The following is a 72,089-nucleotide window of genomic DNA, read 5'->3' as shown; positions in this document are numbered from 1 at the left end:
CATGCACAAGGAATATCTGCATCAGCAAAGGCTGCAACTCCTTCAGATGTTATGATTCACAGCTGTGGAGGCTTAATTGCCCTGCCCCTCCACCTAGGTATGGTCCTTAACAATTCCGCGTTTTTTTGGATCTGCCCCCGCCTTCCTTCCCCCCGCTCCCCCTCCCCCAACATGGTCAGTAAGTTTGTGCATTTGCTGTTATCTGAGTCCGCACATTGAGGAATGCAAGCAGCACTTTCACCTCTGGATGTTTGTAGGGTGAAATTCTAAAGCAGATGTTGATCTTGTGAGATGTCATAGAGGAGAACTTTCAAATGGAGAAGAGGACTATAGCCAGAACAGGCATTTATGTCTCTCATCAGTCCCCTAGCTCCACCCTTTGATGTGCTAGCCCATTGAATTACCCCAACTAAAAAAGTCTTACTGGGTCTCTTCTCCCTTTCCTTCCCCGCTGGTTACTGCAGGAACTCTGAGAGGATCCTACTCACAAACAGCTTTTGAACACTCTGCTTCTTCTTGTAATTCTTGTGCTTCCTTGTCCCTGTCTAAATGAAGGGGCAGGTCAGTTCTCCGAGGGCCTCCACAGCTGTGGATAACATCTGAAGGAGTCGCAAAGCAGCCTTTACTCACACAGGTGTTGTTTGTGGAGTGGGGATGAAATAAATTGAAGGCAGAGGGAAGAAGAGAGAGGTCAGAAAACAGCCACTGCCTTTCAGTCTCCTCCTCCTCCTCCTCCTCTTCCTCCTCCTCCTCTTCCTCCTCCTCCTCCTCCTCCTTCTCCTCCTCCTCCTCCTCCTCCTCCTCCTCCTCCTCCTCCTCCTCTCACATGAAGACATCCATTCTACAGGTCTAACTCAGACTAGTAGCCAGTGGCAGGTGGCTCCCATATCCCAACCAGTTTCTAATTACATACTAGAGTTTGTCTATCTGCTTGCTTGACATCTTTTCTTTATATAATCTCATTTGATAGGGGAGAAGAATCCCTATTTGAATAGGCAAAGAAGAGGAAAAATTTGTTCCAGGGACAACCACTGTCTCTGAGTGCATTTCCTGTCAATAATCAATTGATGTCACTGAGACAGAAACTAAGACAGATAGAGACAAAGAAATAGCCATAGGGAGAGGGAGTGAGAAAGACAGAAAGAAATAGAAAGAGAAAGAAAAACAGGCAGGAAGAGAGACAGAAACAAAAAGAAAGGGAAAGAAAAAAGAAAGATCCAGAGACTCAGACAGACTGGAAAAGAAATAAATTACAAACATTGGAAGAACGAGAGAGACTGAGAAAAAAATAAATTAGAAATGTTGGAAGAACTAGAGGCAAACTATTTCATAGTTGTAATTGTAAATTGGTGGAATTTTAAATTGGCCCACTCATTTTGGAAAGTATTATGTAACTATGCCCCAAAAGTTACCAAAAATTTATATGCCCTTTGACCTAGATTACCACTACTAAATTCTACCAGCAAAAAAATCAAAGAAGGAAAAAAAGGATGTGTATATACAAAAATATTTATAGCAGCTCTTTCCATGGTAGCCAAAAGTTGAAAACTAACAAGATGTTCTATTTGGGAATAGCTTAACAAATTATGATTCATAAAAATAATAGAATATTATTTTACCTTAAGAAATGATGAAATGGTCTCAGACAGAAATGGAGCAACATCTATGAATTTATGCAGAGAACACTGACTAGAAATAGGAAAATAAATTTTATAATGATAACAGTATTATAGGAAAAAAAAAACTGAAGGATTGATCAATGACATGATAAACCTCAATCCAAAAGAATGAAGAGGAAACATTCTTCTAGCTTCTTAACAAAGAAATGATAAACTTAAAATGCAAAGACATAATTTTGGACATGGCCAGTGTGAGAATTTGTTTTTCCAGATTATGGAACTAGGTATTGAAGGCTCTAGTATGAAAGTAAGTATACAAAGCTTTTTCTTTCTTTTTTTTTAATTCTTCTTTCTCACTAGGGATGGGGTATTAAGAGGGACAGATCGGTATTTTTTTTAAATTAAACAATTGAATGCAGATCAAAATAATTTTTTAATTTTATTTTTCTTGGGGTTTTTATTTCTGTTTTCTTTCATAATATGACTAATAAGGAGATTATTTTTGTTTAAAATCATGTTTTTATGTGGAGTATAACATATCAAATTATTTGCCTTTTCATTGAAGAGGGAGGATGAGAATCTGGAATCCAACTTTTTTTTAAAAGAATGTAAAATAGTTTTTGCATATAATTGGGGAAATGGAGAATATTTGAAAATAGAAAAAAAATCAAATAGGAAGGAACAAGTAAGAGAAAGTGGAGATACGGTATATGAAAACAAGAAATATTTGTTAGGGCAAAGTCTCATAGGAAATGAGAGGATAGATCCAAAGGCATAGGTCAAGGATTTATCCTAATCATATAGAAGTTTCTTCTTCTGAGATAGAAGGGAAGGACAGACTGGATGATAATGTTAAGATTTAAGGAGGAAAGAAATGAAAGTGAGGAAGCTGCCTTTATGCCTTAATGTTCTTGAGAAAGTAGGAACTGCTGTGTGGTCTTGTCTAAACTATCTTGTACATCTGCAATTTATTTTTTAAAAACCCAAATACAGAACTTCATGTTTCTATCTATTTGATTGATTTTTATTAGAATTAGTTTCATGTTCTGTTGTGTTGAGAGATATTTGGATCTTGATTCTGCCACCTAATGTATTCACTCTTTTCTAGTTCTATAACATCCATATGTCTGAAAAGGATGGAGACAGAGAGACACAAGAGACAAACTGAGAAGAGAAAGAATATTCCTCCACTACCTATAAACTTCACAAAGATTAGGAATGTGCCTCTGCCTTACATTTCTTTCTATCTCCCCACAATGTCTTTTACAAATTTTCCATATAAAAAAGGCCTTCACAAACATAGTTGCCCAACATTTCATAAGGGGAACAATATATGTTTACCTTGGATTTGAAGTAACTTTTCCCAATCTGGCAGTTATGCATGTACCTATGCGCAGTGGCCTGGGTTTCTAAAATATTTACCCCACCCTTAAAAACTAGAAAGGAAAAGATCCAGGCATCCATCAATGGAAAAATCCTCTCCTCTCCATCCATAGCTATATAAGTATTTGAAAGGAAGACAGGGACTCAACATGTATTCTCTAATAACTTTTCTCAACCCAAAAGACCAAAACATTGTTTAAAAGTTAAGCTATTTTGTTAGTATTACAATGGTAAATGGAAGCAAGAGAAAATACCCAAGCATCCAAGAAAAATCCTGATATATAATAGTTTGATTTTTCTGACTCCAACAGAGCAATTATAAAAATGAAATAGCTATCATTTTCAAATGTAAGAAACAATACCTAGAAAAACATGGTATCACCACCAACTAAAGAGATGCCATCATTCCCTTTCCAATTTCTCATCTCTTTCTGATGTCTGCTGTGCATATACACATGCTACCTTATAATAAATACATGTCATATATATGTATGTATATATATTATATGCATATATATGTATATATATATATATCCTAACACAATTAGATTTTAAGATCCTTCAATTCAGTGATTATGTGGTTTCATTAGCACAAAACACAAATCACATAGCCCACTTGAATAGCAACTATTCAATAACTATATTTTAGAGGACTAACAATGTTCTTCCTATCAAATATGTCATAATATGAGGAATATACATTCTTTGTCTATGTTTTCCAATGTAGATGGCCTCACCAATTAATTTTAATATATGGAACTGGCAAGTGTTTGAAACTGCCCAGAATCTTCCTCCAACATATTTATTTGTACAAGTCAATCTCCACGACATTCCCTTCATCATCGATTCTATAAAAGCAGAGATAATCCCTTTGTTCCCTAGTCTAGCTACCTGCTTTTCAGTTGTTACCATATCTTCTCTCTAAATGAACCACTATATAATAAATATTGGAAGATCAGAGCTTGACACAGATCTCAAAAAGAACAGGCACATATCTCTGGAAAGTCTGTCCCATGTGAGGGACCACATTTCTACGTTTATTATACCTATGCATACAGGAAATACTGAGCTTCACCTTTCTACTAAAGCTATATTATTATCCTGGCAGTAGATAGAGTTTGGGACTTAGAATCAGAAAGATTTCTATTCAAATTCTACCTTGGACACTTACTAGCTATGTGACCTGGGCAACTTCTTTTAATCTCAGTTTCATCATCTGTAAAACAGGGATTATAACAGATCTAATTCATGGGGTTATTATGAGGATCAAATAATATATGTAAAAATAATTTATAAACTTTAAATTGCTACATAAATGCTAACCTATATTATCCATTTCCTACTGCATTTGGACTTCTGAAAGGTTGCATGTTGTAATAGAAAGAACATTACTCTTAGAATCAGTAGAGTTTGGGTATTAAATCTTACCTCTGGAACCTAATAGTTTTATATCTACATACATGGTAGAAAAAAAGATAATAAAACAACAAAAATAAAATATTTTTCCTTAAGGTTACACTTGTTCTGCTTAACTCCAAAGGGAAAAATTAGGAGATATGAATAAAAGAGGTAGGGGTACAAATTTAGACTAAAGATAAAGAAAATACTTTTAAACTATCTAAAGGTATACTGGATGAGCCTTGGGAATTGGCAAACTCTTCATTTGAGGTCTTCAAGTAAAAGCAAAAACAAACATTTGATGAGAATGCTGTATAAAAAATTCTCAGTCAGTGTAGAAACTATTACTTGGTCTCTGGGGACCCAACTCTATGACAGTGTATGTCATTGTCAGCTTTAGAGATGGTTCTGGATTCTATGAGCACTTCAGTATGCAAGAAGAGTCAATTGTTATGATGAAAGTAGGGTCCAGGTATACTTTGCCTTGAGATCTGGGAGTTGATAAGGGAAATTTTTGAAGTGAGTGCAGTTAAAGAGGATATGATAGAAAAAGTCATCATAATTACATGTGGAGAATGAAGAGATTCCTCTAAGAAAGAGAAGAGAATGAGAATAGAGATTGATCATGGGATAAAATCACTGCCCTATTGAAGTGCCCCCATTTCCCTACAATTCAATGTATTCCAGTATGGAATAAATCCAGACAACATTTCTCTCTCTGTCTCTGTCTCTGTCTCTGAGACAAGGAAATTAAAGAGGACTTAGTCAGGAGTGACAATACTGGGGAAGGCTGAGACTCATCTCCCAGTGCAGAAGTGCAATCTCTTTTTATGAGTAATGATTTTTTTAAAAGCTTTAAGACAATGAATCTAAATTCTGAGCAACTGACTTCCCTCCTGATTCATATTTCATAAAAAAGAAAATCATGTTTGTTTGCCTATCTTGGGAGAGGGTGACAAGGAAGTGATGGAAAAGATAGAGACAGTAGGAGAGTAGGAAGGAAGTGAGCGAAAGCACTGGAGCACATCACATGAAAGCCAAATTCTGTGGTTGCTCTGTCATCACTATGAGAACACAGTGATCTCAAATCTGCTCCATTTCACATTTCTCCTCTCTATTCATGTTCAAATGCCCTTGGAATGATCTCCTTTAGCAGCTAGCTCTAAGCAGGCTAATATGTCCATCAATTACTTTTCACTTTTTTTAAGGTGCTAGTATTAATTCTGTCATTTCTTTCAGTATTGTTCTATAAATGAAACTTTTGCTTAAGTCAATGTGATTATCTTGGACTGCCACATAGTTCTTAATTATGTGACTAGATGAAATGTTGTTACTGAAAGGCAAACAAATACAACATATTCAGACCAAGATAACCTGCTACAATAAATCATGCTATGAGAAATTATTCGATAAGCTTACATAAATACTTAAACCTATATAATTCTTACCTTTAAAACTTAGATAATTGCTTAACTTGGCTTTGCATGGAAATCGTACATCTGACCTCTAAACCTTTTTCGAAGTAGAGTCACATCAAGGTCAGTGCTTTAAAAAAAAATAAAAACAAAAATGTAAGGACTTTATCTTTTTAAAGTAAACTAATAAATATTTATAGTAAAGACATCAAGTATTTAACAAATGAGTTGATACGGGGGATATATTAGAGTACTAGATTTGGAGTCAGAAAGACCTGAGTTCAAATCCAGCCTCAAACTGGCTATTTACCTTATTTTTCTTAATCTGTAAAATGGGGGTAATAATAGCACCTACTTTTCAGAACTGTGAGGATCAAAATGAGTTAACATGTACAAAGTGCTTGACCAACCTTAAAGTGCTATATAAATGCTAGCTATTATTATTTTTTTATTATAATTATTGTTATTATTAACAATAATATAGATAAAAATAGAATTACCTACCTTTATTTAAACGTATTCTATATCTCCAAAATAATATCTGCAAGTGATTTATTTCCTTGGTGAAAAACACTATCCTGAACTGTTCTTTACTTGTAGACCTCTGAAATCTTTCCAGAAATTAAACAGAAAAGTTTTTGTGGCCTATGTAAACTGCATTTATTTGCTTCAATGTATATAAATTAAATTCTTTAGAATTACAGAAAAACTAGCAGATATATGACTATATTTTACATGTTCATTTAAAAAGTTATCAAGTTCCCCTTTCCTTCCCCTTGCCCCAGAGGAATTAATTCTCTTTCCCATTTTGGCAATTAGCTTCACAGCTTCATGCGTACATCTTTTTTTCTCCTCCTCCAAATCAAAATTTGTGCACTGGAATGAATTTGCATAGGAAGGTATAAATGACTAAGAAGTTAAATATGTTATCATGCTTCAGAAGATTTGCATTTTAATAGAGGACAAAGCATACTGTATCTATCCATCAGACTGTCAAAAAAAGTTGAGTTGTTCATTATTTACCCATAATTATTACATATCTAACAAAAGGGTAGTTTTATTTGATTCTAGGTGAATTCAAGTAACATGTATTACTGAACAGAGAGAGCATAATAGATTAAAAGCTCAGCCTAGAACCAGGAAGGCCTGATTCAAATTCAGTCTCAAATTCTTATTAGTTTTGTGACCCTGAGCAAGTTATTTAACTTCTGTCTTGTTTATTCAACTATAATATAGAAATAGCACCTTCTCCCTATGATTGCTGTGAGAAAATATTTATTAAAAAACTCAGCATGATGCCCATAGTAGTATTAAGTATACTAGTAGATGCTTAATAAATGCTTATTTCCTTACTTCCAGAAAAACTGGATGCCATAGAGAACTAGGGAGTCAAAGAGGTTGAATCCTGGTCTCATTATTTAAGTATGAGACTTTGATCAGGTAACAACTTTTCTGAGCTTCAATTTCCTTACCTAGCTCTAAATTTTACTCCAAAGGTTCTAATAAGAACCTTTCTTCTCAAATTTTCTATATTATTCATATTAATATCCCATATTATTGTGCTATAAGAAACAATCAGCAGTATGATTTCAGAAAGTCCTAGAGTCTTACATGAACTGATGCTAAGTGAAGTGAGTAGAACCAAGAGAATATTGTTCACAGCAACAACAAATTTATATGATCAACTGTGATGGACTTGGCTCTTTTCAACAATGAGGTGATTCAGGCCAATTCCAAAAGATTTGTGATGGAGAGAGCCATTTGCATCCAGAGAGAGAACTATGGGACTGAATGTGGATCACAGTGTAATATTTTCACCTTTGTAGTTGTTCTTTGCTTGTTTGCTTTTTTACTTTCTTTTTTTTCCTTTTTGCTCTGATTTTTCTTGTGCAGCATGATAAATGTGGAAATATGTTTAAAAGAATTGCACATGTTTAACCTACATTGGATTACTTGCTATCTAAGGGAGGGGAAGTGGAGAGACAAAGAGAAAAATATGGAGCACAAAGTTTTGCAAGGGTGAATGTTGAAAACTATCTTTGAATGTATTTTGAAAAATAAAAAGCTATCATTTTTTTTTAATGTACAGACCTTAGAATTAATTGGCCACTATAAGCAGTCACCCTTATAAGCAGTAAAGGAAAGGTATTTAAACACCTAGGCTGGTGAAATAAAAAATAATAGACACATCTTAAATATGTACATTTAAAAATTTGGATTAATCAGCATTTTTTTTTTAACTTTCTCTCCTCCCTTTCTTCCTAATTGAAACAAACAAAAAAGAAAAACTCTTTAACAAATGTACCTATTTTGAAGTGAATTCCTACATGAGTCAAAACATGGACATTTTAAATATATGTAGCTTTCAAGAGATTGACTCATGAGTTCCTAAATTGTTTTATTCCTCCTTTTGTGAAACTCAAATCTATATTCTCTTTCACTGCCAATATACCATGATATACATAAGAATGAGAGCTCTTGTGTAATGGGACAACACCAATTCTTCATGAGGAGTGACAGTTCTCCCATTTTGTATGTCAGTCAGTCAATAAGGATTTGTTAAGTTTCTACCCTATGTCAGACATTGTGTGTGTTATGTGTACAGGGGATACAAAGGAGGACAAAAGGCAAAAAGATCATAATCTCATAAAAGAGAAACATGCAGATGATGTAGCATTTTCTAAATAAGTCATCCATAGCATTATATTCCAAAATATTTTTAAGTTAATTCAATTTGGGGGAAGGGTACAAGGTATTTTGGAAGAGGGGAAAATCCAGACCTATGATTTCATCAGTGTAAAAAGTTCTCATTATACAACTCCTTACACTAATGCAGATCAGAAACTTCTCTATTATTTTTAGGCTTAAAAGGTTTTCTGTGGCATTAAGAGGTTAAGTGACAAGTGTTCATAGTAAACAATCAATATATATCAGAGGCAGAACTTGAACCTGGTTCATCCTGAAATCAAGGAAGCCCATATATCATTGTACCCAGGGGTCTTAATTTAATTTAATGATAATGCCAAATAAAATTCCCTAGGTATTTTAAGCTATTGAGCTCAGCTAATGCCATGGATCTGAAATTAAAAGACAATATTAATCACAAATAGTCATAGCAGAACAGGCCTCAATTCATGCTTTTATTGTTTAAATAAATATAATCAGGGTCCTATCAGCAAAATAGAATGATGGATAAATTCCTTTCTTCTTTAGATCACAGTAGTTGCCATTTCAGAAAACACAACTGGCTAGCAGATATTAAAACTTTTGTAACCAAATTAATGGCAGTTATGTGCTCTATGTTAGGACAATTTCTCCATTTTCAAAGTGCTAAAAATCTTTGTATAATTGTTGGTAATGGAATAATAAGTACCCTGTGGACTATCATGTGAGAGCAGAAACTGATAGCAGTCAACATCAGCACTCAAAAAGTTTTGACTGGGCAAAATTATGCTATTTCTCATCATCCCAAACTCCATACTTTGAGATCAAAGCAATGTCAGGATTATTGCAAACTAATCAATTAATCCCTAAAACAATCATTGGGAAACAAAATTATGTAAAAGACAAGAAGTTTGTAGTATTTCCCCACAAATAACCATAGAGACTATATCTCATGGATAGCAAGGCAAAAGGTCTTCTACTGATGGTCACCTCCACTAATATAATGATGTCTGATGCTACAAAAGCATCTTTTCTGAAACCTGGAAAAACTTATATGAACTGATGCTGAAATGAGCAGAACTGAACCAGGAAAACATTGTGCACAGTTAACAGCAACATTGTGCAGATGATCAATTTTGATACTTAGCAATATAATCAATCATCTAAGAAACTTCTAAAAGGCTCAGGATGGAAAATACTATCCATATTCAGAGAAAAACTATGGAGTCTGAATGCAGATGAAAGCATACTATTTTTAATTTTTTGTTTTTGTTTTTTTCTTTCTCATGGTCTGTCCCTTTTGTTTTTTCTTTCACAACATGACAAATGTGGAAATATGCTTAACATGACTATACATGTATAACCTATATCAAATTGATTGCTGTCTTGGGAAGGGATCAGAGGAAGGAAAAAAATAAAAATAAAAATGTTATAAAAGTAAATGTCAAAAACTAATAAAAATTATTTTTATAGTATCTTTTCTAGCAGGACTGAGTTTCTTTTTTTTTTTTTTTTAATAACTTTTTATTGATAGAACCCATGCCAGGGTAATTTTTTACAGCATTATGCCTTGCATTCACTTCTGTTCCAATTTTTCCCCTCCCTCCCTCCACTCCTTCCCCCAGATGGCAAGCAGTCCTTTACATGTTGAATAGGTTATAGTATATCCTAGATACAATCTATGTGTGCAGAACCGAACAGTTTTCTTGTTGCACAGGGAGAATTGAATTCAGAGGGTATAAATAACCCGGGAAGAAAAACAAAAATGCAAGCAGTTTATATTCATTTCCCAGTGTTCTTTCTTTGGGTGTAGCTGCTTCTGTCCATCTTTGATCAATTGAAACTGAATTAGCTCTCTTTATCGAAGAGAACTACTTCCATCAGAATACGTCCTCAGACAGTATCATTGTTGAGATATATAATGATCTCCTGGTTCTGCTCATTTCACTTAGCATCAGTTCATGTAAGTCTCGCCAAAGACTGAGTTTCAATCTAGCAATTCCAGAAGCAAACTAAATCACAGAATCACAGAATCATTGATGAGTCAGAAAAGCCTTTTAGAAACATGAAGTCTAACACGTCATTTTGCAAATGAGAAAACAAAGAGCCAAAGAGGTGAAAGGAATTGTCCAAAATCACAAAAGTACTATGTAGCAAATATAGTATCCAAACCCCAAGTCCCTTAGCTCCAAACTGAGACTTCTTTTCATTGTTACATATGGCAGGCACTTAAACAAATCCTTATTAACTGACTGACATACAAAGTGGGAGAACCATCACTGAAGACATTGAATTTCTCTAGACTGCTAAATCAAATACTATTAAATGAAGTAACTGTTGACAACTGCTTCCCCACCAGTCATTTCCCTCCTACTAGGTGGCACCCAGCCTCAGTAAAGAAAAATTTTCCACTAAAGTTTGACTTAGGTCATTTTGGCTCAGGATTGGACAAGTCACTTAAACATGTTTTACATGCTTTTCTCAAAAGTAAAAAGAGAATAATAATGGTATATACCTCACTGGGTTCTTGTGAGAATTAAATGGGATAATATTTATAAAAAACACTTAGCAAAATCTGTCACAAAGTAGAAGCTATATAAATGTTTATTATCTTTCCCTCTATTCTTTGAGGTACTGTAATGTAGATTTCTGGGCCTAGATTTCTGATAGTTGTTAATGCAAAGCAGCTACTGACTTTCTCTGGTCTAGAGGCTTAGATCAGCTTCAAATCCTGCTTCAACTTCCTTCCAGATGAGGGACATGATTACCTTCCTTGACAAACTTTAATTCAAAATGGTCAGATATCAATCAACGTCCTGTGTATTGAGAGAAAAATTTCTACTGGCATAGCAGAGCATCTTAAGATGGTATAACAAATGACTTCAAAGAAAAACTTGGGCTAAATTAAAACTAACTCAACAAGAAGGAGGTCTAAAGAGGGAAGGATCAAAGGCCAGGGATAATTAGATTCAGCAACCTGAAGGCACTACGCCTTACTCAATTCATTTTTACTGTTCAAACGGATGAAAAAGAAGGGAGACTGAATGGGACTGATTAGAGGTAATTTTCTCAGTTTGAGACTAAGCCACACGATCCCTATTCCAGAACTGCAAGATCAGGTCTTGGAGCTTGGGTTGCAGGGAGTCACATGGTTTCTAAAGGTCAGACCCTCAGAGAGTTACAGGAAGTGACGTGTTCTGTGGGAAGCAGACAACATTGGTGATCATTGGCCAACGATGGTCACGTTTTTTTTTTTTAGTCTATCCAATGAAAAGGCTTGGGTCTTTTGCTATTTAAACCCAACAAGCTGGAAGCTGGTTTGGTTCCAGGAGCACATGGCAGGAGCTGGGATGGCTCCCAGTGTGTGTCTGGTTCTCTCCCTGCAGGGACTAAATAAATGATTCATTTTTGTACCTGAAAAAAAAAAAAAATCCAACTCACTCTTACCTAGGCTTCCTCATCTTGGGAGACTTGTTGTGTGCTTCTTTGTATCTAAAATCTTTACGTTCTTTTTAAGTTGAAGAACTTAAAATGGTACTAGACAAACGTTCAGATGCAGCTAGGTCAGGGAGTCCCAATCAATAAGGGGGTTCAAGATACATGTCAGGGAGGTATAGGGAACATTTAGTAAATAATTCTCTCTTCCTATTGAAATATTACCCAAATAGTAATACTAGCAACAACAACAACAAAAGCTGAATAGAAAAGAGAATAGTGAAATGTCAAAGGAGGGCTTGAAAGAATGGGAACGTTATAGTATACTTGAAAATTGTGAAAACTAAACTAACAAAATTTAGATATGAAATCTGTTCTTTTTCTTTTTTTTTACCTTGAGCTAGAGAAAACCATTCACAATGATCCAGTGAATAATGAACTGATTGCTTCAATAATCAGAAACTCTAAATTAATCTCTAATTAAATTACAAAATTATTAAAGACATTATTATTACTAAATATACTTATATCTTTAATTTTCAGTAACAATTATTTCTGTGAATTAGACTTTTCTGTCTCTTAAATCACATACAAAGCAAGAAACAAATTAAAAGTTGAACCTAATAAGAGGGCATTTCTTTCAAAGACAATATTGAAAATAAATCTGTTGGTTGAAAGAAAATGAATCAAAGATCTCACTAATTTAAATGTCTGTCTTCCAATAAATATGTAATGACTTTAAGCTACATTGTACCAAATGAAGTTTTCTTTATAAAAATTAATCTTCTTATTTTATTTCTTATGTACAATCATGATAAATTCTAGAATTTATATCCTTTCCTATTGAATGGTATACAGAGGTATATATATATAACAGGTATATAAAATATATATTATATATGTTATATATAATATTATGTTTAAATACATCATATATAATGGTATACAGGATTTACTGAAAGTTAAGATTTGGAACTCTTAGAGAAAGCTGACATTTATTTAGGCATTAAGTAATTTATCTGGAGAGTAATCCTGCAATCTTTGCTTACATTTCCTCCCTTCCCCTTCAAGCATAGATACACAAAGAAAGCATACAGAAGGGCATATGTATCATGTCCACAGTTGGGGACAGAATTATTCAATTCCACAAATATTTATTAAGCATCCGCTAGGTTCTCTGTATTAGGGATACAGACAAGAAGCTCATAATGCAGTAGGGGAATAAGACTAGAAGTTTATATTTCCTATTATATCCTGGACTTCAAACAGGTTTGATTGAATTTCATAGAACTTAGCCTCCCTGAGACTGTGCTTTGGAGCAGAATGATTATGTCATGAGGTATGGATTCTAATTGTTATACTTAGATTTCTGGAAACATGAAAATATTTTTTAAAAATCTTTTCTGTTGGAAATTCAGAAAGTAAGAGACATGGAACATCTTGCATTGTAGTGGCAGTGTCCTAGAAACCAAAAAATTCTAGCTTCTAACAGAAAAAAAAGTGTCTAATTGCAGCAGAATTGAGCAGAATTATATTTAAGAAATGACCCTAAAAACTTCAGTATCCCTTCATTCCAGTTAACTACGTATGTTGTAATTCATGGCTCTTGAAAGTTTCATTTTATTGGAAGATAATAAAACCCAAGCTTTTACCAATTCTATTTAAGACTTCAAGAAGATCTAACAAAATGTAATAATTCATGATACCCTTAATGAGAGTTTAAGGGAATTTTTAAACTATTCAGTGACTTTCAGAGTTAAACCCATTTGGAAGTTTGCATTTGAAAGACTGTTGACATCAGTAAGCTTGCCAGGATGTATGACTACTTGGCAATGTAATAAGTTGTTTCAGAAAAATTGCTGGAGGCCATACATGGCCTAGTTGGCAAGTCTCTCTTTATGATATGGAAAGCATCCAATTTATGCTGAAAACAAGAGAAAAGGCCCAATAGCAGACCACTGATGCTGGCTATATGGAATAACAAGCATAAAAGTAATCTCCAATTGGCTCTAATATAAGGATTATAAGCAGTGTATTAGCTTTGAGTCATCTACTTACTGTTAATACTTTTTTGCTAAAATCTCAACTCTTTAATTAGGGACAGAAATCATGTCTTCTCTTTTTTAAATCTATACCTTTAAATTTTTAAAAGGTATGTAGCCCTAGTATAATTCACTAAACAAGTAAATCAAAAGTTTTCTTTTAATAGTTATAATGATTAGAGATTTATTGGCATGGGTCACAGCTCTACTTCACTTAAATCCAGGTCACTTGCAAGTCAAGTTCTTGGTCCTCTTTTAGAAGGAAGGACAAACAATAACAAAAAACTGTTCCAAGGAGGGGCAGCAAGGTAGCACAGTACAAAGAGCACCAGCTCTGAAGTGAGGAGAACCTGAGGTTAAATCCAACCTCAGACAATTACTGGGCAAGTAATTTAACCCTGATTGCCTCCCCCCAAAAAATATGTTCTAAGGAAAAGAGGTAGACTTTGAAAGAAGTACTAAAGATTATAAAATTTAATAAATTCTTTCAGTAAAAATTAGGCATTCATAAGATCTGTAAGAATATTTAATTGCAAGAATATGATATGAAAGAATACTTATCTTATATGGAAAAGATCATTCACAGGGACTTGAAACATGAAAATATGCTTTTGATGTTTATCGGCTCTTGTATACTGGCCATATTAAAAAGCAAGCACAGTTTGCCATAACAATCTGTATAGAACAGACAGTCCTTTTTTTTTTTTTTTAATTCACAGTCATTATTTAGGTAAGTAGAACTAAACAATGGCTATTATAGTATGAGAAAAGTCTTTGTTGTGAAAAGATTCCAAATTTATATTAGTAATAGCAGAAAATGATAATACAATATGCAATTATATCAATAATAAATCAATGGGATATGTAAAGAAGTTTTGATCCACTAAGCTATTACATGTCATTGATTTTCTTTAAAATATATTACGAACCACTAGAATTAAACTATACAATGTTAGGTAATTAGTGATATGAAAAAGTACCTAGCTATTTGTACTTATTCAATTTTTACTCTAAATTCTATCTCTTCATATTTCTTTTATAAATACTGGTAACAAGTATTAAATGTGTATATTGACATTTAATAAAGAAATTTTGTGCATAATTGACAATTATTATATATATATTCTAAACTTTACCATAGTTGAAAATATTTGTATTTGTAAATATTTAAATCTGAAAAATATTTCTGGAATGTAGCATTTAGTATTCCTTCTTGGTTAGGAAGGTCTAAAATTCTTTTAGGGCAAAAAGCCACCAACATCTAAGCAGATATTCAGCAAAAACCAGCATAGTACCTCCAAACTAAATTTTTTTGATTTTTTTTTTTTTTTTTTTGCTGGTGTTGAGTTATACCTAAACCCAGCAACTATCTGACTTGGTATTAAGACAATTCTTTAAATTTCTATTAAATTCCATTTTTTACATACTGCTTTCTCCCATCTTCTTCCTGTTTAATTCTGCCCTCCATCCCTTTATTTCCCCGCTAAATTTGTTTTTCTACATCAAATTTTTTGTAAGTATCCATTTCTCTTTGGTAAGTTTCAGATGAAAGCAAGGTTCATCTAATGCCCCTACTCCCTCGCCCCTTCTCATTTACTTTTCTTCACATACCTCAATTATGAGAAATAGGAAATGCCCCCTTTCTTCCTCCCTACACTATTGCATTCCTTTTACCCCTTCCTCCAATTCCTTTCTTAAAATCCTCAGAACACTCAATCTACTCTTATATCTTCAGTTTTTCTTTTTTTTGTCACCTCTGAAAAAAACACTTTTCTCTTCTCTCCCCTCCCCTCACTCCTTATAATATTAGCACTGCATTCAAAAATGCTCAAATAAGTTTAACTATGCTTCTCTTGACTCATGTTGAAGTTCAAAGTTCCTACTCTGCTATAGTCTTTCCATCAGAGATGCTTGAAAATCCTTGATTCCAATAGGATTTCCTATAAGCTTATACTCAATTTTGCAGGATGAGAGGGTTGTGGGGTTTTTTGTTGGTTGGTTGGTTTTTTACTGTAAGTCCCTATTTTTTGCCTTTTGGAATATTATCTCTTTTCATTAACATAAGTTGAAAGATATTGTGTGATCCTGACTGTGGTTCCTTAAAATTTGAACTCCCTTTTTCTGTTTGCAATATTTTTTCCTTATTGTGGAAGCTGTGGATTTAAGCTATACCATTACTTTTTCCTTTGGGGAATTTTTTTAGGAAGACATCTGTTGATTCTTGTAATATTTAGTTTGTCCTCTGATTCTGATAGATCTGAGCAGTTTTCATTTATGCTTTCTTTCTATTGTCTAGGCTTTTTTTTTTTTTTTAATCATGGTCTTAAAAAGCCTGTGATTATTAAATGATTTCTTCTTGACCTTTTTTCAATTTTTTAAAGCCATTATTTTGCATTTTCTATTTGTTTCAATCTTTTGATTTTGTTCTATTATAATCTAAAGAAGTCACTGATTTTTTTGTACTGTTCTAAGTTGTAGCAAGTCCATTCCTTTCTGTTCTAACCTTTCTATTCTTCTTCTAATTTTTCCTCCCAAAATTTGTATTTCATATTTTCATCTTTTGCTTTGTTTCTTCAGGAAATCCATGTAGTCCCTGAAGTTAATTCATTTTTCCTTTAAGTCTATGCTTGCAATTATCATGGAGTACTTTCACCTTCTGGACTGGATTTGGGGGTCATCCCTGACTATGATAATTCTTATCATGAATGATTCTTCTTCAATTTACTTATTTCTCCACCATTAGTTCCTATGCAGAGATCTTATACCAGAGCCAAGATTCACTTAGCCCAACATGATCTTAGTAATATTATATAATAATCAACTGTTAATACCTTAGCTCTTCTCGGCAATACAATGGTTCAAAACAATGCCAGAAGACTCTTGATGGTAAAATGTTATCCACATCCAGAAAAAAGAACTGATAGGAGTCTAAATGCAAATTGAAGCATACTATTTTCACTTTGTAGTTTTGTTTATTTATTTTCCTCCTTGTGGTCTATTTTCTTCTTTCTCAACATGATCAATATGGAAATGTTTTACAAGACTGCTGTATCCGATTGCTTATCATTTTAAGGAGAAGAAGTAGGAAAAAAATTCCAAAATCAAAATATTATTAAAATGAATGTACAAAATTGTCATATGTAATTGGGGAAAAATGTTACTTTCTAAAGTGAGATTGCAAGAAACTGAGTGAGTATAAGGTGAAAATTATATGCATGAAGATGTAAACAACTTGTTACTGGAATTCAGCAGTTATGGAAGAGCAATGACAGCATAAATGGATGAGATCATTGAGAGAGAAGAATGTGAGCTTTAGGGAAGAAGCCAGTAGATAAGGAGAAGGTAAAGATAGGCACAAGATGATTGAAAGGAAAATTTTCAAGAAGGCACAAGAGATGGGATAAAGGACACAAAGAGATTGTCATTGGCAAGGAGACCTTCTTGTCAGATACTAGAGGAAGAATGAATGTAGCTGTGCGACCCTGGGCAAGTCACTTGACCCCAACTGCCTCAGTCAAAACAAATAGATAATTTTTAAAAGGTATGCTAAGTTTTGTTTGTTTGTTTGTTTTTTGTTTTTTAAAGAATGGAGATAAAAATGAGGCTTTTGAGGTACAGAACTAGGGAGAAAAGGGAGTTCATGATGGATGACCTCTATTTTGTGAGTAAAATGTTTGAGGCAAAGTCCTATTAAAGTGAAGGAGTGTGAGTGGCTTGAGGAATAGATGTGGAAAATGTGATAGTTAACAAGGGAAAAGTAAAAGCAGTAAAAGCCAAATTAAAATAAATGTCAATTCTCAACTTTCATGGTGATTTTATTAGTAACTTCATTTCCACTTTCCCATTGGCAACCACACATGTACAACTATGCACAGTAGAGGAAAAAAATGAGAAGTACCACGCACAAGCTTATATCCACAAAAGAGCAAAGTACTTGTAAAAATGTTCATAAATCCCTTCAGAAAGTATTAAAGTAACTCCCAAGTGAGCAGTGAGGGAATTGAAAAAAAGGAAAAGTAGCTAAATCTGTGGGTAAATGAGATGGTGGTCGTTCTAACCCATTCACTGATGCTTGCAGAGCTAAGCTGGCATACCATCTCTTCTACTGATATACCACTGGAGTCCTGAGCATCTTTGAGGAGCAGAAAAGCAGCATGCAGCAGGGTGGCCATCTGACCCAATCCAGGATCTGAGTTCTCAGATACTCCAGGACTCATTCCAGATGAATTTCTCAAGAGGAAATAATTCAACCACTGAGCTGAGAGGGGCATTAAAGAAGTGGGCTTTGTCTCTCCCTGTTTTGCTTCAGCCCCTATCCATCCCAGGACCTGGTTGCCTTTCCTCTCCCCTGAATTTTATAAGTTTTTCCTGGTTACTGTTAGGAAAAGTGCATATTATCAGAATTAATATTTTGTTAAAAAGAATTGTATTCAGAAGATAGTATTTTCAGCAATCTCTAAAGTTTTTCAACATCATTGGAATCTAATCCCTATTTCCCATAGATTCAGTATATCAACATTTGTGTATTTTATTTTCACTCAGTTTTCTAGGGGTATGCCCCACAAAATTGGCGTAAATTTTCATTGAAGCCAGAGAGTGTAATTGTGCAATATCCATTAACACTCAGCATCAAGATGGTCCAAATAGACAACACAGTGCTGAAATTTTCAAAGAGATGATGGGTTTTGACAAGAAGTCAGGGGATTGAAGGATTAGTTAGATTAGAGCAAGACTAATGAACTGGGAACACAGCAAGTAAAGTCAGGATGAAGACAAAAGAATAGATTTAAGAAGGCAGAGGTGAACTGGTAAGATTCATGATCTGAAAAAGAACTGAATTATGTAAATTAAACAATTATGATGATAAGATAAAGTATGTAATGATAGTAGTTAAAATGACTAGCATTTAAGATATTCCAATTATTAATATATCAAGATATTCTAAGTTCTTTACATACCATTTGATACAATCATAAGAAATTAGAGCTGTTGCTCATTTAAGTATTTGAGGCAGGATTCAAACTCAAATTTTCTTTTACTTCAAGTCAAGCACTCTATTCACAGTAACACTTAAGTAGTATGACCAACTTTGGGAGATAAAATTGATGACTTAGCAATTTAAATAGCTGGCCACTTCACCACCAGGCATTACAGAAATATTTAGTGAATCCCAAATAAGATGAGAAATAAGAGTAATAGGGAGTGGCAGTGAAGAGCAAAAAGCAAACCATTTACTCCTTTTGACCCAGGAATATATCACAGAATAAGAAGGAAGGTATATCTTATGCTGAGAAGAGAAGCAAGGAATGCACTATCTTTTTAAATTATCATTTTTTCTTCCTTCTACCTCCCCATAGTGGGGAGTAGACATAATAACTGTTTAGTTAAGTAAAAAAAATTCTCATATTGTCCATATTCAAAAAATTTGTCTCATTCCACATAAATCCAACAATTCAGTCAGGAAATGTTTCAGCCATCACTGATTATATTAGATTGATTGGTAGATCACTGTATCAAAATTCTTAAATCAAAGTTGTTCATTTTTACAATGTTATAACAAAAATTGTTCTCCTGAATATATTCACTTTAGTCTGCATCAGTTCATATAAGTTTTCCCACATTTTTCTAAAACTGTTCCCTTCATGTGGGAAAACAAGGACACTAATACATTGTTGGTGGAATTGTGAATACATCCAACAATTCTGGAGAGCAATTTGGAACTATGCTCAAAAAGTTATCAAACTATGCATACCCTTTGATCCAGCAGTGTTACTCCTGGGCTTATATCCCAAAGAGATCATAAAGAAGAGAAAGAGACCTGTATGTACACGAATGTTAGTGGCAGCCCTGTTTGTAGTGGCCAGAAACTGGAAACTGAGTAGATGCCTATCAATTGGAGAATGGCTGAATACATTGTGGCATATGAATATTATGGAATATTATTGTTCAGTAAGAAATGACCCACAGGATGATTTCAGAAAGGCCTGGAGAGACTTACACGAACTGATGCTGAGTGAAACGAACAGGGCCAGAAGATCATTATATACTTCACCAACAATACTATAAGATGATCAGTTCTGATGGAGTTGGTCATCTTCAGCAATAAGATGAACCAAATCTGTTCCAATGGAGCAGTAATGAACTGAACCAGCTACACCCAGTGAAAGAACTCTGGGAGATGACCAGAACCATTAGATTGAATTCCCAATCCCTATACTTTTGCCTGCCTGCATTTTGGATTTCCTTCACAGGCTAATTGTACAATGTTTCAGAGTCCGATTCTTTTTGTACAGCAAAATAATGATTTGATCATGTATACTTATTGTGTATTTAACTAATACTTTAATATATTTAACATCTACTGGTCATCCTGCCATCTAGGGGAGGGGGTGGGAGGAAGAAGGGGAAAAATTGGAACAAAAGATTTGGCAGTTGTCAATGCTGTAAAATTACCCATGCATATAACTTGTAAATAAAAAGCTATTAAAAAAAAAAAACTGTTCCCTTCAATATTTCTTAGGACATGAGAATTCCACTATATTCATATATCGATCTTTTCAGCAAATCAGTTGAAAAGCACTCCCTCAGTTTCCAGGGTTTTGCCTCCACAAAGAGCTGCTAAAAATATTTTTGTACAGTAAGTCTTTTTCCTCTCTTTGATTGCTTTGGGGCAGATGCATGCATATCTTTTGGAGTCAGGTTTACCAGATTGCAACACGGAAGTTAGAGTTAAGAGGCTAAACACAAAGGGAAGGGTTTTATTTGTTTTAAACAGAGATAGGAATTGGGGAGTGGGGAATAAACAGAGATAGGAGTTCCTAGGAGTACAAAGGAAAAAGAGAGTAGAGGCAAGAAATACACAGGAAGGGTAGGGAAGAAAGATAGTTACAAATTTGAGGAAAGAAGGTGGTATTGTAGGAAAGAAGCCAACATCAGCATACCTTATAAACTACAAAATGTTTTATGAATATGAATTATGAATAAGTCCAACTTTTTCATTTTATTGATGACAAAAGCAGAGTCCAAGAAAGTTGTGATTCAATCAAAACCACAGGGCTATTTAGTGTGCAGATATAAGGCATACAATAGATTTTGGTAAGAATAAGAAATGAATATTACACCGAGGGCCACGGTGTATACAGAAAAAATACTAATTTGGAGACTAGAAAAGTTCAACAGTGGAGGAGCGGCCAAGAAAGGTCTCACAGGAAACTGGGGATTTGGAGAAATGGGAACTCCTTTTAGGAGTGAATTTCAGGTGTGGAGGGCTATGTGCAAAGTTAGGGAAAATGTCTTTTTAGGTCCTTCATAATCAGCATTGAGCACTCCTTAGGAAAGCCTTCAAAAAGTTATCAAAAGGTTTATCATGTTTCCCTTAGAGAACCGTTCTTCTCAGAAAAGTTCTCCTCCCTCATCCCATTCAGTTTTTCGAGAATGGAGCGGGAAAAAAAGCGTCCCAGGACAGGAGAGACAGGAAAGCTCCCCAACCTAAGACGGGTGGTCCCTTTCTCAGCCCTTCCCCTAGCTTCTAAGTCACCATGGAGATAGGAGAGGGGAAGGAAGCAGGCAGGGAGCTCCGCCTTCCCCGTAAGCTAGCAGCCTAGGCTGGCTTCTGGTTCACAAAAGCTCGGACCCGGCACACGTAAATAGCCTTTTTCCGAATCCGGGTTAGGCCTGGAGCCGGAGCCAGAGCCGGAACCAAAGCCGGAACGGGACACGTCAGCCGTGTCGAGCCGGCAGTGTCTCTCAGGATCCAGCGAGCCCCATTGCCCTCTTCTCTTCCACCCCAGCGCCTCTCCCACAATGCTCTGCGACTGCCTGCCCAAACCACGCCTCTCATTCTCCTCGACCCGCCCCTCCCCACCCCGCCTGGCCACCAGCCCAGAGGAGCTCACTGGGCTGCTAGCCGGGGTGCAGTCTCTTCCTCCTCCTCTTCCTCCCTTTCTTCCTCCGCTTCCTTCTCTGGCTTTCTCGGGCTGCCCCCTCGGCTGCACCGGGCGGCTGTCGGACTAGTACGTACTCTCCCTTCTCCCGAACCGCCGCGGACACCCTTCCCACGAGCTCTCTTGTCCTCCAGGCCTCTGAACGGGTGGGCAAGAGGTCGGGTGGTTTCTGGAGGGGGTTATCTGGGCGGGGACAAAGGCCCTAGGCGTCCGGCCCCCTGAGGGGAAGCCTGGCCCGTAAGAAATTGCTCCGGGGAGGAGCGGCGTGACTTGGCGGGATAAGGCCCCTTGTCTCTGGAAAGGTGATGCGAAAGTTGTAGCCTCCTCCCCTCCCTTGGCTATCCGTCTTATCTTCCTCTCAGGCCTCTCCTTCCAAGTGCGGTACCCATGCCGCCGGCTTCCTTCCCAGGCACTCCCTCAAAGGTACTTCTGTCGCCGCTGGTGTGTCTCCCGAGCGTGCTTCCCACGGCTCTTGGCTCGCCCTGGGCTCCCGACGCTCTGCCCATCCCGTATTGTCACCACTTTCCTTTGCCCGCAGCTCTCGATTTGCACTCCACCCTCTTCCTCCAGTCTTCCCCAGCCTGACTTTGCTTTTTCTTGGCTGAGAGATAGGGGTCCCTCCCAATCCCGACCCCGGGCCTGGAGAAGGGAGCAGGAGGAGAGGAAACTGGCCCTATCTTTCCTAGTTTATCAATCTGCAACCTGCTGCAATCAGATACACCATGTCCAGGGACTGAGATTAGTACAAGAATGTTAATAGAGGTCACAATGTACCTGAGTCAAGGTTTTGTTAGTTTTAGTAATTGGCATTCTGTTTTGCTTTTTCTTGATATTTTTGCAGCCTCGGTATTTATTCCTAGCTTGTGTGGCTGTACATAGCGGGGAGAGGGAGGAAATGGATTAGAACTGAGGATCAGTAAAACACAGGTAAGAAATACAACACAAAGATATATGCTTTTTTAATATATATATGTATATGTTAAAACTTAGAACGATAATAGTAACATTTATATTGCGTTTTAAAGTTTGCACAAGGCTTTACAGATTTTAACCTCACTTTTTTTCTTACAATCCTGCGAGGTTGATACTACACTAAGAAGAAACTGAGGCAGACATTTTCTGTGACTTTTCCAAGGTCACACAACTAGTAAGTGAACTTGCATCTGCTTGATTCCCTATTAGTCCTCTATCTACTGTGCAGACTTAATTGATGAAAAAGACTAGAAGAGGGACTGAGATCGGCTGTGTTCTGTTTAAGTTTTATGATAGTACTTGATTTCACAACAAATACTGTGAGATAAGATGCTATTATCTCCATTGAAAATGAAGATAAGAATGGTAAAATGCTTTGTCCATTATCACACAACTAATAAGTGTCTGAAGCGTGTAACTTAGCAATATATATGGCACATTGTAGGGGCTTAGTAAATGTCAGTTAATTGGTAAATTATTTTACTCTTTTGTTGATTAACAAGCATTTCCTTTATTGTTCTCTTCTGTCCAATTAAAAAAAAAAAAAAAAGCAAAGAAGCCCTTTATAGCAAATGTGCATAATCAAGAACTCTGTTAGTTTTTAAAAGACTTTGTGAATAAAGTTTGTTACTCTGAATTTATTGTTATCTAAGTGAAGTTGATTTTGCTGTATTAGATTGTAAATGTCTTCGATTGCAGTGTGGATTCCATTTTATAAGCAAATTTATATACAACATACTGCAACCCCTAAATTGTAGTTACTATTGAGTTTCCTTGAGAAGTTAGGAGAAAGTAGTCTAATATATAAATTACTCATCAAAATAAATTGAGAATTTTTACATATATATATTCAAATCTATTTCTTGGGCAGGGCAGCTGGATAGAGCATTGTGCTTGGAATCACAAAGACTCATCTTTATGAGTTCAAATCAGGACCTGGACACTTCCTAACTATAAGACCAGATAGTGATTTGCCCAGGCAAGTCACTTAATTCTACTTGCCTCAGTTTCTCATTTGTAAAATGAGCTATAAAAGAAAATGGCAATCCACTACAGTATCTTATCAGGAAAACTCCAAATAGTGTCATAAAGTCGGACCCAACTGAAATGATTGAAGAACAACAAAATTTCTTGGGCAGTTGAAGGGACTCTATTGAGCCTTACCTATCCGCCCCACTACCAGCTTCCTGTGAAACAACTTGATAAAAGTGAAACTTAGTTAAAAGGATTGTCAATTGAAGAGGAAAAGAAATTGGAGATTATTGGGACATTCAGATCTTGAATTCATGTGTAGGAGTTTTCTTGATCATTCTTCCTTTTGAATGGCAGCTTCATCTTTTGTCTCCCTGAGTTATTGCACAAAATTCCATTTGATTTCTGAAGCAGACCTGTTCCCCTTAGTGAGCCTAAGGGATTGACTTTATTTGCTTAGACAGATATAGCCACATAGCACAAATAAAAAGTTTAATATAATCATTTCATTTACATTTGTAGTTGAAATAGATTTTAAATTCCTGATTCACTCTTTACAGGTTACAATTTTCACAGAAGACCAGACTTCATTTATGGACTAATATGGACTTCATCTCTCAAAGTTCAGTACTAGATTTCAAGTTCAACCTGAACTGACTGTAATAACCTAATATTTACTTGAATTAGAACTTATGTAAGAAAAAAAAAGGATGGAAGGGTGGTTAAAGAAAGAAGACTGTGTTAGAGACAAGAAAAGGACTCTTCTCTGTTTCTTAATTTTAGTATACCTAACTACTTTAGTCTACACTGATAAGGATTTTTACAGTTTACTTGGAGTATCTAAAGACGCAAATAGTAGAGAAATAAGACAAGCTTTCAAGAAGCTTGCATTGAAGTTACATCCTGATAAAAACCCGGTAGGTACAAATTATTTTTACACATCTTTGATAAAGTTACTAAAATGATAGGATGTTTAATAAAATTGTTTTACCTCATTTTGAATATTTTTTAATCCTGTCATAAATTTAGAATTTTAAGTGATGCATATTGATGCATTATTTTTATATATCTTTGATAAAGTTACTGAAATGATAGGATGTTTAATAAAACTGTTTTACCTCATTTTGAATATTTTTTAATCCTGTCATAAATTTAGAATTTTAAGTGATGCATATTGATGCATTATTTTTACACATCTTTGATAAAGTTACTGAAATGATAGGATGTTTAATAAAACTGTTTTACCTCATTTTGAATATTTTTTAATCCTGTCATAAATTTAGAATTTTAAGTGATGCATATTGATGCATTAGAACTACAATATATATTTTTTCACTTGCTACGTTAGAAAAGAGAAACTGTATTTTATCATTGTAACAGCTGAAGGACTGTTAATGAAGTCATTAAATGGTTTTTTGCCAAAATATCCCTCATTTGTGTGTGTGTGTGTGTGTGTGTGTGTGTGTGTGTGTGTGTATGGTAATTAGGACTATTAATATAAATGCAGCAATAGTGCAACAATTGAAGGGAAATTGATTATTTTAAACATTTTAGAAAATAAATTTGTTTCTCCTCCTGGAGAACACATTGTGTATATGTGAAAGAGAGAGATACTTGTAATATTAATACTTAGATAAGCTCTTAAAAGTGATAAAAATAAAGAGTATTTGTTTTTTTTTTGTTTTTTTTTTTTTTTTTTTGCTAATACAGTTGGGAGAAAACCACTTGAAAGAGCTTATAAATTTACGTAAAGTTAACAAACTTACAAAGAAAATATCAAGTATTTTAAGGGTACTATCAACCAAAACTGTAACTTCAGATATTTTTGAGAAATAAATAACAATTCAGAGTGGATTTACAATTTATCTACTACTTCTTATTCTTAAACTAAGTGAGTTTCTTAACCTTTCATTAGGATAAAGGAGGAAGAAATCATAAGTAGGTTATACTTGATACAACTTTGTAATTGGGAATAGTTTTAAAGATGAACATATTATTTACATAATAGAGTAAAACAATTCAGGGCACTTAGAATTACATGTATGCACAAGGTCTACATTCTACTTTATTTGATGTTTTTGTTGTCAGTTCTCTTTTAATAGAATTTATTTTTATTTTTAACTTCTCAAATGAAAGGTTTCTTTCCTTTTCTATGCTATTAATCTAGGCCTGCCATGTAAAAAGTATCATTAAAATATAATAACTTGCATCTAGAACATTTATAATTTATAACTTATGTATTCATAACTAATGAATAGTATTTCGAAGACTTATATTGAATTATTCTTAATTCTTAGGTACACTGATTTTATATCTTTCCACAGTTGCAAAATAGTTTTTTATCATATATTGAAATGAACTATATAATTGATGTTGCTACCATGATTTATGTTTTGGTTAGGTTTTAGTAAAGTGACCACATTATGTTTTTTTAGAAGATTTAGTCATCTTTTTTTCCTCAAATGCATTCCTTGAATGTTCCATGTATCCATATTATCTGGCCACATTTGAAGGCAGTAGTAAAAGTGAAGTAGAGTCAGGGATTACTAGTAAATATGTAACATTTGGCCTTACAGAAAGAAAATAATGGACATAAAATATACTTTTAAGATTAATCTACATTATTAACTTTTTATCACTTCCTCAAATTTAAACAATAATTAAACAGTAAATCAACCTGTTAATTGTAGTTTCTTAACTGATTTCCTAAAAAGCTCACATTAAAAGTTTTTTTGTTTTTTTTTTTTTTAATTTTATTTTATTTAATAATAACTTTGTATTGACAGAATCCATGCCAGGATAAATTTTTACACGACATTATCCCTTGCAATCACTTAGCTCACATTAAAAGTTAAAGCAGTTTGAACTAGTCCTAGCAAATACTTAGAGGAGACATTGCTTATTTTTAAATATCCTTCTCATACTTTGTAATGGTTATAAGAATATAGAAAATAGGTTTCAACCTTTAGCATTTTTGTGTCATTTATTCTTTCCATTTTGTCTATAACACTAATACTTTCCCAAGATTTCTTGAATAAATTCTGTAGCTGGGCTGTAAGTGATAAACCTAAGTTTGTGACTTTGTAACTAGTGTCTACATTTTTCTTTACTAGAATAATCCAAATGCTCATGAAGACTTTTTGAAAATAAATAGAGCATATGAAGTATTGAAAGATGAAGATCTTCGGAAAAAATATGATAAATATGGAGAAAAAGGACTTGAGGATAATCAAGAAAGGGGCCAGTATGAAAGCTGGAACTATTATCGATATGATTTTGGTAAGACACTTTTATGATAGCTTAACAAAATTTATGGTTCTTAATTAAGATTATATGGAAGACTTTAGTTTTTATTTTGTAAACCTTAAAGCACCATATAATAACTCTGATCTGTGTTTACTTGTTTCTCCCATTATTACTGTGTCATATTATTCAAATAAAATTAAATACTTTATTACATATATTATTGACATAATTTTGAGGGTAGTAAATCATCTTCTTATTATTGTTTTAATTAAAACAATTGGTGGTTGTTGTTGTTTTTTTTTTTTTTTAAATTCACAGTAATATCCTAAGTACATCTTTTGAGATATCTTTTGGATATTTGCAAGAAGTAATTCTTTTAATAAAAGTTGGGGTTCCCCTTGAATTTAATTGTAGGACAAACCTCTATATCAAACATGCTGTCCTTCATGTGTACTCTAATAAAACCCTCTGTGGGTTGAGAAAGTAGCAAAAACACAAAAATTGAAGTTAAAATAAAGAAACATAAGTAGGAATGAAGTCCAAAAGATAGCAACAGATCAGGGAGGAGAGTAGAAGAGAATGGGTAGATTCAGACCCTATTTGTATCCTTCAGTACTCACTAGTTCTCGAATGCAATCTTAGTATGCTTTTGGCATCAAATTAAATATAATTTAGCAGTTTTAGAACATAAAATATATAAAGGGAAATTTTATGTCTAGATATTCTTTAGTGCAATAATCTTCAATTCTCATTAGCTTCACTGTATAATATCATGCATGTTTACAATTAATTTGGCTTCATAATTAGCTTTTGCTACTTTGTTGAAAGTCAGCATGGCTTAGTAGTTATGGACCTGGCCTTGGAAGTCCCACTTCTTAACACACACTGACTGTGTAATCCTCGTTAAGTCTGTAAGTGGCTTCTAGATGGATCAATGGATTGAGGACCTCGAGTCAGACCTAAGCTCAAATATAGTCTCAAAAACTTACTTTGTATCTTTGAACAGTTTGCTTAACCCATTTTTAATCTGTAAAATGAGGATAATAACATATCTCAGGGTGGTTATCTATATTTATAAATCACATGTCTAATTAAAAAATGTTTAGCTTTTAAAAAAATAAAATACTCAACAGAATTTTTTTTTGATTCAACAAATGTTAAATATGTTAAAGATATATTCTTTCCTGATTAATTTATATAAAATTAATGTATTAAACAGTTTCATGAAATGATTATACTCAAGCTTTATTTTTCACGCAGTAAATGTGTTACTGATAGTATTCATTTTGGACTTTTCCTTTAGCATTTCTATGCATGTTCTCTTCAAGTATAAATATAAGATTTAGGATATTCTGATTTTTGTAGAAACAGTACTCAAACTTTACTCTAAATGCAATTTATATTTTCTTTTGTAATTTTGTATTTATATGTATGTCCTTTTACAACTAGGTATTTATGATGATGATCCTGAAATTATAACCTTGGACAGAAGAGAATTTGGTAAGGCTGTAAGAGCATATAACTTTATCAAAGCATTGTGATGATGTTGATGTTATTAGTAAGCAAAACTATTTTGTCCATATTATGTATAATTTTTTATTCACATTTTTCCTTTGTGCAGCTGAAGTGGCAAATTTTTATTTGAATTGCTAAAAGAATGAAACAGGCAAAATTTCCATCTTTAAAAATATAACAAATTTTGAAATATTTTTAAATCATTACAAAGTACTTACTTTATTATTTGCTTTATTCCTATGTCAGTGACATCACAATCTAGTCCCCATTCTATTTTACATTAAAGGTTAAAATCTGTTTCTTTTCATTTTGTGCTACCAAACTATATTTGTCATATTTACATTTCCACCGTAACCAGTAGCAATGGGGCTTTGAACATGCCACCTATTATCTCTGGGTCTCAATTTTCTCATCTTTAAAATGAAGATAGTTGGAACCCTCCAATTTTTTTGATTCTGTAAATATCCTGATATCCACTTATCTTTAGGAGAAATGTAATTAATCATGATATTTATTTTTAACAGATAAACCTATAAAGATTCAAGTATTAGAAGTCTCGTTTTTGGTAGTGTTAAATTTTATTTAGTGTTCTAAAGCAATAGTTCTAACAAATTTTGATCTCAGGACATCTTTTTGTATTCTTAAAAGCTATCGAGGGTCCTGGAGAGGTTTGTTTTTGTGGGTTACATATATCAATATTTACTGTATTAGAAATTAAAATTGATAAAAAAATTTTAAATAGTTTTAATCATTTAAAAATAACAAAGCTTATTATGAGTTAACATAAATTTATATGGGGAGAAACCCCTATTTTCCAAAACAAAAAATTTACTGAAAAAAAAAAATGACACTTCATTATTTTACAAATTTTTGCATATTTCTTTAATATTTGTCTAAGTAAAAACAACTGGATTCTAATACCTGTTTTTTGCATTCATTTTTTGTAATACATTGCTTTAGTTGAAGTTTTAAGAAAATCCAACCTCACAAAGATAAGTAGTTGAAAAAGGGAAGAGTATTTTAATAGGCATAACTTCTTATAAATTTGACCTCAGGGACTGCCTAAAATGTCTGAGAGACCCCAGGGATCTCTGGACCATACTTTTAGAACTGCTATCTAAGTATAATAGAAGTGAAATGTATTTTTTTATATGCTTATTTTATTAGGAAACACTGTATCATCATACATAATAATGTTGTCTTAAATATACATCCTGTCATATAGTAAACAATAATAAGTTGAAATAATTTCAATGGCAAGAATTGTCTATAAGAAGAATGAATATGTAGAGGCAAATTGGGTGACCAGTCAATCAGATGAACATTTTTAAACAGTGTGCCAGGCACCAAAATAGTTCTCTGGACTAAATTCAAGGTAACACTTGCTCCTTGGCATTTTCTGGATTAAAAGTCTTCCTATAGAAAACACAGGGTGTTCTGCAGTCTCTTAGTGCAACTTTATTATTAAAGCTTATTAATCTTTTGAGCTAGTAGAGCTGGACTAAGACTTTTGGAATGTCATATATGTTTACAATCCCCACATAACATTGAAAATCTAAAGTCTAGAGGTTGGGGAGTGTTAATTTGTGTTTTAGGGGGTATACATTCTATGCATTTTATATTCATCATATTTTTGTGGATAAAGTAACCAAAAAAAAAGTGAGCCAAGTCTGAGCATCGAAAAGTGGCAGAGTGTAACATGAATACTGAATTGGGTGTCAAGGCATGAACTCAGATACTGACTCTTAACGCTCTTAATTTGCTATATAACCACAAGCAAGTTTTTTAAGCTTTCTCAATCTCAGAGTTCTCACCTTAAAATGAAAGGAGTTAGATTAAATCTTAAGAAGTTGATGCAAGAAGATAACCAAAGGGTAATCTTGTTTCTTTTATTTGTTGGTTATCTTACATTAATCAGTAAAAAATTATGTAAGTAAATACTTACAGTATACCAAGAATTGTGGAGATAACAAAATGTACCCTCAAGTGAGCTTATGTTCTAATGGGGCTAACAACATATACATTTATCAGTATATTTATCAATGTAAAGTTATATACAAAGTTATCAGAGAGAAAGATAACAGAGGACTGGACAGATTTTCTGTTGGGGGTTATACTTGAATGGAGTCTTAGAGGGAGTTTGGGATTCCAAATGATGGGGATGAGAAAAGAGAACATTCCACTGATGGAGGACAATCAGTGCAAAGATAGGAAATGCAGTTTCATGTAAGAAAACAGCAGGTAGGCAATATGCCTGGAGTAGAGTTTTGTGTGTAAGTAGATAATGTGTAAGACAATTGGAAAGAAAGGGGCAAGATTGTGAAGTGCTTTAAATGCCGAACAGAGGTTTTTTTGATCCTCGAGTTAATAGGGAGCCACCAATCTAATTAATTAAATAAAAAGAGTGACACCTATATAATCTAAAAATCATTGGAGTCAAGGATGACATTGAAGTTGCAGACCAAGATTGACTAGGATCATGATGCCCTCAATAGTAACAAGAAAGTTCAGAGAGGAGGCATGGATTTGAAAGGAAAGATAATAAATTTTGCTTTGGACACCAATGTAAAACCTATTTTCATTAACCTTGGAATGTTGTGATCTTACAAAGAGTACACCATGTCTGGAATGTTAATTCCTTATTTTTGTTTCAGAAAATCATTATTGTCCTTCAAAATGCTATTCAGATGCTACCTCCTATATGAGGTTTTTTCTGATCCCACTACCAATTATTATTCCCTGAAATTAATTTTTGCTATTTTGTATATGTTTTTATTTACCTATTTGTGTAAATATTTTATCTTCCCCCAAGAATATAAATCCCTTGAGGGAAGGGACTTTGGGTTTGTCATGGTATTCCTCTGCACCTTGCCAGGAAATATATAAGATGTATCTTAAGAGTTATTTCCCATGATGTTAGGTAGAACACAAGTATGTCCACATAGAAATTTTTCTATTTTTCTCAGTCCTAATAAAAAGTTAAAACCCAGGAGGACCTTGTTGCTCTAACTATAGTTTTATAGTGAAAACATTTTAGGTACTCTAAGAAAAGAAGAAAGGAAATTAATGAGTCATTAGCATTTCCTTTGCCTTCCCCTAAATAACCATGTTCTGTCGTGAAAAAGGAGAGTTTTACATGATGGTACACTGCAGGTGTAATTGCCTCAAATATTTCAAAAAGCTTGTTCCAGCTATTTTTAAGAAGCAATTTAATATAGTAACCAGATGTTTAAAAAAAAAAAAAAAAGCTCTGAAATTCAAAATATAGCTAGAGAAACAGTGAGCAAACTAATGACTCTCATAACAATAAAATTATTTAAATCTAAATAGGACAATTTAAGAGGAAACCTAAAATATATTCAGTGTATCTCAAATCATTTCAGGACTTTAAATCACATCAAATTTAAAATTTATAATCACAATCTGAAAAATAGAAGGAAAAAAAAAAATCTTTGCCAAGTAAATTCCTCAGGTGCATGAAGAAGTATGTGTGGAATGGAAAAGAAAAGAAAACTTTCTTTAAAATCATGTTAAAATATGAACTTAGTTAGCTGGCAAAAATAAGGTTTTTGTCTTAAATTCTTTCCATGAATTATTGTTCAGATGATCACTTTGTATCTTTGGCATGTTTTCCCATGAGCAGCATATGATTTAGCTCTTCACATTGTCTTCTAAGCTGAATCAGTGATACATATACAGAATACTCTGGTATCTTTGCTTTACTGTGATGTTAAAAGATTTGCAAGCTCTTCAATCTCATCTCTACCTACTGAACTAGCACCTTCCCTATTACTTGTTTTCAGTTTTTTCCATTCTTAAAGTTTTTTCACTTGACATGCATCTATTATTCTCCCTTTCACAATCAATTTCCAACAAAGTTTTCTATACTCATTGTTTCTATTTCTCCACTTCTGCTCATTTCTCAGTCTTTTGCATTCTGGCTTGTAATACCACCATTTGACTTGACACACTGTTCTTTACAAGCTTATCACGTGCTTTTTAATTTTTATTTTAATTTAAATTTTTTTGTTGTTGTTGAGATAATTGGGGTTAAGTGACTTGCCCAGGGTCACACAGCTAGGAAGTGTTAAGTATCTGAGACCAAATTTGAACTCAGGTCCTCCTGACTTCAGGGCTGGTGCTCTATCCACTGTACCACCTAGCTGCCCCACTTTTTAAATTTTTTAAATCCAATTACTTTTTCTCAGTTCTCCATCTTTTTTCAGTTTTTGACATTTGATCATTCCTTTTCTTGGAGACTCACTCTTTCCTTGACTTAATCTGGTACTGCTCTCTCTTTGTTCTCCTCATATATATTACTTCTCTATCTCTTTTGCAGTCATTTTCTTTCTACCATTAAGTGTGGGCATCTCCAAAGTTTTTTTTCCCTACATTCCCTATGTCAGTGATCTTATTAGATCATGTAAGGTTCAATTGTCTCTATGAATTTCCTCTCAAATCTATATAGCAGCCCTAATTTCTCGGTGGAACTAAAGTTTTCTATTACCAGCTGTTTGCTAAATCCATCTCCATGGGTATGTCCCATAGGAATCTCACCTTCAATATGTACAAAATGGAATTCATTTTCCTAAAACCTTACTCATATTTTTTTCTATTGATGATACCATGATTTAACTCCACAACACCTGTTGAACTTTTTCCTTTGCACTCAAAGCTTCTATTCTGGTTCAAGCCTTTCACCTGGATTACAGCAATAGATTCCTAATTGATTTACCAGCTTCTTTTACCTCTCTAATCAATCCTTCACACAGCTGCCAAATCAATATCCTAAAATACTCATCTGTTTTACCTTCTATTCAGAAATTTTCAATGATTCCATATTGTCTTTAGGGTACATTGTAAAATTAAAAACCTCAACCTGGAATTTGAAGCATTATACAATTTGGATTTCTCCTATCTTCCCAGGCTTATTTCATTCCCCTCCACAATCTCCCTGTTCCAATTAAAACTATCATAGCTGTCCTTTATCATGACACTCTTTTGCCACCTCTGCCTTTGCAGAGTGGTCCCCCTATGTATTTGTAAAATATGCTCCTTCTCTCATCTGTTTCATGGAATTCATAACTTCCTTCTACGTGAGACTCTTACCAATTCCCTCTCAGTTGTTAGCTTTCTCTTAAAATTAATATGCAGTGCTTACTAGTGTGTTCATTGTATCCCAACCAAGTGGCATGTTAATAGTTCCTTGAAGGCAAAGACTTTTTAATTTTTGCCTTTGTATCCCCAATACCTAAAACAGTACTTGGCACAAAGTAGGTATTCAATAAATGCTTACTGGTTGATTGAAAAAGAGACCAGAAGAATATTTTGTGAGCAGGCCCAGTTCATTTCTCTTGTTTTAACTTTTTGTAGTTTTATATCTGGAATTTCCCCAGGGTTTAAAGCTGTTGTTCCCCTCACTATTTATTAAAATGAGTCAACTCAAAAAAGAGATTGGTTAGTGTTGAAAAGAGTAAAGGATAGGGGCTACAGTGGTTAAAGTACCAGCCCTGACATCAGGAATTCAATTCAATTCAGCCCTGAATTCAAATCCAGTTTCAGATACTTGACACTTAACTAGCTGTATAACCCTGAGTAAGTCACTTAACCAACCCCAATTGCCTGCCAAAAACAAAAATAAAAAAGGTTAAGGAAAGAAAAGGAAGACATCATTTTAATATTTACTCAAAAATTAAGACAACCTTATGCCTTACACTAAGAAAATCAGGCAAGAAGTGTGACATATTAACTGGTTTTTCAAAAATAAATGAATTTTTTAAAATGTATATTTCTTGGATATCTTTTTTTTTTTTTTTTTGGTGAGCAGGAAACAACATAATTAAACCAAAACATTCAGGAATCCTTTTTTTTTTTAATAAATCATTTTAATTTGATTTTTCATGTGCTTTTTAGATGCTGCTGTTAATTCTGGAGAGCTATGGTTCATAAATTTCTACTCCCCAGGATGTTCACACTGCCATGATTTAGCTCCCACAGTATGTATTCATCTAGCATCTTACCATTAGGTTTTTCATTTTTCATTTCCAGCAAAATTTTTTATTTGATCATTTAAAAAATTATTTTGTGTCAGAAGTCTTTTCAGTCAGAAATAATTAGAATTTAGAATATGATTTTGCTTCCATAAATGCAAAGTTTTATTTGCTTTTTCATTTTCTCCCTATAACCCTTTGGAAAAGACAATGAATTAAATCTTATGAAAAGTAAAAAACAAAAAACAAAAAACTTTTTTTTTCTTTTCTTTTGTCTTAGTGGAGGGAATTTGCTAAAGAAATGGATGGTTTATTTCGCATTGGAGCTGTAAATTGTGGTGATGATAGAATGCTTTGCCGAATGAAAGGAATCAAGAGTTATCCAAGCCTCTACATTTTCAAATCTGAAGCAGTAAGAAAACAATTAGCCTTTCCTGAAAATGTTCATTATAAAGAATAAAATAAAAATTGCAAAGAAAATCCATAAATTTAGAAAGAATTTCAATTGTAAAAACTTTATTTTAAACATCATATCTAACTTCTGTAGTTGATTGTATTCTTCCGTTAGACATTTTTTAAGTTATTACTTCCATATATCATCGTATTTTATACTTTGCGTTCTTTTTTCATAAAATTAAGGCTATTATATTTAATATTTGAATATTTTATTAAAAATAAAATAAACCATTGTCTATTTTTCTTCAGCTTTAAATGATGGCATTATCTGGCTGTTATTAAAATAATTTCATGTCACTGAAAATTAGGGTATAAAACTTTGCCTGACTCTTTTAAGTTTTCTTGCAGTGGCATTTTTTTCCCCTAAAATAAATGCACAATTCTTTTTTTTTTTAACGAAAATTTTAAAAGTTATCAGTTATTATGTTTACTAATATTTAATTAGTTTCTATTTAAGAAACTTCAGCATTTGGTATTAATTATATTGGGGGCTCATGAGATAATATATTTTTAAAATAATAATTTTTTTTTTTTTTTTTACTATTTTTAAAAATAGAATCCAGTGAAGTATTTTGGAGAGAGATCAAAAGATCACTTAGTGAATTTTGCCATGCGGTATGTCACAAGCACAGTGACAGAATTATGGGCAGGTAATTTACTTAATCAGTTTAATCCTAATGCCTGTTTATTTTTAATAATAAGCATAACACAGATTGCTTTTAAAACCTCTTTTCAGACTTCATATAGGGGGCCTATCTTGGGGAGGGAGGTCCAGGAAGTTATACAGCTACTTAATTTCTTACCTAAATAGTATGTTTTGTGACAAATTACAATTCTTTTTATAGAACTTAGTATGATAATGAATACTAACGAGATTAGGATTAGAGACTGGGAAAAGAGGATAGGTAAGAGCTAGATTTTGCAAAGAGAAAATCTCTTTTTCAAAATAGAAGGGTTTTTGAGAGGGATTAAATTTGTTTAATTATGTTACATCGTATCATATTTGTATTACGTTTGAATATGGTTTTACAACTTTTAGAAAATTGGCTGTTATTTTTATTCCTGTCACTGACTCTCTAATATTGGCCAAATCATTTAACCACACTAAACTCACCCTATGAAATAAGAACATAATAACTAAAAGATAACAGTTAACTGAATAAGTTCAGGGAACATTGGAATGTATTAGGTAAAATTTACATTAATTTAAAAGTTTTGTATGTTATTTTGAATAATTTTGACACAATCATGAAAGAAAATATTGAAATATAATCCTAATTGTTTTTTATGTGTGTGTATTTGTGTCTTTTTTTTTTTTTTAAAGGAAATTTTGTTAATGCCATCGAAACTGCCTTTGCCTCTGGTGTTGGTTGGCTCATCACTTTTTGTGCTAAAACAGGAGGTAGAAATATTTATTTTCTTATTATGGTGAAGAGATTATTTTAGTTTGATCTTGCATTTTAAAAAAAGGTTTGAAAAACAAAAGAAATCCGTTTACATAGGCTACTCAGAAAGCTGGTGTCTGTATGTCAGAAATGCTTTCTTCTACAAGAAAGCAAAGTGGTAAACATAGCATGCAGTGGAAAAAATCATAAAATATTGAATTGTATCTTTCTTTTCATGGCAGCTTATGTGTGAATCATATCAAATTCTCCTGACCATGCTATTAGACCTAGTTAGAACAAAGGTCAGAATCAACACTGAATAAGAATTTTTTAAAAAAGACTGAAGATTAGAAGACATGACAAACAATTACATCACCTTCAAATCTAACATTTTTCAAACAAGCTATTAATGCCAAAAATTGAGAAGTAGAAGAAAAGATGATGACTTTATAAAACTATGATAATTTCTTTACCTTTATTTCAGACTGCTTGAGTTCACAGACACGTCTTAAACTAGCTGGCATGTTGGTAAGCAGAAATAAACTTTGTTAAAAGTATACCAATTAAGTTAAGTAAATATACTTGAACTTTTGTTATATTTACCAACAATTGAATTTCTAAAAATTTCTGTTGATATCAGTAAATTGGCCATCCATATCAAATAAAAACTAGAAAGGTAGTTGTATTATATGTAGAATTTGTTTCGAGGGTTTAGTGGTTGATTTTTTCCACCCATTATTAAAAATAGAATAATATCAGTAATATGGTAAGTATATTTTTTGATTCATTTGGAAATGAAACAAATTGACCCAAGTGAAAAATAATATAATAAGTAGTATGAAAATTTGTTATTTCAAGGTGTCCAAAAAGAAGCTATTTTTAAAATAAGAGCCTTAAATTCTAGTATGATTTTGCTTCCTAAATAATAATTTTTAAATGTTTTCCTACATAGTATACAGCTTTCAGAAGTTTTCAGCTTATGTATTTTTCAGTTGGTAAATTTTGTTTCAGCTTTTTCTTTTTTTTTCTTTTTTTTGCCCCTTAGGAAGGCCTTGTTAATGTGGGCTGGATGGATTGTGGCACCCAAGGTGAACTATGTAAAAGTCTAGAAATCACTTCAAGTACTACAGCTTATTTTCCGCCTGGGGCTACCTTAACTAACAAAGAAAAAGGAGGTGTTTTGGTATGAGTCAATTTTAAATAATTTCTGTGGGTTGTCATTTTGTCATGTGGTCAAGTTGTAAAATCAGTTTTCATTTATCTATGTATAGAGCATACTTAAGAATAACCACTTTCTGCAAATGAGGTCAAATAAAGGCAAAGATAGCTCTCAGCTGTTGATTCTTGAAATGGTCCTTCTTTTAATACTAAAAGTACCAGATGTATCAATTGATGCAAAAAAAGATCATTTTAATTTTACTCCAAAATAAAAATTTTCTTCCTACGTCTATTTTCTTTGCCTTATGAATAAAAAAAAAAAAATGCATTATGTCATCATGCAGTTTGGTCCTTGAAAATATTCTGAAATTCTGGTCCTTCTAGAATGCAGCTCCAAATCACCTTTGCTTTTTAGACTTCCATGTCATCGTGCTGATTCCCATTGACCTTGCAAGGTCAGTCTGCTTTCTAACTTTGCTTCCTACAACCTGTATTTTTAAAATTGATTTTCTGAACCTGTGTAAGGCTTTGTGCTTAACTTTATTTGACATAATTAGATTAATAGTAGATTAATCTCATTGCTTTAACCTGTCAAAATGTTTTAAGATTCTGACTCAGTCACATGGAGTATTAGATGTATCTCCCAATTCAATACTATCTCAAATTTGACAGGCCTTTGTCCAAGTGATTAATAAAAATATTAATTAGCACAGGTCCAAGCACAGATCTTTGGGGCTCTTTACTGATAAGATCTTACCACTTTGAACCACTAACAACTATTCTACTTTTTACAAACTTTGGATTTTCTTCTTTTTTGAAATTGTAGACAATATTTGTCCTTCTCCAGTCTTAAGTTTTGTGATCTTTTAGATATTACTGATGTTGCTCATCATTCACATCTTATTTTTTTTTTAGTACCTGAATAATTAAATCATCTGGGCCTTTGTTTTTTAATTCATCAATCATAACTTAATCTTCTCTAACTAGTGTTTTACTTACCTTGGAGATTAAGTCCTTGCTAGCTATCCTTGTTATGTGATTTCCATGGTAAAGCTCATTCTTTTTGATGGGGAAAAAAGAATCAGAATGAGAGTTGAGCATATCTACTTTCTGTTGTGAATTATCATTCCATTTACCTTGTCCAATTCCTTTTTCTACTCATCTAGCTTTCTTAAAAATGATAACTTGTACTTACATTCTCTTGCCCACATCTACTTATTCTGATTTCCAGCTTGTCTGACACATTGAAGCATACTATGTCTATTATCTGATCATCTCCTCTTCTTTATCCTTTCAAACAATTCCCAATTTCAGCTGAAATTGTTTTTGTCTTTATATCTTCAGAATTTCATTCTTGAGTTTCTCTCATCCTTCTTGTATTGATTTCTTCTTATAATCTTAGCCTCTAACTAGGATATCTTTTATTCATTATTTTATTTAGTATCTGTTGAAATTTTTTTTCTTAAAATCTAGGGTGCATTTCAAACCATCATTGGATTTCTTTTCCTTCTAAATCACAAACTTCCTTCTAAGGTTCTCATCATTTCCAATTAAATAATTAGTTCTAACAAGGATTAGACTACATAATACAGTATATAATATATGTAGTATAATGTACAAAATAATATATAATTTCTTTGTTAGTCCCTCTACCTTTTGAAGGATAAAATTGTGATTAAGGCAGATAAAGAAGTTATTAGATTTTTTTGCTTTTGACAAAGTGGATAACTGAAATCCCCAATAACCATTATATATTATTCCTTTGTATCAAGATTTTGATCAGTTTCAAACTTATCTTATTTTCACTTTTTATCCAAGTGATTTGTAAAATATACTTCATGAAAAAAAATCATTTTTCTCCTTTCTTTGGCCTTCAGCCCAAATGCCTTCTTGCTTTCTGATTCCTAGATGTCCTCATGGTAGTAGGAGTCAGAAATACCATCTTCAATTTCTGTCTCATATACTTAATACCTGGGTGACCCTGAGCAAGTTACTTACTCTCTCTTAGCCTTAGTTTTTTCATCTATAAAATATAAATAACAATAGCACCGACTTCATAAGATTGCTATCAGCAGCAGCATTATAATATATGTAGTACTGCACACCTTTTCTCTACTTCTTCTGAGTAGGATATGTGTGACAGTCTAGTTATGAGTTTTAGCCCACCACATATTACTGAGGTTATATATATCTCTTTTTTTGGGGGGGGACCTCTAGTTCTTTTTGCCTAAAAGGTTTTACTATTAACTCTTTTCTTGAATTTGTCTTTGTGAACCTAATGGGTGTCTTACCTGCTATTTTCTTGATTCTAGTTTCTCAATTCCTTGGATGCCAGAGAGATATATTTTGAAATAATGCATCATCTTCCAGATTTTGAAATACTCTCTGCAGATTCACTAAAGGTAATGTGTGATATTTAATTACACTAACAGCTGATGGCATTTCAAGTAAGATTAAACTGTTTAAAAATTGCCAGTTTGTATATTCTATCACTTTGGTGCACATAAAGGTTTAGAAGTAGCCTAAACTAAGAACTTAAAAAAATTATTAGTCAAATTATTCTAGGAGTGTTACTTATTATACCCTAGTTATCAGTACCGATCTAAACATTTATTTCCATCTCTACCTTACCCTTCCATATCTTTCCTGGGAAAGCTGAAAAATGTATCTTTATTCCAGTTCATCTCCTAGTAAAGTCTTCACTAATAAGAATTTCTTTACATTTTCATTGCTACCTGACATTTAGGCTAAAGTTTGCTTGATATTATGCAGGTAATCTATTGTATTATATCAAAGAGAATGAATTTATAAAATGAACATTTGAATAGACTGACAGTTTGGAAAAGTTTATTTGAAATAAAAAATTAAATAATGTGAATCTTTTAAGAGCTAGAAATGAAGAGTTGGTATTTAGTTTCCCCATATTCTTTTTTGTCATTTTCAAGGATCGATTGGCTCATCATAGATGGCTGCTCTTCTTTCAGTTTGGAAAAAATGAAAATTCAAATGCTCATGACTTAAAAAAGTTAAAATTTTTTCTTAAAAAGGAACATATTCAGGTGAGAAAGCATGTCTCTATGTTATGTAAGTATAATTGTACTTTAAGTGATCTCAAGAATCAAAAATATCAGATTTACTTGAAATTCTCTTTTCAAGCATCCTGGTTTTGTTTTGGTTTTCCATTCCAAATTTTAAGAGATATAATTGTTAGTGGTTAAAATGCATTTCCTTCAAGAGTTGCCCTTGTGATTAGTTTCACTTTATTAAAAAAAAATTATTAAAAGCAATAAAATGGGAAACAATGACTTTTAAAATTTTCTTTTTAAAAAGAGGGAGTAGACAATTATGTATTAATAGTACAATATTATTTTAGGACATCCTTATAATTTTAAAATTTTTGCTAGATATTAATAGGTTTTTCCTAAGATTCAAATAAATTTTCTTTTTTTTTTTTTTAGGTTGGCAGGTTTGATTGTCTTTCTGAACCAGATACCTGCCGTAAGTTTTATGTTCATCAGCCATCTGTGGCAGTCTTTAAAGGTAAAGGAACTGAAGATTATGAAATTCATCATGGTAAGAAGACGACAATATATAAAACTTAAGTTACCTTTATTTTAAATGGTACTTTAATCTTCATACTACTATAATTTTATAGATCATTAACTTTTTATTTATATAAATATAGCTATAATTCTTCCTTTTGGTTGTTTCATAATTTCATGACATCTAGCATATAGTAAGCCATATATAAATGCTTGTTCCTTTCTTCTTCCCTATGGATATATAAAACAACATCATGAAAAGAGTGTTTCACTGAAAGTTAGAAGACCTACATTCCAACCCTGGTTCTACCAATGAATTTTAGTTATGTATATGTGGAAATTATTTATATAACTTGTGTGAACCATAGTTTTCCCATTGGTTAAGTGAAGAAATAGAAGATTTATATGCCAAAGCAGTTAAACTACTAATTTATTTTTCAGCAGTCTCTTTAATAGATAATTGACAATGACTTCCATTGACTTTGGAGTCAGATGACCTTGATTCAAATCCTCCTTCTGATCCTTAAATACCTAGGTGACCTAAGACAACCCCTTTAATGTTATGAAACCTTAGTTTTCTCATCTGTAATATGAGAAGGTTGGACTCTCTTCAGTCCTTTCTAGTTCTAAATCAATGATTTTATAATCTTGTGGCATTCTTTAACTATAGATTTCAAGTTATTAAGAATTCCATACAGGGAATTGGTACAAAGTACAGTAGGGAATAAAATTGCATTAAAGTGAAATAAAGAGCTGAAATCAAATCTTGATTAGGTTGTCATCCTATATTTAATGTTTTAAATATAGAAAGCTTTGAATATTTTCTATATATATGAAAAGTAGTGGTAAGAATTTCTTTTCATTCATTTTCAAAGGAAAGAAGATCCTGTACCATATACTTGCTTTTGCTAAAGAAAGTGTTGACTCTCATGTTGTCACGCTTGGACCTCAAAATTTTCCTGACAAAGAAAAAGAACCATGGCTTGTTGATTTCTTTACACCTGTAAGTAAGTTATGTTTCTATCTTACTTTTTTCAAATTAAAAAAAATTGGAGTATTTATTTTGTTGAAATTGTTTCTTTTTTAACAAAAACATCTTTGTTTAATTTGTGTCATATATATTTAGTAAATGCTTATTAATTGATTTCAGTGTGGAGTTCCATAATGACTACTCCCATGCACTGTACCATTTAATTCAGTCAGACATTTTCACTTTTATTAACAAATTAATATCCGTGAATATGTATTTCAAAGAATAATTTGATTACATGATATACAGTGGAAAAAACAGCATGTTTTAATGAAAAAAGCACTAGATTAGGAAGACCTGATTTCAGTCCTTTCTCTTAGCCAATTCCTTTAACCCTTGGTGTGATCTTCAGATAATTTTCATATAGTATAAAATTATAGCTAGACTGTCTATCTGTGAATATACACTAGTGAAATAACAGGTGTTTGATTAACTTATAACACAGAGTTCTCAGTGCATTTTACAGAATAGGTATTTAAATGTACATAAGAGAAATAACTACTTAACTAATTTGTTATTTATTTTCTCTTTCCTACTGATAATTACTTACTTTTTCTTTTAAGTGGTGTCCACCCTGTCGAGCCTTGTTGCCAGAGTTACGGAAAGCATCAAAGCATCTAAATGGGCAGCTTAAATTTGGCACCCTTGATTGTACAATCCATGAAGGTCTCTGCAACATGGTATGGTTTAAATGTAAAAATAAATGATTTTTTTTTTCTAAGCAGAAAACATTACAACAAATGAGCTTCTTTAAAAGTTTTGTTAGTAAGAAAAATCTTATCATGTTAGCAAAAATTTTTGTTGACTAGATAGGGCTTTGAGAAATATTAAAATTAAAGACTTATAATTTGTTAAATGAATAAAAAGTTAAACAGTTTCTAAAATACATTAAAGCTGCATTATAATTCATTATTATATGAATTTGGATGCCCTTTAAGTCAAAAATACAAACACTTTTAGAACAGTATAAACATAATGACATGGTTTGTCTAATAGGTATGTTTTAGCCCGAAAAATAACTTTGCAAATGCCTATGGAATTTTGTGAGTAATAAATGTGATTTTTATGTCAAAAGTTTCCCAAAATATAGCTATTAAGCCTCCTTTTGAACTCAGATGACACTTTAAATCTAACAAGATTTGATAGTGTGTTTTAGGGGACACTGAAACATGTACCGCATTCATGATTTCTCTAAGGAAGGACTTTATATATTGCAGGATAAATATCTCAACAGTTGGCAGGGTCTTTATGGAAAGGTGTCCAGTTTCCTATTCATTTGTCCGTGATTTAATGATATTAGAAAAAATTTAAATCCAAGAGCACACTGGAAAATTTGGTTACTAGAAGAGATTGATAGAAAAATACTTAGGATAGAAAGCAAAGGGAACTAATTAAATAAGTTAGTGCCTGACTAAAAGAAATTTAATCTAAAGTATGTAAAATGATTCATTGAGAAATAAATCCCATATTTTATGAGTCGACAGTCTCATTCAGGAAAAAATGTATACTCAAACACCTAATTGCAAGATATAGCTCTAAGAGGAAGGGGAATTACCCCATTTTAGAGATATATAAACTGAAACTTGGAGAGATTAAATAGGTCAATTGAGATCACGTGATTATTAAATTTTAGTTCAGTGCTCTTTTCATCATATTAGCCTATTTCTGACAAATTGTGTTCAATTTGGTGTTTGGATTGTTACATGACACCATCACAAACAATTTTAAAGGTTTTTCTAAATTGCACAGAAAATAATGAGGAAACAGAGATCCTTGACTTTGAAAATAATAAATATTTTTGTCATCTTTACCAGATCCTATCCCTTTGAATTCTGTGACTTGTTTCAATATTTCACAAAAATGGTTCTGGAAGATGCAAAAGTTGTATGATAAAGTTTTGGAAATGTCATAAAAAGAAATGTTTGAATGATCATTAATCATTATCATATTTTTCTCACAAATTTATTGACCTAATGGAATCTTTTTAAAATTATGCTCCTAGTTTAAGTAATCTGTCTTTTCACAAAACAAAATGGATTTTGCGTACAATTATTAAACTTTGATTGTAATGATGCAGTAGTGCTTCCTCTCATGCAGTTTCTCTAAGTTTTTAAACTTTTTTTTATTAAAGACTTGAACTAGCAGCTTTAGATTCATAGATTCAGAAACTTAATATTCTAAAGCTGTGATTATCACCTGAAAGAGATCTGAGACAGATCATTCTTATCTAACTCCATCAAGTTATAAGATGGGGAGCTTATGAACTCATTTATTTTTGCTCTATCCCAGAATCTAGGGTATAGTTACCACTAAGTAAATGTTTGTTAAATTAAATTGAAAAAAAGAATCAGTAATGTACCTAGAGTGAGTTCTAAGCTGATACTCACAGACTATAAAGAAAATAGAAAAAGGCTTCAGGCAAAAAGACCATTTCCAATTATTCAATGCATACCCATAGTACTGAGATAAAAGACCCATTGAAATAGATAATATATAAATCTTAAGAAACTTCACATTTATATTAATTTACCTTTTTCCCAAAACCCATTAAGTGTTCTATTGCTTATCTTTTAAATCTCTATTATATACATCTAATTTCCAGAAATATTTTTAATGTTTTGAATGTGAAGTTAACTGAAAAATAGATTCTTTTATAAGCTGCTAAAATGTTTAGCCATACTATCTTATTTCCATATAGTTTCCATATAGTAGGCTCAAAGATAAGAATTTTTCTCTTTCCTTAGATCAAGAGATCACTGAGGAGTGATTTGTATTCCTATACTACTGTATTTGCACTTGATGAGCACTTTGAATTGTATGATTTTTTTATTGAAATCAAAATATAGGACCTCTGAAAATCATAGTTGACTTAATTTCTATAAGTTTTATTTTATTTGTAAAATTTTCTTTCCATTTGTAGAAAAGAATAAAGGAAAACTGTAAAGATAAATAAATAGGATGGGGAGAGAGTTTTTACTACAATTATAGTGAAAAATATAATAGTTAGCCAGTGGACAAAAACAATGAAATAGTGCTGAGAAACAGAATTTGACATCAAAAACTACTTTTCCCATTGTTCATGAGTTGATGTCAAGAAGCCTTAAAGATAATGTGATATCCTGCCCTTGATAGTCTCTGATAACTTTTCTCTAAAACAATTAATTGAAGCCTTCTATCTGATTATGTCCCCTAGGGCAAGCATTTCAGTAATGTCATTGGATCATGTAGTAGTTACTTATAAACTATGGGTATAGGAAGAGCCATGTTCATGAAAGTTCACAGTAGTGTTTCCAACTTTTTACCCTAGCTAAAATGTCCAGTTACCAATAGCAAAACTCTTAATAAAATCAGGAAGGTTCAAACTTATAATAGATTGGGTTAAAAATGCTAATTCTGTATGTTTATTTATCCTTTCTTTTCTAATAGTATAACATTCAGGCTTATCCAACAACAGTGGTATTCAACCAGTCCAGTATTCATGAATATGAAGGACATCACTCAGCTGAAGAGATCTTAGAATTTATAGAGGTATGTTAAGCTACAGTTTATTACTGCTGTTCATGTGTGTGTGTACTTGTTTGATAAATTCTATATAAATGTTAATATTTTTAAGGCCCCAGAAGCATGAAAACTCAAAGTTAACTCTAAACTTTAAAGTCATGTGAGGGTTCATTATATTTATTTATATAAAAGGTTTAGTGGCAGCTACTAAAGGCATACTAAAAGTGGTAAACTTAAAACTGCTAAACTCAGTACAAGGAAAATTAATACCAGCATTGATTGTATGCTTCAATAGAATCAGTTCATCTCTGCCTAATAAACCAAGCTTCAGTAGACTAAGATGATCAGTTAGTACAATAAGTCCAGTTCCAATATAATGAACCCTGGAAGTGAGGGGACTACTAGGTTGTTACCTAAGTAGGGACAAAGTGGTCCAGGTCAAAACTGGAGCAGGTCAGATTTCCTGAGCTGACCAAAAATGGAATTGAGTCCATGAGTTAATCACTGTATTTCCAACCTAAGTGAGCTAAGAATATCACATCCACCCTGCCCCTTCCATTGTAGGAAAGATGAATTGAATGGGGGCAAACTACTTCATTTTTATCTTTCTATCATCCTCTGCATATACAGTATTTGATACACAGGCTTTATAAATCCTGGTTGGTTAATTGAGTTGAAAGAGTGTGTGTGTAGCAATTAAAGCCTTATTCTCTTATTTCTGCTATATTTAGGATTTGAGGAACCCTTCTGTAATTTCTCTAACACCAGAGACATTCAGTGAACTCGTTAAGAAAAGAAAGCGTGATGAAGTTTGGATGGTTGATTTTTATTCTCCTTGGTGCAGACCATGCCAGATGTTAATGCCAGAGTGGAAAAGGATGGCACGGGTAAAAGAGAATTTTTTTTTTTCCTAAATTTTAATTTTCTTATCCTGTAACTGAAGTTGATGTGGCAGACATAAAATTTAAATGAAAAGCTAAAGATAAAAGTGAAACAGTATTTTACCTATTATTTTTAGCCATGGCATGTCATGAACCTATTTTAGCAATCTGATGAAGCTTATGGCACCTCAAAAAATATTTTAAAATGTATAAAATAAAATACATAGGATTACAAAGAAAGTTAATTAGATTGAAATAAAGATAAATATTTTTCCCATCCAAGTCACAGCCCTCCCCCCCCAAATCAATACACAGACTTCTTGCAGTTCCATGGACCCCAAATCAAGAAAGAGAGCAGTCTTTCTGTTGATATTTCAATACTATTTGAATCACTGCTATTGCTATTCTCTTGTGAAATCAAAAAGCTTTGGAAATTTAAAATGAGAACAGATGTACCATTCATTGTAAAAGTTTTTAGATGTGAAAATTTCATTCTTATCAGATCAACACAATGATAATTAACCAAAAAAACTTGGGAAAGGAGAAGGGACAACAGGTAGATTTTGTTTTCATAATTGAAAAAGAATTTTTATTTAAAAAAAATTAGAAATTAATTTTTTGGGCACACTGCCTGAGAATACAACTATTATTTCAGGATTCTTAAAACTTTCTTTTAATACATCTTCAAAATCTTGACATTACTACTTCGTCTTTTTAATACATTTTTTTACATTTTGAAATTTTGAGCAAGCATGACTATTTGGACCAGTACTGAAAAGACTTTCATTGTGTTATTTGATTTTTAAAAAATCTTTAAATTTTCTTGAAAAGATAAATTAACTTTAAAAGTTAATCTGGAACAATTCCGAGATGAGCTTTGTTAAAATTCAGAGATCTTACATTTTTACTTATTTTGTCGGTTAGGCTTGAATGGTATAAGATCCTTGTGAGAGGACAATTTTTAATGTATTTGTAGTATTGATTAAATTTATTTTAAATTAGATTAATTTTTCTAGTTTAAAAATACTTAGAAAAAATTTATCTCAGTCTTTTCCTTCTAATCATTTTTCAATATTTTTTTTTAAATTTCTTACTTTTCCCTTGTAGTTGTTAAATGGTCTCATCAGTGTTGGCAGTGTAGACTGCCAAAAGTATTATTCCTTTTGTAATGAAGAACAAGTCAAGAAATACCCTGATATCAGACTTTACCCTCCAAAATCAAACACAGCTTATCAATATTAGTAAGTATTTTTTTTTAACTTGTAGGCTTAATAACATGCATCTATATAGTGAGCATTATAGAAGAATTAAATCTTATATTTATTATATTAGGTCGGGGATGATATACAACAGTCATGTGGTTACTATAAAGGCTTTCATTATTGATAAAAACTGTTTTATCTTCAATACCCTGAAAGCTCTGGAAACTATCAGTCTCACTCTAATAATCAGTAATACTGTTTTTACATTGTTCTGCTTTCTGTGCAACATAGCCTTTCTGAATTCAGAATAAATACCTCGCAAAATATAGTATATATGAAAATGCTACCTTTTGATGGTATCTTACCAGTTTTCTTCCAGGAGTAGCATAAGACACAATCTCTAAAGTGAAAGCAATGGATGGTATCTTTTGGCCATCTCATCCATTGCTTTCATTTTATAGATAAATATGTAACAGTATATATATTTATAACATACAAGTATTAAAAAAAAAAAATTGAGGCCCTCAGTAAGCTAACAAACTATTTTGCTCACTGTCCCCATAGAGCTATTAGGATAAGTGAGGTAACTGGAAGTAAATACTTAGTTTCAGAACATTTAAAGCTTTCAGATCACCATCCTATTGACTAAGTACAGGGACTTCAAGATTTAACTATGACCAAAAAATTAACTACTATTAATTCATCCAGAGACTCTCTGAATTTGCAAAAGATATACAAAATCAATTTAAGCCTTTCCAGCTTTATTTATATATAACCTTCAGGAGCTTGCATGCTACTACCATAGTTCTCAAGAATAAAGGGTCACTACTGCTCCTGCTGCTGTTGCTACTACTATTACACAATGGCTCCAACAACAATATCTAGTATTTACATATACTTTAAGGTTTGCAAGTAATGTTGTGATAGTTTTTTATATTCTAGTATCTCAATCTACTCCAAGAAATACAATATTTAAAAGTTTTAAATACATCTAATCTTTTGGTAATTAAAGATATCTAATAGTGTGTGTTTATTTAGAATCAAGTAGCTAAGAGTCGTATAAATGATGGGTTCTACTTTGAGGTGTAGTTTAATTTGCAAAAGTTGTTTAGGGCATCATTTCTTAAAAAGTTTACTTTCAGGATGGGTGGTCTGCAAAGTCAAAAATTATTTTCATTATGCTGTGATATTTTCATTTCTGATGCCATAAATATTGACAAATAGCCCTTATAAACAAAAACTTGGAGGTAAGGCAGTAATACGCGATAATTTTCAAGAATGTAAAAAGGATTTCTGAGACCTAACATTTTTTTTAGAATGATAGAGAATCTTTTGCTATGGGACCATTGGTCCACTGATATGTGGCTCTCTGAAATAAAATGACTGGAGCTAATTTTGAGCAAAAATGAGCATTCTAAGCTAAATAAAGGCAAATCTGGAAATATAGGTAGCATTGTAAAAGCAGTGACTTTTTTCCAAGGATGGTGTGTTAAGATAGTAGGTAAAAATAACTTGATAGTTATATTTTAAAAACAAATTATTTCCTAAATAATAACTCATACTACTTAATAATGAACTTTGACAGTGCTTTTGTGTAACTTTTAAATATATACAGGATACCACTAAACAAGACATCTTGTTGTTTCATCTTTTTTAGTACTTATAATGGATGGGATAGAGATGCATATTCTCTAAGAACCTGGGCTCTAGAGTGAGTAAAATCAGACATTTAAGAACTATCTGTCTTTCTCTTATTTTTATAATTTACTAAAAGTGTCTAATAACAAGTTGATAGCATTTTTTACTTATGAAAATAAGGGAATTTATATAAATGAAGGTGATAATTTATAAAATTATTGTTACACCCAATTTATAAACAATTTCATGAACAGTACAATAGAGATAATGTTATTACATTGAAGTATTTTGAAGATTGTAGGATGTCTTACATTACTACATTTTAAATGTTTTCCCTATTTTTATATGATGGAAAATGGCTTTTGATGGCTTGCCAGATATTTGCCTCAGGTATCCATAGAACTTACACCGCAGACTTTCAATGACAAAGTGTTAGAAGGGAAAGATCATTGGATAGTTGATTTCTATGCTCCTTGGTGTGGACCTTGCAGAAATTTTGCCCCAGAATTTGAGCTTTTGGCTAGGGTAAGTGTTATTCAACTTTTCCACTAATTTGTAATATCTGTTTTAGCCATTAAATAAATAACTATAGATCTCTTCCTCTTTGGTTTACTTTTTTAATGTTAAATACTTTAAAAAATTATTTGAAGTGATTTTTCTGAAATCTGTCTTTAAATTGAGAGAAACTATTTTTTCCCTGTAAAAGAAGTGTGTTCATCTCTATAATACAGGTGATTTAGTTTCTTGAATATTTATGTCTATCAAAGATTAATAGGACTCTACTATTAGAATTACTGTTTTATAGTCATTGATTTTATAACCAAATTTTTAAAGTTTAGAAACATTTTTTTCTCATGTGAGAAAGAGAAAAATCTCTTGGCTTTAGCTGTTAATTTTTCTTTTTGCTTAGTATACCTTTCTCCCCTAAAATTTTATTCTTCTACTTCTTCATTGGTATTCTTAAATTATTTCTCTCCTTCATTATCATTATCTCCCAGTAGATAACCAGTGATTATATATATTTAATATAATTACTTTTTTTCATAATACAGTTATATCATGAAAATTCCAGGAAAAGGGTAAAGCATAATGCAAGCCTTTTAGAGTTTTTCTAAGTTTTCTTATGTAAAATGGGGAGGGAGGGAGGGAGGAAGGAAGCAGTTAGAAGAAAACAAATTTAAAAAAATTTTTTTTAATCCTTTGATAGAGAAAGCTAAAATTTTTATTCTTATCATGGTACATACCCAGGTGAAGCATATTTAAATTGATACTTCCAGGATAAAGCAAAGTAAACATTTTTCCCCCTTTTTAGATTATTAAAGGAAAAGTAAAAGCTGGAAAAGTAGACTGTCAGGCTCATGCTTATACTTGCCAGACTGCTGGCATCAGAGCTTATCCTACTGTTAAATTTTATCCCTACCAAGGAAACAAGGTAAGTATGGTATCTCAACATACTCTTTTTGAACCGTTTAAACTCAGAATGTGATTTGGGACTTTTTAAAAAACTGAGATACTTTCATTCTCTAGATTTTTATTTCTTTGTGCTCTTTTGGAGCATTTTGGTAAGGCAGTAAATATTTATTAAGCACCTCCTGTGTACCTGCAGGAAGCACTAAGGTTACAAAAAGAGGCAAAAGACTGTCCCCACCCCCAAGGAACTCACAGTCTAATAGGAGAGACAGCAAGTAAATAAATATGTTTAAATAAGCTTTAGACAAGATGAATAGAAGAGAAAGAAAATAGAAAGAGAGGAGACACGAGAATCAAGAGATTGGGAGAGGCTTTCTCTAAATGATAAGATTTTCGATGGGACTTTACAAAAGTCAGGGAACAAATGGGCAAAAGTTTGGAAGGGACAACATTGCAGGCATGGGGGATAGCCAGAAAATGCCTAGAACATCCAGGAGGCCAGTGTCAGACTATGTCAAAGAGTGTTTGACAAGGAATAAAGTATAAGAAGACAGGAAAAGGAGGCATGGGGATAGGTTGTAAAGAACTTTGAATGCCAAAGGATTTTTCATTTGTTCTTGGAGATAATAGGGAGGCCCCAGAGTAATCACTTTAGGGATTTAGTGGATGAATGGAGTATCAGTTGGAGTCAGGAGAGATCCAGATTTACCAGCAGGTTATTGTACAAATCTAGGCATGAGTTGTTGAGGATCTGTGCCAGTATGGCAGCAGTATAACAGAAAAGAAGGGAGCATATATAAGAGAAGTTGCAGAGGTCAAATTGATAGAATTTAACAACAGATTGAATTTGGAAGGGAGGAGAGGTAGAAGAAGTAAGAAATAGGAATTGAGGATGACTCCTAGCTTGTGAGTCTGAGGGACTGAGAAGATATGTAAATGGTGGAAAGGTTTTGGGGAAAGGCAATGATTTCCATTTTGGATATAGTTTTAAGTGTCTACTGGACATTTAGAAATGTCAGAAAGGGAGTTGGAGATGTGAGATTAGTGGTGAACTGAAATATTGAGGACAGGATAGATATGAGAACAAGAGTGGTGTTCTGAAAATTATCCAGAAGAGGGTGATCAGCAGTGTCAGAGGCTACAGAGGGTTCAAAAAGGATAAAAATTGAGAAAAGGCCATAAACTTCTTTGTAACTTTAAAGGGCAATGAGTTGGCACAATGAATAGAGCATTGAGCTTGGAATCAGGAAGGCTCATCTTCATGAGTTTAAATCTGGTTAGCTCTATAACCCTGGGCAAATCACTTAATTCTATTTGCCTCAGTTTTTTCATCTGTAAAATGAACTAGAGAAGAAAATAAAAAAGCACCTCTCTTTGTTGAGATAGGATCATGAAAAGTTAGACTGAAATGGCTGAACACCAAATTTCATGATAATAATGAAGTCAGAAGCCAGATTATAGAGTTAAGTTAGTGAAATGAGAAAAAGTGGACAGCTAAATCAAGGAGATTTTAAGCATGTTTACATGATTAGAATATGTCATGAGACTTCCATCTTTCATTTCTCTCCCCTTCACCAATTAAGAGCATTGATTCTGGATTCACAAACATTGTGTTTACCGTCTTTGTCTTCTACGTGACAAGGGAAAAAGTTTCTTCATGTCTCATATGCATTCTTTCTTCTATTAATCCTATCTTTTGTCAGTGCTTTATCCACTATGCTCTTTCTGATGAATGTATTTAGTATTTAAAACTTAATGTCAAACATGTTTCCATTTTTAAAAATTGAAAAGTAATTATTTTTCTAGTTGTTTCCTCTCCTTAGAATGTTGATTCATTAAAGAGGAAAGTAAGGACCATAATTTATGGGCTTTATTTATATTATTTATTATAATTTAGATCTTCAAGGTTTGTTTTGGGCCTTGAAGAAAGTGTGGTATGAAGATCTAAGAATCCCATACTCACTATGTAATTCCAGCCTCAATCACTAACTAGCTACATGATCTTGGACTTAGCTCTGTGATTTTGAATTTAATTTGTGAATTTTTTAATTTCTAAAATTCTTTTTGTCTTTGATATTTTTTTAAAAAATTGTCTCTTTGACATTTAAATAACTACTAGCTTTGTTTAATGATTTTGTGATGTCTAGGAATAGAAGGGAATCAATTATATCCCTTTTTTATTCATACTTGCAAAGAACCTAATTACATACCCTTTTCTTGGTGGTATTTTTCCAATATATAAACATAGTGCCTAGGAATAATAGATTACCGTTCCCTAGGGCTTGCCTGAAATCCCAAATGTTTTAAATCATGATTTCTTAAACTTTATCCACTCAAAAAAATTTTATGTGACCCTGGGTATATAGGTATATAAAATAGGAAGAAAAAAAAGATATTCAACAAGTATGATTGTTAAATCATAATTTCATGAGAACCCATATAAGATCACGAATCACAGTTTAAAAAAAAAAAAAAAAAGGGTTTATATGATAAGGATTATCCAGGCTGTAAAAGCAATAATCATGACAGTGTCATTTGTGTATTACAAATTCAGTTGGTATTAGTTGACTTAGAGCCTTAATGTGAATATTAAGCATAACATAGATATATATGTGTGTATATTTATTACAACTTAATGATAATGAATTTACTATTTAAAAATAGGATGAAATTTTTTATTCTTTGATTTCATTTTATTCCCAGAATTTCTTCATAATGTCAGTACTAGAGTGGGAAGTCTTTTACATTTTTGTGGATCAGTTCCACCAACCTTCTTTTTTGCATATAAGCTAGGAATGATTGTATAACTTTGATTTAGACAATATTGTTGTTAAATGAGCATTTAATTGACTATAGTGTCATATATAAAAGTTAGTAATCATTCCATGCCAGGCTAGGAAAAAACAGCAAATATTGCCTCTTGGTGAAATTTTTTTATATTTAATTTGAGGATTTGACAAATTAATGAATCCTGTATTAAAAACAGTAGCTTTCTTAATTGTTCTTGATGTAGAAATTGGTAGATTTGTGCTACTTTTGTTTTTAAAAAATCTGTGATTTTATTACTGTGAGTAACACTTTTTTTTCATGTTCTCCTGTTGGAATGTTAGCCCTACATCATCATTGTCTGAGCATTGATATAAGGAATTTTTTTTTTTCCTCTTAATCCCTCCTTTAGGTTCAGAAAGTGTGTTTTGCTTACAACTATTTCTTCCCACAATATCTGGGAATTTTCTCTTAAATCTGGTCTCTATCCCCATCCTTTTGCCTGTTGACTTTGATGTTTCTATACAAAATTTGTCAATGTTTATGTGTATTCAGCCCTCCTTTGTCCATTTCAGATAAAAGTGAGGTTCATCTGATGCTCACTTCCTCTACTTATTTCTCCTTCCTTGTTTGCATCATCTTCTCATCTGTCCCAATTATAAGAAATAGCAAATTCCACTCCTTTCTTCCTCCTTTCTGTTCTACTTATTACTTTTATTCCCTTCAAACTCTTAAAATAGACTCAATATACCCTCAAGTCTTCTGTTTTTCTTATTTAACCCCCTCAGTACCATTTTCATCCAGTGGTTCAAATAAATTTACCATTTAGATTTTTTTAACTCTTATATTTACATTCCAAACTCACTATTTCATCTCTGGTCTTTTCATTAGAAATGCTTGGAAATCTTCTGTACCATTAAAGATATATTTTTCTTCTCATGGGATTATACTCAACTTTTCTGGATAAATTATTCTTTCTGTTAGTCTTGTCTCTTGCCTTTTGAAATACAGTACCCCAAGCCTCCTACATCATAATAGAAGCTGCTAAGTCTTGTACGTAAGTTCTTTTTAGATGCTTTCAGTATTATTTTTAGTGACCTCTTTTTCCTATTCTGGCTAACTTTTTGTTAAGTTATATGATTTTCCTAAAACACAAATCTAATTGCATCACTCCCCTACTCAATAAATTCTAGTAGTTTTCTGTTAGCTGCAGGAACAAATGGAAAATGCTATGTTTAGCATTCAAAGCCCTTTATAATTTAGTTCTTTCCTACCTTCCAGTTTTCTTACATCTTACTTACCAACATGTGCTCTTTGATTCAGGAATACTCGCTTTCTGGCTGTCTTCCATATTTGGGTTACTCTCTTCCTCTACTCTGATTACTAACCTCTCTCTGACTCCTGTAACTACTAAATTCCCACCTCCTACAGGCAGCCTTTCCCAAGTCCTCTTAATTCCAATGTCTTCCCTTTGTTAATTATTTTCTATTTATCCTATATGTAGCTTGCTTTGTATTTACAGTATGTGTTTATCTATTTTCTTCCCCATTAGATTGTAAGCTCCGTGAGTGTAGGATCTGTTTTCTTCCTCTTTATATATTCCCAGGGCTTAGCATAGTGCTGGCACATGGTTGGTGCTTAATAAATGTTTATTGAGTTGAACATATGGAAAAAATAATTTTTTTCTACTTTCTCATTGGATTTCTGATCATTATTTGGTGTAAATGAAACTTCAGACCAAATAATTTTGCTGGAATAAGGTATATGGGATCTGGGCAATCATTTTTCTCTTTAGGAAGCAATATTAGTAGAAAGTTTAAATATAGGTCTTTTCTGGGCTTCCCTAAGTTTTATTATTGTTTGTAATATTGTTTTTATGGATAAAATGCTGTCTTATTTCCAAAAAATTGACTTAGAAATAAGTTTTTCAAATTTATTCCATTCATATCTTGGGTTACTACTCAACATTTTGGCCCTAGATGTCATGGTTCCATTGAGCAGCTAAGAAAAGATCATAAGTAATTTTCTTTCAATTTTAGAAAAATATTCTTGGCAAGCAGATAGATATCAGAGATGCAAAAAGTATTGCTGACCTATTAGATGAAAAATTGCAATTTCTAGAAAGTAAAACACATGGAGAGAAATCTAGAAACAAGGTAAGAAATAAATACAATTATTTAATATGATAAAAATTGTCATCTGTAAGAAACTTTGCTAAATGTTACCCAAAATGTATAGTAAAATAAGCAAAACTATTTGAAATAACAAAGTATCTAGAATTTCCATTTGTAAAGCATTCCATAATCAAAATACTTTGTATTCTAAAATACTAAGCGTGTTAAACAAAATATATATATACATATGTGCATTGGAATTTTATTATATATTCTATAGTATTCTAATTACAAAACTTTATCTCTAGTCTATATTGTCTATCCCACTGCCTGACTCTGTTTTTCTTTTTCAAGTAGTAAATTTTCTAGTCTCTGTTCCTTCATGGAGTAGTACATTTTTTCCAATCTTGAAGTTAGACTTTGAAATGGATTTTATGGCCCGGTACCAACATTATACATTATTCTAAATTTGAAAGGAGAGGTGGTGGTTATAATTTAAATATTTATGCTTTCAATAGTGAAGAAAATACTTTCCATATCGGTAGTTTCTTGATTGTTTTATTAGGACCTTGTGATTTTGTCATTGTGGATATTTTCTTTTTTTGACAGATAGATCACTTTATAATTAATTTAGTAGATAATTTTTTAGAGTTACTGTGGCCAAAATAATCATCATCCTGGGGTCAAGCTGATGGTGTATTTCTCTATACCCTCAGCCTTTCCAGTTTTATAAGATCTGCTTCAGTGTGTTCTCTGGCAGTTAAACTTTAGAGAATCCAAAGTCATCTTCATGCCGTACTGGGCACAAGAATAGGACTTCAGGAAGTTTCATTACAGTTGTCTCCAAATGTATTATAAGACCATACATGTACCATGTTAAATACATTTTAAATATGCTCTATCATATATATTCCCTTGAAATAAGGAAAAGTATGATTCCATCAAGTTTGAAATTGCATAATTTCACAACTGATGATGTATTTCTGGTTAACATCAAGGGAATAATTTTGAAAGATTAAATGTTGAGTTGTTTGTACTAATCTAATTGCTTTTTACATTATAAATTTTCCTTTTTGCTTATCTGTCCTTTGTTTTATAATAGGATGAATTATAAGTGAACTTGAAGATGGAGCAGATATAAAGAAAACTGAATCTGTGACATCAAAAGGCTTCATACTTAGAATGTTATTACATTCATAATAGGAATAAATGAACCTTATTTTGGACTCATGATTGTGCTGCCTGAATTCTGTACATATTTGGTGCAGAAGGCTTCGGTTTTTCTGGTAGGGGAACTCTAGACATGAGATTTGGACTCTATTCTACCTGCATTATTCCAGAAATACACAAAGGGATTCCCTTTAGTCTTGTGATCAAACATTTAGAATTGGGATCATAAGGGATTTTGTGATTCTTTTTCAAGCACACTCTTCTTCAGAATTTTGTCTCTACCTATAAACTCCATATGAAAACTACTCAGCATGATTTTAAATATGCAGAAATGTCATTTTCATGGGATTGTGCTATTTAATATAATAACCAGACTCTTTAAAGTGAAGAGTTACTGAATATTTCATCTCCATCCTTCTAAAGGATAAGGAATTTTTTTTCCTCACTTGGAAAAATTAGTTTGCATGATAGATTCATCTCCCAAAGATAAAATGATATCATGGGTTGTTTTATGATCCAGAACATCCAAGAGAAGTTGTATTACAAGTTTATATAAAACTGTTGCTAAACGATTTACTTTATCAGATGTTCAAAATATACATGCATTTTTAAAGTTTATTTTACAATATAATTTTCAAACTTTAATTATTATGTATGTAGTTGAATTTGAAGCATTTCACTGGATTTGTACATTTATCCATTGAATACTTTATGCTATTATTTTGTACAAAAGAGTATTTCCATTGCTCTGTTGTCCCATTTTGTAGACATTTCATTGTTTGGGTTACAAAAATCACTTTCCAGGTTTGTGTTCTTTCTCTATCTCTCTGCTTACGATGGCATTGCCTCTGATTTTACATTGGCTGTTAATTTTCTACCAGCAACTACTGTTTATTCAGATTAGCATTATTGATAACAATATTTGAGATTATTTTTATAAGAAAATTAAGTGAAAAAATAAGGAGAAGAAAGGATATAACTACTGAACTTTTGGGGATCAAAAGCACTTTTTAAAAAACATTTAATGCCAAATACAGTGTGAGTAGGATCTATGTTTCCATTATAAGATTATATGAAATGATAAAACTCTAGGAAAATTGTCTCTCAATTGCTCTGACACTCTCAGGAGACATCTTAATATAGTTTCAGTATAATGAAAACTATTGAATTTGGAGTCAAGAAGACCGGTTCACATCTTGCCTGTGACACTCCTTAAGCTATGTAACAACCACCAGCAAGTCATTTAACCTCTATGAGGTTATTCCTATCTTCCTCACCTATAAAGTGCTTTGTTGTCTACAATACAAAGTTGTGATGCTCAAATGAGATCCCATATATAAAATCACATTAAAATTCTAAATCATTATATTCATGTCAGTTATTATTGTTATGCTTTTACTTTATAATTTTAGACTTATGTTGTTCTCACTCCCTATTTCCAAAGGTGTGTTCCTCAGTAATAATACACTTGTACTTAACAGTTGACAAAGTGTTTGACCTGCATTCTCATTTGATAATCAGAAAAACCCTATAAACTAATTTTTACAAATAAAAGAAGTTAACTAGTTTATAGTTGATATTGGTAATGGAAAAAGAAATGAGCTAATATTCAAAGAAATCCTCTCACAGCTGTAATATGCCTAAAGAATCATAACTTATTTTTTTCTGCTTGTTATAATTTTTTATCTTTAATGATGACTTTATACAATGCCTTCTAGGCATGATTTTTAAATTGCATATTCTGGAAACCAATCATATATAAATACATATAGCTATTCAATAACTCAAGACTGTCATCACTGTTAATATTCATTTAATAGTGATATTTTGAATAGATTATCAGCCTCATAGTAGGTGACATTCATTTATGAGAATAAGGTAGAAATTTGTACAACTGATTAATTGTTACAGTATTTCTGAATTTGAAATACCTAAAGAATTAATCGAGTTATTTAGTATTTATTGACTCTATTAAACCATTACACTGAGGGGTTAGAAAAGAATTTTTAAAATTGACATACTGTACATTCAGTCCCACAGGAGATACATACGTAGGAAATTTGTAACTCACAATTATGGCAATAAATTTTTTTACTCAAATTGATTGCTATTCCAATAATGTATGGGTAAGCTAACAGAAAAGAAAATAATGAGCATCATTGATTAGCCTATTAGTAAATCAGTCGAACTGTCTCTAAAACTTTATAGGACTAAGCTACTACATTTGTATCTCAGGATTGCTTATTTCCAATTCAAAAAAACCAGTGATCATTGTTATTATAGTCTTCTCAAGGTCTGATAGAACTAATGATTTTCACTTCCAGAAGTGTGTACTTATGAATTCTCTCCTAGTGGCAGCATCATTATTGAGAAGTGCTTATTTCTGTCGTCAATATTTTAAGTTAGCACTTATTTCTATGAACTAGACTTTTCATTCTTTTTACAGTGGCTGCGGAAATTGAATGATTGCTAATATAACTCAGATTTTTTTTCTTTGGTTATTAATTATCTATCACAAGCTGAATTTGAACCAATGAATCTAGGTAAAATAAAATAATTGTCTGGTTTTTGTTACAGTTGATATAACTCATTCCCAATTTCCAAGAATTTTTTGGTCTTTTTATATGCTTTTGGCTCAAAAGTGTGTGATTATGATAAAAATAAAATAATTTTTTGTGTAAATAACTTTTTGCATTTTATTATGTTTCCATATATTTTATTTGTTAAACTTTTCCCCAGTGCATTTTAGTAGGTGGATAGTATTTTTTCTTATGAGTCCTTGTGGTGGATCATTATGTTGATCTTTCACAGTTGATTATAATATTCCTGTTACCATGTAAATTGTTCTTTTTCTTCTTACTTTATTGCATCGGTTTATAAACGTTTTCCCAGATTTTTTCTGAAACTATCCCCTTTATCATTTCTTACAACATAACATTCTATCACTATCATATGATTTATTCATCCTGAGTTTCCAATTCTTTGCTACCACAAAAAGAACTGCTAAAATAATTTTGTATCTTTGGATCCTTTAATCTCTTTGGGGTATAGATATAGTAATTTTATTGCTGAGTCAAAGGATATGCATAGTTTAGTCTTTTGAGACTAGTTCCAAAGTGGCTTTTAGAATGGTTGGAATAGTTCATAACTATCAACAGTTGCATCCTATTTTCTTACATCACCAGCATTTGTCATTTTTCCATCATCATTGCGACCCTGATGGGTATGAAATGGTACTTTTTTTGCATTCTAAAAGGTTTTTCTTAAGTAAGATGTATAAAGTTGATATCTATTCCCCAGAGGTGCTTGGAAAATGGGACAGTCTCCTAAATATAGTCATTATTGGAAGAAATACCATATTTCCCATGGGAATCAGGTTCAAAGAATTCTGAAAACTCTTGGTATTGTTCTTTGAAGTATCTACCCTTTCTTATGTAAAGAATTGATCAGAAAAGCCTTATTAATTTTGTGAAACTTTTAGAGATGAGCCGTTGGGACTTTTCACCATCTTCTATTAAGACTTACATGTCTTCCTTTGGATGGTATGGACATGCCTTTATCACCTTTTGGAAAGCTTGAAGACTTTTTGGGGGCCTGGTTTTTATTGACCCATTCACATCTGTCTGAGGAGAAGTGTGTTGGGGGGGAGGGGGAAGTTGTAGATGATTTGATTGGTTCAAGCAAAATGGAGTTAAGGACAGTCAAGCAAAATGGGGTGATTTGTTCCTAGAAATGTGGATGTTTTTATTGTTAAATAGTCGATAAAGTTTAATTGCATGCATTAATGAGTACAAATCTTATTAGTGTTCCATGAACCTCAGTAAGCGTATATACACAATAAATTAGTTTTAAATATACACAGTAATAATAATAATTGCTAACATTTACATGGCATGTCTTGAGGGTAGATGATAAACTTTTGTTTTAGCTCTGCTAATAAATATCCAGCTCTCCTGGACCAGCCACTAATGCAGCCTTGGAAAGGCAAAAAGAGGATATTATAGTTGCATGAGTTTTCTCATCAACAGGACACAAGAGGTGACATCAAGAAGCAAAGCCAAAGTGTTAGAGATCATGCCTAGGTGAAGGGGCAGGTCAATTCTCCGAGAGCCTCCACAGCTGTGAATCATAACATCTGAAGGAGCTGCAAAGCAGCCTTTACTGACACAGGTGTTGTTTGTGGACTGGGAATGAAATAAATTGGAGGCAGAGGGAAGAGGAGAAAGGTCAGACAATGCAACTGCCTCTCAGTCTCCTTGTGTCATCATCATCCTCTCACATGAAGGAATCCATTCTGCTGGTCTGAGTTGGATCCTCATCCTCCCGTATCACAACACCAAAGCCTCTTAACTGCAAGGCTCAAAGAGAAAATGTAAACACAAAAGCTAGCCTCCTGTATAAAGCAAAAAGGATTTCTGGAATAATGCCCAATTCTTGGTCCATTCCTAGGCCCAATCTTATGGAGAGGTAAAGAATTCTTAGATAATACCCACCTTGTAAAGAGAAAAGGGTATCTCTCTGAACCCATGTTCCTCCTCTAAGGAGAGGAATTGCTGAGCTTTTCGCTCCAAATAGGGTCAAGATTTGGCAACCACTGGGAAGATGTCATGAAGAAATAAGATTTTTTTAAAAGAGAAGAGAATTTTTCTTCATATCTGTCCTGCTCATATCTTTACCCCTAATTCAGAAGACAAAAAAGTTAAGTAGTGAAAAGTAAATTCTTTTCAATCTATAAGATACCAAACAAAAAAAGCACCAGCCATTAGGAATTCTGCATCTGAATCAACTTTGTGCTATGGGATCAAAGGTCTCAAATTCCTACATACATACCTCAAGATTATCCCTACTGGAAAGTGTGAATGAGTCTGTTGTAGTGACTATACTCAATTTACTCACTTGCAGAAAGAAAAGTCATAGAAGACTAAAATCAAGCAATGTCTTCAGCTTTCTAGATTCATATTGATATAAGCCCTGTTTATAAACTTCCTGTGTCTGGAACTGTGAGTGCAGCCACAAATTAAATCATAAGATCACAGATTTAAAAGATTTAGAGATGGGATAATGCCTTGTTGGTTATGTTATAGTAGGGACTCCTTTTGTTTATTTATGGGTTTAGATGGATATTGAAGTCCCAACTCAACATCAATTTTTTTGAGTTGATAATTTTGGAGGTCATCTACTCCAACTATATTTTAAAGATGGGTTAAATGAGGGCCAGAAAAGTTTGTCATTTATCCAAGGGCATACAGTAAAATACATAAGGGAGAGCACTAATATTTGAATTTGGCTGTCTGAATCCAAACCCAATATTCTTTTCATATAGCATTCTGCCTCTTCATTCACTTACTCATTCATTTATTATTGTTTGAATGCTCGTTTAATTTTTTTTTTTTTTTAGCTGAGGCATTTGGGGTTAAGTGACTTGCCCAGGGTCAAACAGCTAGGAAGTGTTACTTGTTTGAGATCAGATTTGAACTCAGGTCCTCCTGATTTCAGGGCTGGTACTCTATCCACTGTGCTACCTAGCTAACCTCGTTTAATTATAGGCTTTCCCCATCTTATCCAGACTGATGTGCAAAGACTACTCACAGGCCTGACCCCACCATTTGTTTGCACTGATTCCTGTCTTGGGCCAATTTGTCCCTTGTTAGGCACCTTGGTCTCCTATTCATTCATGTGTAGAAATGACCCTATTATACCAAAGCTATGTGACTTGAGTTCTATGAAATATAGGAAATCCAAGGAAGAGAGATTGGCAATGCTAGGAGAATGGGAACTGCTCAGCTGGAAAAAAAAGAATTGCACTTTTTATAAACTCATGTGAGTCTTGTGTTATTTTGAATTTTCTGTGGTTTGACATGAAAGACTGTTCTATTGAGAGTCTGGCGCTCACAGCAACTAGAACAATTATATTCAAGCAAGATCTACTCACAAGCTATATGCTAAAGTTTCCAAAAGAAATTCTTAGGACAAAATGTGCTGAAGAAATAAAATGGTAGCATTTGTTAATTATGTTAAATAAATAGCTTTATCATTTCCATAAATCTAGATGACTGCCTCTCAAACCACAACTTATACACACACACCCCACATCTAGTCAGGAGACATAAGTGAGTCCCCTTCATCTCCATTCAGAAATATCTGGTCAGAAGAATGTCTTGAACTACAAGCATGTGTTTTCTCTTTTTTCCCCTCTTGGGGTCCCTTCTAGCTTTATTTTTTTATTAAAGCTTTATATTTTCAAAGCATATGTGCGGATAATGTTTCAACATTGACCCTTGCAAAGCCTTGTGTTTCAAATTTTCCCCTTCCTTAGATGGCAAGCAATCCAATATATGTTAAACATGTTAAAACATGTTAAATCCAACATATGTATATATGTTTATCCAATTATCTAAACATTGTTTTACCACAGAGCAATGGGGACATTGCTCAAGCCTGGGAGCATTGACTTCTATCAGCTAACCCTTTTTTTTCCTTAGATAACTGGGAAATCATGTCAACAACTTGAACCCTCACATTTACCCTATCAGTACTATTCCTACCACATCCTATGTCCCATATCCTATTAGTAGAAAAATCTTGCTTCTATCTCCACAATGTTTCTCACCCCCAATCCTCTTCCTTCTACTACAACAGACTCCATACATGTTATTCTCCTGGATTCAGTCAATCAGTAAATATTTTATAAGTGCCTACTATGTACCTAGGCACTGTGCTAATGCATATAAACAGTCCCTCCTCTCAGAGAAATTATATTTTAATGGGAGAAAACAACACACTGAAGGAGGCTAACAATTATGGGGAAGGGAAGGGAAGGTACTGGAATGGGAAAAAAAACAAGGACATGTTAGAGAAGTTCTTGTATAATTCATCCTCCACATAGATGTCAAATTCACATTTCTAAAACAAAGCTCTATATTACCCCCAAAAATATTTAATGACAAATTCTTCAGCCTGATAATTTCATTTGGAGCCTACCTGCTTTTCTTTAACCAATCTATCACTATTTTTCATTTTATTGGATAAGCCACCCATTAAAAGTTATAGATTTATGTTTTCATCTACTTATCTCTATTATTATTTTTTGTTTCCCTTTCTCTTGTTTCCATCACTTTTGAATTACTATAAACTTGTAGTGATTAATTACATACTTTTTTTTGTATATAATAACTGCATGGTATTATTTGCTATTATTTTATAACTTATTTTCCCAATTATAAACACTTTGAGGAAAGGAACCATGTCATATTTATCACCTATTCTCTACAGTGCCTTGTACTATGCTAAACACATAAGTATTTAAACACATTTTGATAAATTAGAAAAGGTTTCATATAAAAGCTGGATAGCATTCAGTGTTTTTTAGTATAACATAATCCCCAAATGTGGCCAATCAATTTTGGCAAAGAGAAAGTTTAAAAAACATTTTGCCAACAGATATAATGAGAATTCCATTATTTTGTAATTCTTATATTAATGCCCATAGGTCTAACCAGCACCATTCAGCACAAATTCTTTTTTTAAAATTAACTTTCAAATTTTTTATGATGTAACTTTTCATTCCACTCCAAAGAGCAAAATAGTTACATGTTTTTGAAAAAGATCAAATCCAGACTCCTTTAAATTATCATGTCTTTTTCTAATAATCAAACTCATACTGAGCAATGCCAGAAAAAGTAAACTACCAGTAGATGGCAGGAAAATTCAAAGTTTTCTTCGGTTGGTTTTTCATATCTATAATATTCAAGTGGGTTTTTGACACTATGAAAATTTCTTAGAAGTAAAAATTATCAGAGCTGGTATTTTATGTTTCGAAACTGATAGAATTAGTTTCTGATCTCAGCCAATTCCATTTCTTGAACCAAAGAACTGCTCACAACCTGAAAGAACATTTATTTTTCTTTATTCTGAATGTCAAGCACCAATATTAAGACTCATCACGAGGAATTATTATCACCATATTAGAGATTATCTTCAAAGAACAGAGTTTGCAACCCAAGCATCGAACTAACACAAAAGAAATAAGTACACATACACACAAGTGAATCCCACATACAAATATGAATAAACACAAAGGTTTCTCCTATACATGAGAAAATAGGCATATTTACAGCTATACACAGATATTCATGTATTTCAACATTTATTAAATGCCTGCAATATTCTCCAGTAATCTTAGATACCCTTAAAGAACATACCATTTAAAGCGGTATATAGCTAGATTTTTTTAAATAGCCATATTTTTTAAAATTTAGTTCATAGAAGTGGTATAATAAAATTACTGCAAAAGATCCAAGGAGAGATTACAGCTATATGTGAAAAAGAGAAAAACAAAAAGTCATAGAAGGTTTAATCCTCCTTAAAGAGTAGGCATCTAAGTTGGGCTTTGAAAAATAATTTGGATTTCAAGAGGTAGGGGTAGTCATACGATCTCTGTAAGGCATGGAGGGTTAGAGACAAGGAGAACAATATAAGCAAATCGTTCTTGTTTGTTTGTTTTTATTATTGACTACTCGACCCCTTTTAAAGTTTTCTTGGCAAAGATACTGAGTGGTAAGCTAGTTCCTTCTCCAATTCACTTTTATAAATAAGGAAACTGAGGCAATCAATGTTAAATGAGTTGCCCAGGTCACACATCTAATAAGTGTCAGAGAGCATGTAAAGAGGTTAGGCTGTAAAGGTGAAATAAGATTATGAAAGGCCTTGAATGCCAAAATAAGGGCTTTGAACTTTATCTAGTAGAAAATGAGGAAGGGATTTTTGAAGAGTATCATGATAAGAACTATGCTTTAGAGAGATTTTTGAGAAAGTGATGTTTAGAATGAGAAACATATGTGTTCTAAGTGTCATAAATTCCTATTTCTCCAGAATGATTTGGGAGTTTTCTGAGTAACTGCATGTTTTAGCAGATAAATATAGATATAAGTAGATGATAGAGTATGTGAGAGAGTGAGAAAGGAAGAGCCAGAGGAGAGTGTGAGACAGACTGAGAGTGAAAGAATAGAAAGAGGAAGAGAGGGGGGAAACAGAAAGAGAGGGGAGAGAGAGAGAAAGAGTGAAAGAGAGAGAGAAAGAGGAAGAGAGGGGTGAGTTAGAGAGACAAAGAAAGGAGAGACAGAGAGAAAAAGAGTGAGAGAAAGAGGAAGAGAGAGAGTGCTAAGTCCTCACTCAATTGGCCAAGTGATAGATTCTTTTCTCATCTATAAAATGAAGAGCACAATATCTGCTTTTATTATTCGTGTGTCAATGTGACAATCATCTGAGAAAATGTGCTTCTTTGTAACTGTTGGAAATCAAAGTCAAAAAGAGTTTACTATGATTAGAGATAGGAAGGACAATAATTATTCACATTTGCACAATGTTGTCCTTGTCACCACCTTTAAGAGGTAATTTATACCAGTATTACTGTCCTACTTTTATAGATGAAAAAATATCTACTTTTACAGGATCTCTCCTATATGTCTCCTTCTCTCCTTTGATTCTGGCATATCCCGTGGATGGTCTCCCATTATATCTAGCCTAAACTATTGCAATAGTTTTCTAACTGGTAACACTGCCTCAAATCTCTCCCCATACCAATCCATCCTCCACTCAACACCATCAAATTAATTTCTTTGGGCCCTAAAATGTCACAAAAAGCTACAGAAAAGGTGTAACTGATCATAATGCCAAAGTACGGAGCTGAATGTTCACATAGTCAAAAAAACAAAGTAATAGTTCACTGCACAAGTTCACAAGATGATATTCAGAATTATGTGTGCACTGAACATGAAATGATCCTTTTAGTTAAAATTACATTAAAATATTATTTTATTCTGTTCTTCATAAGTAATTAGTAGATCTTTTGTTAATTAGAGTAGATATTAAGTATATACATTGAATAAGAAGAAAGTAAAAGAAAGTCAGTCATAACAGAAGGGGGAAAAGAATTGTATAAAATGTTATTTTCCATTTCCTATAAAGAGTCTGTCCTTTGTCTGATTTGCATTGTTATCTTAAGGGCATATTAAGGAGTTAGATACCTTCTGTTTATGTAGACAGAGGCCTAGAAACAAGCAAATTCTAAGGTTATCCGAAAAAATTCAGAATGAGAACAAAATAAGGTGGGTAATTTGGGAGGCAAACTCCCAGGTTGAATGCAGATAAGAGTTTCACTTAGCAGATCTAACTTGGAGAGCTGCCCAAGACTAAGAGAAGTTAAATAATTTGCCCATAGTTGAACAATCAATAAATGCTAGAGACTTTAACCTCTCTCTTATTTATTATAGGTTTATACATATAAATACATACATATGCATCAATGCATATCCATGCATGTATATGTGTATATCACATAGTTGCATATATGTAGCAAATTCCTTTATTTCTCCATATATACCTATTGACATGCTGTAAAAATATTTTTGATGTGCAATTTAAAACATATCCAATCCTTGGCTCAAAGACTATTAGCATAAGATTCTTCTCATTGGGGAAGATTAGTTGCTCAATGCTCTATACCTGTGTGAGGAATGGAAAAAAAAAAAAAAAAACAGCTACAAAGGAGAGAGATCCTAGTCTTCTGGCTTCCAGCTTCAAGAAAGAAGTCACACTATTCTAGACTCCCTTAAAGTTGTCCTTCCTTCTCAAAGGTAACTATGACATGAGGGAAGTGATGCCATGATATACAAATGAGTTGGATTTAATTGAGGAAGTGCAAAGTCACCAGCCTCACTTTCTCCTCTAGAACCATTTGAGTCCACTAACAGAATGCCTAGAGATGACCTTAGATAAAGTGAAAGACCATGGCCTTTCTAAGCTAAGGTCTTTAACAAGTCTCAATTTGACTGAGCTAACACCCATTCAGTAATAAAGGCTAGATGAGATTTGAGGCAAAGAATGGCCTCTTTTACACAGTCAATAAAACAAAACAAAACAACAGCAATTAAAAAAAAAAAACTGGGAGGAGAAGACATTCAGAGTACTTTAAGAAAAAAACAATTTGGGAAGAAGCCAACAGATAGACAAGACAGCAATTTGTATAAGTATATATACACTTATAAGTATAAGTGTATATATATTTATGTCTCTATTCTTAGGATATTCTCACCAAAGACTTAGGAGGAATTTCCCCATTAGTGAGATCTGAAACTATCTCTTGTTGAGTTGAATTATCTCACTTCACATGTCTGCATATTGTCCTATGTCTATTTTCTCTGATTTATCTTTGCTATTTGTGTAAACAAATGGATTCTTTGATTTCTCTTTATTATTCCTGTGGGCAAATGGATCTGTTTGCTATGCAAATTCTAATGGGGAAATCCAACCTGGGACATTTATATATTGGGATCTACCTTCACCATTAAAGAATGGTGATCAGGCCTAATAGCATGAAGCATAGAATTGTCTCCCTAACCCCTATCCCCACCCTCTATTAACAATATTTAAAAGAAGAGGTAGATATAATTCTAGCCTAGTACACACTTTCTTTCTCTGTGTACACTCCCAGTACAACTTCTACCCTTAACCCCTTAATTCCTTCCTGGAAAAAAAGCCTCTCTTGGGGAAAGATTGGGGGAGGAAACTATATATATATGTATTCTTACCTCCCATGTGGACATACAATCTACATGGTAAAAACACAGCCATCCCCTCATATACACCTTACACATGCAGTGAAATATATTTAATATATACATATATATTAAATATATTTCACTATATGTATATCTATAGTAATATATATAAATATATATCAAGAGGATATTATGTCTTAAGTCTTTCACAGCATTAACATTACATTATTATATAAATGAATTTTCCTATTTGTCAGTCATTTTTCAACCATACTAACTTATTGAGAAGCTGCCTGAAATTTTAGTAATTTTATTTAATTAGTGAACATTCATTCTCATGCAAAAATCGTCATTGTTATTTTACCAAATGGCTAAACCTGAATTAGAGCTAACAAAAGACCATCACAATTTCTAAGCAATCAGAATCAGCAACTGCCGTTTTCAAAAATCCTAATATAAAATCTAGGAGGCAGAGGAAATTATTGCTGTACAAAAAGAATAATTGGTAAACTTTCTAATCTGTTTGTTGCTTAGACTAAGTCAGAAAGCAATGAGACATGAAGAGTTCCTTTATTTCATCTAAGTCTTTTGAGTTTTTGTTTTGTTTTGCTTTGTTTTTATGACAGAAGAATAATATATTCTGTGTCACATTCTTCAGGCCAGAGTCTGATTTCAGATAGGAAGCGTGCACTGCTAAGTCTCTCAAAAGACCACTAGTGGGTATATATCTGCAGATGTGCAACACACATCTGGGACTCTCATCCATATGGACAGATTAGACATACTGATTGCACAACTGGTGAACTTTCTCCCTTTTCCTTTATCATTCATTTCCTTTCTCAGAAATCTCTTCTGGATGAATTCCCTGTGCAGGGAAGCCAACATGACTCAAGTAGAGTCAATTCTGAAGAAAAGGAAGAGAAAACACATCTCCTTACACAGAGAAGAAAAATGGGCCACATTAAAAAACATTCTCTAATGTGTAAAGCTGTAGATTTTGGAATGTTACCTCTCAGAAAAATAAAGAGTGAAAGGAGCAGATCAAGTGTCCCAAGACTCCTATCACTTTTCACAGGGCCAAAGTAGAATTTCTATAACATTAACTGCTGGGTTGACTCATATCATACAAGAACTTATTCCCTTTCTTTATGTAATTATTGTTTAATTCAGATTTGGTCTATTTGTATAGTCATTCCTTCCATTAAAATGTAATGTTCAGGCTAGCTTACTTCGGGATCAGCCCGAGTCCTTGGTCTTAGTAGAGAAGTAATGAAGGCAGGACAGCCACCATGAGGCTGGTCAAAAATGGAAAGTCTCTTTTCCAGTCCTTCTCAGCCCTTATATACTTTAGTACAATTACATCATTGCAGTATATTGAATATGTATGAACTAGAAAATCATTACATCACCATACTAAGTATTAAGTATATATGTGAACTAGAGAACCAACGTCTCATCAGTTAAGTATATATGTGAACTTATATAAGTATATATAAGTATATATATATAAGTATATATAAGTATATATGAGAACCAACGTCTCATCAGTTCTACTGAGTTAACACCTTCTTTCAAGTATACTTCTCCAGAGTTCTAGCCCTCTACATCTCCTACTTTCTTTTGTTTTAGAACACAGGTGGTCACACTCTCCCTGACTTCTCAGGAAGGAAGGTAAAAACACCAAAAAAGAGGTGATCACTCCCTCCCTGACTTCTCAGGAAGGTGAGAACACCAAACTAGATATTGTTAGCAGATTTCCTCTGAATTGAAGGGTCTTACTTGAAAGAGGTATACATAAATCCATCAGTATGGGAGGTATTACACAAGTACATAGTAATATAACACAGGCTAGTAGTGATGTAACAAACAACATGAATCCACATGAGGAATTATACATGCCCATAAGTCCTAGAAGAAGGGTATATAAATAACAATCATATATACACCTCCTTCAGCAGCCAAGAGATAGTCCAAAACCAATCTATTGTCCATTACTTCATGTGTCAGGAATTCAATGATTCCTTCAGATTTTGAAGTCCTGCAGTAGTCTCATCAATAATTTTTGTTGTTAATTGTCATGCTTTTTCAGTGACCCACGTGGTCAGAGATGGAACCATCTGATGTTTCTTGGTTCTTTTCCTTTGTTTCGAGGGTCTTTTCCTTTTCTCTCTCTCTCTGATAGACAAGGTGAATGTGGTTCATTGGCACTCATCTGATTACTTCTCTGTTGGAATCCTGATGTTAACTCAACTTGAAACAAGGTGATAACTCAAGGGAGATGTTAGAATTCTAGTGTTAACTCAATGTAATTCAGCTGAACTCCCTAATTGGGCTTATACATGACTCTTCTGAGAAAATGGGATTATAGGTTTTCTCCCAGAGTGCTCTCTGGCCCTAAGAGTTTCAAAGGAGGTGTGAATTCGGATATCTCATACTAAACCCTGAAATCTCATGCATTCTGAATTTATATACAACTTATAGTTCCTTAATGTTTCTATGGTCTTTTGTAGACATGCTTCTAACATTTGCTCCTTAGGTGCACATCCCAAGATATCATCCATTTAATGTAACAAGATAACTTTTGGAAATGCTTTTCTTACTGGAGTAAGAGCAGCAGCCACATAAATTTGACACATAGTAGGACTCTGTGTCCCTGTGACAAAACTGTCCATTCATATCTTTTATAAGGTTCAGCTAAATTAACATTGGACATTAGTTTGTATGACAGCTGTCTGCAGTTATCCCATGAAATCAGCAAAGAGTTCATTTGGACCTTCTGCTATTTTTGTGAAGGCTTTCCTCTATCTTGTCTTCCTGGGAGGGTGCCCCATGCTTTGACAGCAGCAGCAGCAGCAGCAATTTGCTCATATGCTGCTATAGGATAATTAATCTGTGCTAAAGTGTCTGCATAAAGAACTAAACCTGTAAGTTGGTTAGAGGTGACTGGTATATTAACTCCAAGTTGCCTATTTACTTGAGCTTGTATTCTACAGAGTTCATTATACTCAGAAAGACACAAGTTTTGTCCAAGTTCTAAACATGTCCTTGCTATAGATTTCTAATTATTAGGGATTAAAACTTCAAAAGCCAAAATTCCTAATAACATCTTAACATAAGACGATGCAGACCCATTAAAAAGTGCAAGCCTTTTTCAGATCTTTGATAATTTCCAAATTAAACGGAATGTATTTTTTTTTCTTGACCTGAAGAGTCAAATATTCAATCACAGGGTATGTTTCTATTTTTAAATCAGATATATCTTGTCCTTCATGTTTAGCTTTAATTAACGCCTTTTGTAATCGTGTCATAGGGGGTGAACAAAGTGCATGGGTGGTGCTGAGAAGTACCATACTCCTTAATTTCATCAGCACTATACTTAACTCCTTTCTTGTCCAATTCTTAATGCTTTTCACCTGTTTTGTCAGTACCATCCCCCTCCTGCTCTTTCTCTTTTTTCCTTATTTTATAACTTGTGGGATTCCTTAAAGCCAATTTTATTATATTTTATATATAGAATGTTTCTTTAGGAATTGAATCAGGACCATTATCATTGTAATATTCAATTAGTTTCTCTCCCACTAGTTTCCTTATCTGGCTCTAATTTTTCTTCCTTAGAGAACCAAGAAGACATGCACTCTAATATTTCTAAGAGTTCAGTGATCTGCTCCCAAGTTACCAACAAAC

General features: G+C 32.9%; 1 protein-coding gene across 2 annotated transcripts; it reads left to right on the top strand.

Moving 5' to 3' along the window:
- Positions 1-21,832: 21,832 nt before the first annotated feature.
- DNAJC10 (DnaJ heat shock protein family (Hsp40) member C10) lies at positions 21,833-59,532 on the top strand. 2 transcript variants are annotated; one of them, XM_051986080.1, is made up of 25 exons: positions 21,833-21,968; positions 22,741-22,826; positions 22,980-23,046; positions 24,404-24,760; positions 26,957-27,122; positions 28,539-28,589; positions 34,518-34,600; positions 34,875-35,006; positions 35,607-35,700; positions 36,375-36,452; positions 36,920-36,963; positions 37,481-37,618; positions 39,906-39,995; positions 40,539-40,652; positions 41,052-41,166; positions 42,011-42,138; positions 42,729-42,845; positions 45,592-45,693; positions 46,398-46,553; positions 47,655-47,788; positions 49,407-49,460; positions 49,765-49,912; positions 50,700-50,819; positions 55,603-55,719; positions 56,780-59,532. In XM_051986080.1, exons 4-25 carry the CDS (start codon positions 24,554-24,556, stop codon positions 56,789-56,791), a joined length of 2,400 nt encoding a protein of 799 aa, XP_051842040.1. In that variant the 5' UTR covers positions 21,833-21,968; positions 22,741-22,826; positions 22,980-23,046; positions 24,404-24,553; the 3' UTR covers positions 56,792-59,532. The 2 variants fall into 2 exon arrangements, with proteins under 2 accessions (XP_051842040.1, XP_051842041.1); XM_051986081.1 differs by lacking the exon at positions 22,980-23,046.
- The last annotated feature ends 12,557 nt before the right edge of the window (positions 59,533-72,089 follow it).

The sequence above is a fragment of the Antechinus flavipes genome, chromosome 3 (assembly GCF_016432865.1).
Source record: "Antechinus flavipes isolate AdamAnt ecotype Samford, QLD, Australia chromosome 3, AdamAnt_v2, whole genome shotgun sequence".
Classification (NCBI taxonomy): Eukaryota; Metazoa; Chordata; class Mammalia; order Dasyuromorphia; family Dasyuridae; genus Antechinus; species Antechinus flavipes.
The sequence above is the reverse complement of the archived record's forward strand: the minus strand, read 5'-3'. Positions and strand labels throughout refer to the sequence as shown.

Bases quoted from the DNA above. Each gene is read 5' to 3' on its own strand.
- DNAJC10 (XM_051986081.1), top strand. From the start codon at position 24,554: ATGGAAGGGTGGTTAAAGAAAGAAGACTGTGTTAGAGACAAGAAAAGG. The intron at 37,619-39,905 runs GTATGAGTCAAT...TCTTGATTCTAG, and splicing joins AAGAAAAAGGAGGTGTTTTG to TTTCTCAATTCCTTGGATGC. The intron at 39,996-40,538 runs GTAATGTGTGAT...GTCATTTTCAAG, and splicing joins TCTCTGCAGATTCACTAAAG to GATCGATTGGCTCATCATAG.